Here is a 72089-nt window from a genome sequence, read left to right as displayed (position 1 = left end):
CGTAATTTTGTTCTTCTTTATATGAAACCTGAGTAACAAATTCACTGCTGCATCAAGATGCAGAGCTATCAGTGATGTCAAATGACTCTGATGATCAAGTGTGGTATTTCTTTTGCACTCCAAACTACAAATACCCAAATAGCAAGCGAGTCAACAGGATGACTAATGCTGGACAATGGAAAATTACCGGCAAGGGTCGCAAAATCTAAAAGACATTGGTTTTCTATGAGGGTCGTTCTAAAGGTGTTAGGACCAACTGGGTCATGCATGAGTACAGTCCCACTTTCCACTTCCCGACCCAGGTATTATCAAGCCATTGCACCGGGGGAATGACAGTTGAGCTTGTATTTTTGGAAATCCGATTCTATCTAACTCTCTGATAAGACAAATACTTATATATTTAAAATGAAGTTAAAATTAAATTTTAATATTTGATTCAGATTCGAATTTGAATCTTCGGATATCCATTATCTAAACCCGATTATTTAAACGATATGGGTATAAGATATCAGAATATCCATTTAAATAACATATATATATATATATATATATATATATATATATATATATATCCATATTATGTGTATGAAATAAAATAAAAAAAAAATTAAAATTTTAAATTTTTATTTAAAACATGGTTTAGAATTTGAAGTTTATAATTTTTATTAATTTTACTAATATATTTTGGAATTAATTATTATAAATTGGTTTGTAATAAATTGATTTGTAAATGGATATTCTTTTAATTATTAGAATATTTATGTAATTTAGTGTTTAACGCGCAGGGTACTTGTATTGTATTATTTGGTCTACGTACCGGAACTGATAACATTCGAGATTATGCAGGATTATACACGAAAGATCCTTTTTTGGCTCTCTCTTTAGCCCTATGTCTCTTATCCCTAGGAGGTCTTCCTCCACTAGCAGGTTTTTTCGGAAAACTCCATTTATTCCGGTGTGGATGGCGTGTGCCTATATTTCTTGGTTTTAATAGGACTCCTTACGAGCGTTGTTTCTATCTACTATTATCTAAAAATAATCAAATTATTAATGACTGGACGAAACCAAGAAATAACCCCTCACGTGCGAAATTATAGATTGCCCATTTGAATATTCATAAAATTTATTTAAGAATTATAAATATTAAATGAGTTTTTATCGGGTTCAACTAGTATATAGATATTATTATTTAGATTTGAGATGGATTCAGATAATAAAAAAAAAAATTTAAATGAGTTTGAAACAAATTCAAATATATATATTTTAAACAGATTCGGATAACCGGCAACGTTACTGCATCACTACTTTCAACCGTATATTACTGACCTTGCTTCGTTCTGTCTTTCTCTTGGTCGACTCGTGCAGAGGGATTTTGTTATTTGCAAAATCAAGAAAAGGTTAGATGCTGATGATGTGCCAACATTTGAAGAAGGTGAATCAAGTACAGTGATAGTTGCTGATACTAGGAGCCAAAGTTGGAACAACTGCAGATCAACCTCTGAAGGACAGGTTACTTCCCCAGCGACTTTTGGTTCTGAAACTTATACAACAGAGGTAAGGATCAGTATGTCTTCATATAAGAAGCATATATATGTATATACCTGTACTCATCATTGTAATATCTGTACTTTTCTTTTTCTACAGGAAGAAACTCAAATGCAAGCATATGTACAATCCTTGGATTACAATCTCCATTACGCATTTCAATGGTGAAAACAATCATTATCATTAATGAGGTTACATGTATTAATAGTTTAGTTTCTTTGAAGAAATTTCTTGAGAAGTATTTTAAAGATATTTCTTGATATTTATGTTCAAATTGTTGTTATATGTGTATAGAAGTTAGTGCTAATTGTATATAAAAGTTAGTAATACGTAAGGTGTTAAATACATAAATGGCCATTGAATTTGTCCAACAATTCCCTTCCTAACTCAACTTTAATTCTAAGTGTTAAATACTATTTACTCTTTAAGTTTGATCTAATATACAAGTCAGTCATTGGAATTTATTTATTTATTATATCAAAATCTGTTTGAGTTTTAATAAAACTAACTACTACTCTTATGTGTTAATTGAAAGACTAAACTTGTAATTTAATATTACAATATATGATCCTTAAATTTATTATCAAGTATCAAATTCGTTCAAAAATTAATTTTATTATTAAATTAGAATAAAATCTTATTTTTAGTACAAATTAGTTTTAGTAGCTAATTGAAATAATAAATTTAATATTCTTTTACTTATTTATATTTATATTTTTTTAGCATAATTTAATCTTACAAAATTTAAACGAAATGAAAATACTTATTTTTTGTTTAATATTATTAAATTACTATGTAGTTTAATTTTAAATTTATAAATAAAATAAATAGTTAAAATTTATTATTTTTATTAGACATTGAAATTAAACTATATTAAAAGTAAAAAATTTACTCGTATTAATCTCATTTAAATGAAAATTTTACTCGTTGTAATCGCATTTGAATGAAAACTATAAATGACTTCATGAACTTGTCATGTATTTGCAATTGACCCCAAACTCAATTTTAATTTAATTTGACCTCTCAACTTTACTGGTTGTTATTTTTAAGAGAAAATACCATTTATACTGTTGCTTTTGTTTTTATACATTTTTACTTATATGAAATATTTTTAATACTATATTTTACTTTTCTTCCTTCATTTCTACGGTGTGTTTTTATATCTTTGTTGTTTCCTTTTCTTTACCTTCAACGAATAAGATGAATGTGGACTTTTTCTAACAAATAACCATTTGGTCCTTTTAACTTTCTATTCCCCTTTTTAAAATCTTTTATAAATTTCTCTTATTAATAACTCATTCCTCACAATATTTCTAGATTCTTTCTTATAATCCCAACTTTACTTACTCCTTATTTTATTATTTAATCTCACTCATCTATTATTTTTATATTTATTATTATTATTATTATTATTATTACTATTATTTTAATAGAAGTGTTACTATCAGCATCCATTTTTTGAATTCAAATATTGAGAGAATTATGAAAAATCTAATGATGAAAGTTATTGCCTTTCTCGAGCCTCGGGAGGTTGAGAATGGGCTAATCTTAGTCAGGTTGATAATAATTGAACTAAAATCACTTTTCTAGATTCAATTTGGACTCAATTGTTAAGAAAAATTAAGTTTGAGGGTAAAACAACAGTTTTTGCATGTTTAAGGACTAAAATGAAAAATTTTCTAAAACTTTTTATCCCTTAAAAGTCAATCGACTCTGCGTATAGCCGAATCAACTCCCCACAGAGCCAATCCGCTCTATACAGTTCCGATTGGCTGATTTTTTGAATATGATGTTTTATGCGTATTTTAACTTTAAAATATTTAAAAAATGACAAAAATAAGATAATAGTAATTTTTTTATGATAATTATTAGAATTTTAAAAGATCTTTATCTTTTATTTATTAGTATTAATGACCAATAAAAGAAATATTTTTCTTTTAAATTTTAAATCGATATGAGCTTATATATGGGCTTAAGGTTTCCTAAAAACCCCACTTCCATAAATATATTATTAAGTCAAGTTTCTAGGGTTAGCAATTGTTGGCAATCATTAATAGTTCTTAGCTGGAGTTATTAACTACTGTTATTAAAAGAAACCTATATTCATTTAAGTGAGGGAGTTTTTTTTTTGGTAACTAGACAATAAGTCACTAAGAAAGAGCTTAAAATTAGAAAAGTGTTTTCATTGAACCACATAAGATTTTCTCAACCCTAGAAAATACTAGATTCTCATCCGATCTTCAATCCAACCACCTCATCATCTCTAAAGACTTGCAGATCAACAATCTACAATGACAACCTGAGGGTTCCTACAAATCCAGCATCATCAACATCTTTTTCCTCCTTACTGGCTCTTTCATTTTTATTATTTTAGAAACATGATTAAGTTGATTTTATATGTTTTATATAATTTACATGATTAGATTAAGGTTATTTTATGAAATAACATGTCACAGGCTTATTTTAAATAATAATTAATATGTATTAGCATATCATTAAATATGTCATTTGCATCATAATTTTGTGTAACACCTTTCACTATATTAAGTGGTAGAAAGATATATGAGTATAGTAGAGTTTATGGGTATTTTAATTAAGTGAGGATAAAATTGTAAGGATAGTTACAAGAGTTATTTGTAGTATAAGTTTGAGCGAGGGGTTAATTGATTGATAGAATTTATAGCGAGGGCTGTATAGAAAGGAAAGTTATAAGGACAAGTGGCACATTAAAGAGAGTGATAAGTGACAATAATAATAATAATAATAATATGAAAATGCAAGTGGGAAATCTCTACCATCACCACTTCATTCCTTTTCTTCCTTTCTTCTTCTGTTCTTTTTTTCTTTCCTTTTTCTCAAACTCCATTAGCATGATTTGAAGCTTTTGATAGAGAAGATAATTAAGGTTTGGAGAAATTTTCATTGTTGATAGATTTAATTGAAGAGCAAGGAGATTAATAGAGGTGAGTTTATCTTTAACTATCTATTTGAGTGATTAAGTTAGGTTTTTGGGTAATTTGGGAAAAACTTGATTTGAACCTGTAGTACTGTAATTAGGACATGATATAGCATGAATCATGTGTATTTTATGGAAAAACATATATCATTTGATGTTTGATTACATGAATTATAGATATTTGCATGTTGCTGATTTTTGACCTGTGCAAAACAGTCTCGGTATTATGACTATAACTTGAGTTATACAAGTCCACATTTAGTGAATTTAGTGTCTATGAAAACTTTAAGATGTTATATATACGCCTACAAAATTTCATGAGAAAATCTATCCATTTGATTAGTCGTTTAAGAGACAACGTTTTACTGCTCTGCTGAAATAGAAATTAGAGCAGCTGTACTAAAATTATCATAACTTTCTTTATATAAATGATTTTGAGGTGATTCTTCTTGATATAGTTTGTAAATGATGTAAGTATGATTCTGAAAAAGATGAGATTTTTATTATTTGTATATAATTTCTAACGAAATTTTGAATTTAGTACCTGTAAGCTGCCTACAAAAACAAACATGATGTCATATTATCATTCATCTCATGCATCATATTAAATCAAGTATAGAAGATCATTTGGTGAATTGAGATATTTTTAGAGAGATTGGGGACTGATATATATATATATATATATGTATATGCGCCTTATTATTGAATTTTACTTTGTACTGAATATGTGAATAGATGTGTCCAAGGGCAAGGAAGTGGCAAGAAGAGAGGAATAGGACTACCTTGTTGTCCTATAAATTTGTGTAAGTATTTAATAGACTAAACTTCATGTATATTGAGTAGGAATTGCTATGTTTGATTATTTGACATATTCTTGGTTGATTGAGTTAGTGTTTGCTATGCTCTTGGCTTGTTGAGTGGTAATGAATAAATTGATACTTGTGAATTATGAATTGGATGAGATATTACTTGAGTTGAGACTTTGTGAATTGATTGTGATGTGTGGTGAAGTGAATTGATTGTGATGTGTTGTGAAGTGAAGTGAATTAATTATGATTTTGGGAAAGGATGACTTTTGGATAGATACGTGTGTGATCAGGAAAGCTGAGCCGGGCAGATAGCTACTCGAGTATGTGAGGTGGCGAGACTGAGCCGGGTGGATAATCTTGTCAGGTAGCCACCAAAATGTGAATTAAGTGAGGAAATGTGAGCTTAAGTCTTCTGACCCTAATTTTATGAGAATTAATGTAAAATGGAATTGTTTGTTTGGTTAAAATATTGAATTGGTTGAGTTTGAAATTATTTATGAATTAATTATATGATTTATGTGCTTAATATAAATTTGGTAATTTTTGTCTAATATACTATTGTTTACTAAATTAAATCCTTATTGAGTTGCCAGCTCATCCCTTGGCAATATTTTTTTTTCTTTCCAGATCAGGGCAGTTGTAAATAGCTTTAGCTGTGAATTGCTCCCTTTTGCATCGATTAGCATTATCAGATGGGCTAGAGGAGTTTTCTCAAGCATAGGGGTATTTTGAGTACTTGTGTGTATTTAACTTATGTATATTAAGCTTGTGATGCTACATAAATTTATAAATATATGTTTATAAAGTTAAATATATTGATATCATTAATACTAGTTTGGTAAAATTTTCATTATATTTTCTTTATAAGTTATTTTTAGGCTATATTTAATATGTGTATCAACTTAGCTTGGATTTAAAATCCTTATAATGCTATTTACAAGTTAATTACATATTTTGGTATTTATTTAAATGTTTTAAGTTTAGGCGTGACAAGTTTTGGTATCAGAGCAGGGATTAGACCGTTGGGACATAAGAATGAGTATGAGTACGCATGTATGTGTTTGTGTTATGCTATTGGAAGTGTATGTGTTTGTGATATGTGAATATAAGTTAGAATTTTTAATATGTTGTAATGTGCAAAATGCTTGTATGAATGAATTGATGGGAATAGAGGGGATTAAGATCACATCATGTAAGCATATAGTAATTATGCATAAAGCATTCATTACAGTAAAGTTTGTTAATGATATAGGCATGGATGAATACTCCACTGGCCCAATAGGTTCACATGAGTTAGTTCATGCACATCATGTTGAACAAGAACAAGTAAATGAAAATGAATAGCCACGAGGAAGAGCTGATGGGTATGCTCAGCAAATACCTGAAGAGTTAAGAAGATTAGCTCAACAGCAATAACATCCACCTCCACTGGATACACCTGCATTAGATGCAAACTTTGGGAAGTTAAGAAAGCATGCGGGAAAAGAGTTTGAAGGGACAAATGATCTGATGGTAGTAGAGGAATGGTTGAAGTCTGTTGAAGGTGTGTTTACACAATTTAAAACCCAACCGACAATACAAATGAAAATGAGGTATGCAACCTTCTTATTCCTTAAAGATGTAAGAAACTGGTGGGAGACAGTCTCGGTAGCCAGGCATAACCATTGACCATGACATGAGAAGAATTTCTAAAGGAGTTCAAAGTGAAGTATATGCCACCAATATATTAAGAGAGGAGGAGGCTTGAATTCCTTGAATTGAAGAGAAATAAGATGTTTGTTACCGACTATGAATTAGAATTTACAAGGTTATGCAGGTATACACCGGAAGAAGTGGCAACTGATGAACTAAAGAGAAATAGATTTGAGAGGGGTTTGAGATTAAAGATACCGAGAGAAGTTGGTAGTGCAACCACCTACCTTTATTGCTTTACAAGAAGCTGCAACAAGAGCAGAAGAAACATTCCTATAAAGGAATATAATGGAAGCAAAGAAAAAAAAGACAACTGGGACATTTACTCTATCTTTCTCTAAGGGTACCTCATTTACACCTAGGGGAGGATTGGGAAGTCAGCGAGGAGGTCTCAAAGGCAAGGGCAATTATCAATCTAGAGGACCAAGTAGTATGACTTCGAGTAGAAGTGAAGGGTCAGTGAACGTACAGAGTATTTCTAGGTTTTCAGGTAGAAGGCATGCATCTGTTTGTGGTACTTTTGAAAGGACCCACTCAGGAGAGTGTTAGGGACCGAGAGTGCAGACTTGTTATAGATGTGGGAAACTCGGGCATTATGCCAATGAGTGTACAGTAGACAGAGGAGCGACTAGTACCTATCATTTAGGGGGATAGAGTAGTGTCAGGGATAATGTAGTATCTACAACAAGTGGTTGTGGAAGAGGTAGGGGAGGTAGAAGTGGAGCTACAACAACATTGAAACAGAAGATTCTATAGGAGGCTCATAATTTTCCATATTCAATGCACCTAGTAATGTGGTTTCAAATTATTGTACATTTTCATACTCCCTGGGTGCATTGAATACAGAGAATTGTGAGCCTCTCAGAGAATCTTCTGTTCAATTCTGCCACATTAGGTACATATACCTTGGTTTTCATTGCCCATATTTCATCATCTCTCTCCATTATCCACTTGTCTTACCATCTTGCACCTTTTTTTGTAACTTCTTCAAGTATGCATCATTACTTTATGCTTGTTTGATCTCATCAAATATCCAGGGGCTAGTCTTCATTATAGTCAATAATACCCCATTCTTTATTGAAAAATGCAATAGTTCTTAGTAAAATTAAGGAATTCATCTCATATGAAATCATATTTGCAACTCTTTCTAGAGTCTTCCTGCTAAGTGCATCTGCCACAAAATTTGCTTTGCTTGGGTAATAATCAATGGTACAATCATAGTCCTTCAATAATTCCATCCATCTCCATTGTCTGAGGTTCAGCTCTTTTTACGTAGGTATGTATTTCAAGCTTTTATCGTCAGCGTGTGAAATGTCTCTCCATAAATGTATTGTCTCAAAGTTTTCAATGCATGTAAAATTGTAGCCAATTCTAAATCATGTGTAGGATAATTTTGTTCATGAGGTCTGAGTTGTTTAGAGGCATAAGCAATAACCCTTCCATTCTGCATCAATATATAACCCAAACCGTTAAGTGAAGCATCCGTATAAACTACATATTCCCCTTATTGTATAGGTAATGTAAATACGAGTGCTGTAATCAATCTATTTTTCAACTCCTCAAAACTGGCTTGACATTTATCATTCAACTGGAGAGTCACTTGTTTCTTTAACATATTAGTCAATGGCTTGGCTAAAATGGAGAAGTTCTTCACAAAACTTCTATAGTACCCAGCTAATCCTAGAAAACTGCAGACTTCTGAAATATTCTTTGGTGATTCCCACTCCTGAATAGCCTTCACTTTAGAAGGGTCTGGTTAAACACCATGTGCAGATACAATATGCCAAAAAATGCAATGTCATTCATCCAAAATTCACGTTTACTAAACTTACCATATAACTGCTTTTCTCTCAAAATTTGTAATATTGTTCTCAAATAATGTTCATGCTCTTCCAAACTACCGGAGTATATCAGAATATCATCAATAAACACAATAAAAAATTGATCAAGATATGGTTGGAAAATATTATTCATCAAAGACATAAATGTTACAGGAGCGTTAGTCAAGCCAAATGGCATAACAATAAATTCATAATGACCATATCGTGTCCGAATGTTGTTTTAGGTATAGAAGTCTCTCCAACCCTTAATTGCCAATATCCAGATCTCAAGTCAATTTTGAAAAATACAGCTACCCCTCTGAGTTGATCAAGCAAATCATCAATGCGAGGTAAAGGATATTTGTTCTTGATAGTAACTTGGTTCAACTTTCTGTTATCAATGCAAAGTCGCATACTTCTGTCTTTTTTCTTCACAAACAACACTAAAGCTCCCCACAATGATATGCTAGGTCGAATGTAACCCTTCTCTAATAAATCTTCAAGTTGCTTCTTCAATTCTTGCAACTCTGTTGGCGCCATTCTGTAAGGTGCTATGGAAATAAGAGTAACTCCTGGAATAGTTTCAATTTCAAAATCTACCTCTCACTGAGGTGGTAATCCCGGTAATTTCTCTAGAAATACATATGGAAATACTCTGACTATCGATACCTCTGAAACCCTTGGACTAATAATTGTAGTGTCTACCACACATTCACAAGGTAGGCATCACACCCAGATTTCATTAAATGCAAAGCAGTAGTAGCAGAAATCAAACATGTAGGCATAATTTTCCTGTCACCCGTAAACACAATTTTCATTTCTCCATCTATATCCATTTTTACTTCCTTCGTTAAATAATCAACTATAACATGATTTCTAGACACCAATCCATTCCCAATATCACATCAAAATCTCACAAATTAATCACAATTTGGTGTACTGGCATGTTAATATCATAAATCATCACAGAACAAGCCCTAACTACAGTATCCATAATGGTTACTGCTCCATCAGATATTGAAACACAAATGTCATGCCCTAAAGATTCTATGCTACAATGTATTTTCAATGCAAAATCACATGAAATGAATGAATATGTAGACCGTGGGTCAACTAACACATGTGCATCATGTCCACAAATAGGAACTATACCAGTCACTATCTCTAGAGAAGTAGTTGCTTCATGCCTTGTAACCGCAAACACTCTTGCCTGTGGCAAGGACTGACTCACATCTTCAGTCTGGATAAATGCCGCTGTAGCTCCACTTCTACCTCCCCTACCTCTTCCAGGACTACTCGCTATAGATACTATATTATCTCAAACACTACTCTGTCCCCTAAATGATAGGTACTAGTCGCTCCTCTACATGCTATACACTCATTGGCATAATGCCTAGGTTTCTCACATTTATAACAAGTCTGCACTCTCGGTCCCAACACTCTCATGAGTGAGTCCTTCCACAACTACCACAAATAGATGCACGCCTTCTACCTGAAAATCTAGAAATACTCGGTATGTTCACTGACCCTCTACTTCTACCCGACATTATGCTACTTGGTCCTTTAGATTAATAACTGCCCTTGCCTTTGAAACCTCTTCGCTGACTTCCCTATCCTCCCCTAGGTATAAATGAGGTACCTTTAGAGAAAGATGGAGTAAATGTCCCAGTTGTCTTCTTTCTCTTTGCTTCCATTATATTCCTTTCTAGGAATGTTTCTTCTGCTCTTGTTGCAGCTTCCTATAAAGCAATAAAAGTAGGTGGTTGTACTGCCAACTTATCTTGTATCTCTAATCTCAAACCCCACTTAAATCTATTTCTCTTTAGTTCATCAGTTGCCACTTTCTCTAGTGCATACCTAGATAACCTTATAAATTGTAATTCATAGTCGGCAACGGACATCTCATCTTGCTTCAATCAAGGAATTCAAGCTTCTTACTCTCTTGATACATTGGTGGCATATACTTCACTTTGAACTCCTTCAGAAATTCTTCCCATGTCATGGTCAATGGTTGTGCCTGGCTACCCAGGACTGTCTCCCACCAGTTTCTTGCAACTTTAAGGAACAAGAAGGTTGCATACTTCACTTTCATTTGTGTCGTTAGTTGGGTTTTAAATTATGTAAACACACCTTCAATAGGCTTCAGCCATTCCTCTACTACCACCAGATCAGTTGTCCCCTCAAACTCTTTTCCCCCATGCTTTCTTAACTTCCCAAAGTTTGCATCTAATGCAGGTGTGTCCAGTGAAGGTGGATGTTGTTGCTGTTGAGCTAATCTTCTTAACTTTTTAGCTATTTGCTGAGCATACCCATTAGCTCTTCCTCGTGGTGGTTCATTTTCATTCACCTGTTCTTGTTCAACATTATATGCATGAACTAACTTATGTGAACCTACTAGAACAGTAGAATGTTCATCCATGCCTATATCATTAACAAACTTTACTATAATGAATGCTTTATGCATAATTACTATATGCTTGCATGATGTGATCTTAATTCCCTATATTCCCATCAATTCATTCATACAAGCATTTTGCACATTACAACATATTAACAATTGTAACTTACATTCATATATCACAAACACATACACTTCCAATAGCATAACATAAACACATACATGCATACTTATACTCATTCTCAATGTCCCAACGGTCTAATCCCCGGTTTGATACCAAAAACTGTCACGCCCAAACTCAAAACATCCAAATAAATACCAAAATAAGTAATTAACTTGTAAATAGCATTATAAGGGTTTAAATCCAAGCTAAGTTGATACACATATTAAATATGGCCTAAAAACATTTCATAAAGAAAATATAGTGAAAATTTTACTAAACTAGTATTAATGAGATCAATATCTTTAACTTCATAAACGTATATTATTACATAATTCCAACATATATTTATAAACTTATGTAGCATCATAAGCTTAATATGCATAAGTTAAATACAGACAAGTATCCAATATTCTCCTATGCTCGAGATAACTCCCCTGGCCCACCTAATAATGCTAACCGATGCAAAATGGAGCAATACACAACTAAAGCTATCTACAATTGCACTAACCTGGAAAGAAAATAAGTATTGCCAAGGGATGAGCTGGCAACGTGATAACCATTTAATTTACTAAAAAAATAGTGTATTAGGCAAAAATTACTAAAATTATATTAAGCACATAAATCATACAATTAATTCATAAATAATTTCAAACTCAACCAATTCAATATTTCAACCAAACAAACAATTCCATTTTACATTAATTTCCATAAAATTAAGGTCGGATGACTTAACCTCACATTTTCTCACTTAATTCACATTCTGGTGGCTACCTGACGAGACTATCCACCCGGCTCAGTCTCGTCATCTCATATACTTAGGTAGCTATCCGCCCTGCTGAGCTTTCCCGATCACACACATATCAACTCGAAAGTCATCCTTTCCCCAAATCATAATTAATTCACTTCACTTCACAAACACATCACAATCAATTCACTTCACCACACATCACAATCAATTTACAAAGTCTCAACTCAAGTAATATCTCATCCAATTCATAATTCACAAGTATCAATTTATTCATTACCACACAACAAGCCAAGAGCATTGCAAACACCAACTCAATCAACTAAGAACATGTCAAATAATCAAACATAACAATTCCTGCTCAATATGCACAAATTTTAGTCTATTAAATACTTACACAAATTTATAGGACAATAAGATACTCATATTCCTCTCTTCTTACCACTTTCTTGCCCTTGGACACACTTATTCACATATTCAATACAAAACACAATTCAATACCAAGGTGCACATATATATATCAGTCCTCAATCTCTCTAAAAATATCCCAATTCACCAAATAATCATCTATACTTCATTTAATATGATATATGAGATGAATGATAACATGACAGCATGTTTGTTTTTGTAGGTAGCTTACAGGTACTAAATTTAAAATTATGCCAGAAATTATATATAAATAATAAAAATCTCATCTTTTTCAGAATCATACTTACATCTATCTAAAAACTGTATCAATAGGAATCACCTCAAAATAATTTATACAAAGAAAGTTATGATATTTTTAGTACAGCTGCTCCAATTCCCATTTCAGCAGAGCAGTAAAACGTTGTCTCTTAAACGACCAATCAAATAGATAAATTTTCTCATGAAATTTTGTAGAATTATAGTTAACATCTTAAAGTTTCTATAGACAGTAAATTCACAAAATACCGAGACTTTTTTTACACAGGTCAAAAATCAGCAACATGCAAATATCTGCAATTCATGTAATCAAACATTAAATGATATGTTTTTCTAAAAAATTACACATGATTCATGCTATATCATGTACTAATTAGAGTACTACAGGTTCAAATTAAGTTTTTTCCAAATTACCCAAAAACCTAACTTAATCATTCAAATAGATAGTTAAAGATAAACTCACCTCTATTAAACTTCTTACTCTTCAATTAAATCTATCAACAATGAAACTTTCTCCAAACCTTAATTATTTTCTCTATCAAAAGCTTCAAATCATGTTAATGGAGTTTGAGAAAAAGAAAGAAAAAGAATAGAAGAAGAAAGAAAGAAAAGGAAATGAAGTGGTGATGGTAGAGATTCCCTACTCATCTTTTTATATTATTATTATTATTATTATTATTGCTACTTATCACTCTCTTTAAGGTACCACTTGTCCTTATAACTTTTTCTCCCATACAATCCTCATTATAAATTCTATCAATCAATTAACCCCTCACTCAAACTTATACTACAAATAACTCCTTTAACTATCCTTACAATTCTTTCCTCACTTAATTGAAATATCTATAAACTTTATTACACTCATATATCCTTCACCACTTAATATAGTCAATGATGTTATACCAAAATTATGATGCAAATGACATGTTTAATGATATGCTAATGCATATTAATTATTATTTAAAGTACGACTGTGACAGTCTGTGCTTGTGTTGAGGCCAGACACGAGTTGATAGTAGACTATCAGGCAGATAGTCTCGTCAGGTAGCCATCGGAATGTAAATTAAGTGAGGAAATGTGAGGTTAAGTCATCCGATCCTATTTTATAAAAATTAATGTAAAATGAAATTGTTTGTTTGATTAAAATATTGAATTGGTTGAGTTTGAAATTGTTTGTGAATTAATTGTATATTTATGTGCTTAATATAATTTTGGTAATTTTTGTCCAATATACAATTTTTTAGTAAATTAAATGCTTATTGAGTTGCCAGCTCATCCCTTGGCAATATTTCTTTTCTTTCCAAGTTAGCACAGTTGTAGATAGCTTTAGCTATGCATTGCTTTCTTTTGCATCAGTTAGCATTATTAGGTGGTCCAGAGGATTTATCTCGAGCATAAGAGCATTTTGAATACTTGTATGTATTTAACTTATGTATATTAAGCTTGTGACGCTACATAAATATATAAATATATGTTGGAATTATATAATAGTATATGTTTATGAAGTTAAAGATATTGATCTCGTTAATACTAGTTTGTAATTGAGATCAATATTAGGTTAAAGGATGGTAAAATGAGCCTAAATTAAAATCCATATAAACTTATTGGGTTTTCTTTCATATTTTAATTAATTAAATGGGTTACATTAGAATAAGAATCATCTAATTAGGGCCTTAACATAAAAGTAGTCCATTTAGATTTAAAGGCTGGAATTCATTGCATAACTTGTAATTGAGCTAAATTAAGTGGGTGTTTATACATAATTAAATAGTTAAATAGGCTAATAAATCAAACATGAGTTGGGTTTAATAAAATGTGCTAGACTTAAGAGGATATCACATGCTTTAATGGATGCTTGTAAGAAATACAATTGTCGCATTTATCAGGAATAACTCGTTAAATGATAAAATTAAAGACTAAGATACACAAATAAGGAAATTGGCTTCCGAATCCATCTCTGGATGTTGTGAAGCTTCCTTGTGAAATCGAGAAATACCACTCAATCAGAAAAAGTGTCTTAGAGAATTACTCAGGTGCGACTTCCATCTTCGTGTTAGTCATTGTGATCATTTAGCGTGTTCCTATTAAGTTGGAAAGCCTTGCAATTCCGTAGTCGCTAAAGACACTTAGGTACGTACCCGAAACCACCGCCCACAGTGGCGACTCCGCTAGGGATAAAAGAAGCTGACTCAAGCGTATCTTCGTCCTTAATTTTATTATTTAACAAGTGATTATTGCATCATTTGCATGGTTACTTCTTAGTCCTAATAGCTCCGATGGTGTTAGCTAGTGGTTTTTTGGTTCTACTTGAACCTGGTAATTACGACATTGGCTAACCATTATTCATAAGTAATGAGTGAGTTTTCTTCGTCACATGGACCTTTGAATGGGGAGACGAGCCAAGGAAGAATACTTTTTACTTGTGGGAACCTTTTATCTTTACCCAAGACTCAAGTCATGGTAATGACAATAATAATTTCTCTTAGGAACCTATATTTCTTACTATTTAAGATGTTTTTCCTTAAACCCACATATTGAAAAACCTTGGTCCAAAAACATGTGGAATAATGACTTAAGCCTGAAAATATACAGGCTTTATGCTTATCTTGAAAAACATCGCCTTGTTTGCTTTAAATCTGCTTTGAAAGCTTATGACTTGCACATCAAGCCTACTATCGCTTGTTGATAGAAAGCCCAGACCCAAAATCCTAGAGAAGAAAGACTCACCATGAACCGTGCACGGGAGTAATAAGATTGGCAGGATATCTTGTATAATAACGTGTAAAAGCTAACCTTTTTTCTTTGTTCTTATGCATTATACATGTATCATGCATTACCATGCATTGCATGCATTATACTAACATATTATGTTTTAGCCATATAGACTCTCATTTGGTTTAGAAGAGACAAGATACTGGAAGGATGAAGAGGGTTCCCATATCACTGAAAATCTGAACTGTGATAAAGTACCTTGAAAGACCAAAGTGTCAAGCTTTTACAACCTAGACCGAAGCTACACCAGAAAATGGCCAACGAAAGAGCTAATGAGCAAGATGTTGAGATCCTCAAGAATATTGTTATAAATGATCTTAAGAGTGTGATCCGGAAGGAAACAACTTTTGGTTGGGATGTGTAACACCCGGAATTTTTATATATTTAATAATGAGTTTTTATTTAAGTTAATTTTAGCTTCATTATTATTGGGTTTAATTTGAAATGATTATATTTTGGTTATTCAAAATTTTTCCAAATGCATATTTATATAAGTAAAATTATATATTGAAAATTTTTGGAAGAAATTATAAGGGATGTTTTTATAAAAGAATTTTGAGAAAATTGGTATTATAATTGATTAGTAGTATTAAATTTTAAGTTGGAAATTGATTATTTAATTTAATTGTGTGTAGGATTTAATTGGAAATTTATTTTGGAATAAGGATTGAAAGTATAATGTTATTTTTATGGGGTTTTAATGGAAATTTGTGAGCTTGGTATTTTGTAAATAAATATGTCGGTCGGGGGTATTTTTGTAATTGTGTATTTTCAATAATTCGGATTTGGCCCAAATTAAATAGTTAGGGGCTTAATTGAAAGGCTAAAAAGAAGTTTGGGGGTTAAATTGGAATTCTAATGGATGAAATTGTAAGTAATTAAGGAAGTTGAGGGACCAAATTGTAATAAGGAAAAGTTCGGGGGCCTAATGTCGATATTGAAAGAAAAGAAGTCGGGGAAGAAGAAAGGAGGAGAGAGAGAGAGAGTGCGGCGTCGGGAAGAGAGAAGGGGAAGTTGCGGTCGGTGGCCGTCAGGCGTGGAAGCGTTGGTAAGCGGAGGCGGCGTCTTGTTGGCAGCAATGACAGCGGCAATGGCCAGCGGGAATCGCGTGTGGCGGCTTCAGGCGTGTTCCATTTCGGCGTTGTTGGCGGCCGAGTTGGGTGGCGATCGGCTCTCTACGGCGAGCTTTCTTTAGTAGCGTGGCGGCCTTGATGGTGGCCGGAAACGGAAGATTCGGTGGAGAGAGAAAGTGGAGGCAGCTGCGTTTTTGGGCTTTTCCGGCGAGCTCCGGCGAAGGATGGACGATCGGAGGACATATCCCGACTCTCCTCAGCTCAAGCTTCGCGATGGCACTGATTTCGTGGCGATCGGGCTTCGTTTGCGAATCGACGGTCGAGATCGTCCGCAAATCTCTCCGGACGATCGAGTGTCAGATCGGAAAATCGGAAGCGGGGATCGTCATCAGCGCGTCGTTGTGAGTCCGATGGTGTGTTCGGATCGTCGATCGGACTCCGGCGGCTGGAGGCGTGTCGACCGAGCGATCGAGCGTCTCGGTAATTTTCTTTGGCCTGTTAATTTTAGAAATTCTTGGTTTAATTGTGTCTATTGGGTTATATTGAGTATTTGATGATTTTGTGAGTCATAAATAATTGTCTGTCAGTTGCCTGCCTTGTGTTTTGTGCTGTGTGGCGGAGTCGGAAAATAGTGAAGTTTGGGGACCCGACTCCCGTTGTTTTAATTGTAAGTATTTGGAGTGTTTTTCTGGCAGGTCCTGGACCCGTCTTTACGGGGGGTAATGTTCGTGTTGTAGGGGAGGTTCTGCCGAATTTTCGATAGTTCCCGAGTCGAGATTCTTAGACAGTCAGTCCTAGGAATCTAGACCTAGGATCTATTGTAATTGTTTCATCGTTTTGATAAATTGTTTTCCGTGATTAGATGATCATCATTCGGCTCGCTCCTACCGAGGCACCTAAGGCCGAGCTAGGAGGTCGCCCTAATTCTGTGAGTTAAAGTCATATATCGTTTACGCACGTGTCATGCATAAAATTTGATTTGCTCACGAGAATATTTATTTGCAATTTCAATTTTTCATTCAATTATTATTATTATCATTTGCATGATGCTTTTAGTTACTATTTAAATATGTTTTTCCTTTATTACCAATTTTAATATTGCATGATGACTCAGGATGGGATGGCAGTAGAACATAGGAGTTGGATGAGTGTCCAATATAATATGAGAGAGATAAGAAAAAGGTAAAGAGGTAAAAATTTTGAGAAAGAAAGATTAGGACGCATACGGTCGAGCATCGCTCTCTGGGCTTAGTAGAGTGTGGTTGCCGGAGTAAAGGTCCCCGGTCGAGCATTGCTCTCGGAAGCCGGCTTATTTGGATATTTAAGTGACGGTGGAGGTAAGGTCCACGGTCGAGCTTTGCTCTCGGGGGCGCCAGTCTTATTGGATTAAGAGAGCCGAATGGCTACTAGATTTCTTATTTGGATATTTAAATGACCGGTGGAGGTAAGGTCCTGGTCGAGCTTTGCTCTCGGGGCGCCCGATCTTATTGGATAAGAGAGCCAAAAGGCTAAGGCCGAGAGTTAAGTGGCCGGACTGGAGGTAAGGTCCCTAGTCGAGCTTTGCTCTCTGGGCGCCGATCTGTTGGAATGAGAGGTTTGAGATGATAGAGTTGAGGTTAGTTGAGACATAAGTGTTGAAATAATCGAGATTTTAGAGTTGGGATTAGAGTTCTCTGAAGTACTCATCCCGTTGCATGTGGAATAAATTTTGTTTAAGCATGGCATGACACGTATGGTTCGCGTGATTTATTAATTATTTTAAAATTAAATGAATGTGACATTGAGATATTTGAAACTGTTTTAGATGTATGATTTTAACTCACTCTCGGTGGCGGTCTCCATTTATTATTTTTGATTCGTATTTGTTAGTTCTCTCGCGACTCTTATTGATAACCCGACTCCTTCATCATCGGGTGAAGTATTTGATTTGGTATGTAAAATGGTAAATCTTAGATTCTCCGCAGTAGTAATTAGTATATGTATCAGTTGTAAATTTTCTGAGCTTCGGGTCTCGCCTAGTATTTTCTGGTAGACCGAAGTAATTTTGTAAAATGTAGCATTTAAGATAATTTGTGGCTTTATTAATATTAATTTGAGATGAGATTTGTTTAAATCAGTGAGTGTCGGGGCTTACTACGGGTTTCGGTGGCCTTAAGCCTACCCATTCCTAGTCATGGGTCACGGGCCCACGGGTGGGGTCGTGACAAAGTTGGTATCAGAGCTTAGGTTTAGATTTCCTTCGACCTAAGTTAAGATTTTTTCTTGGTACTGCGGAGTTAGGATCAAGTTTGTCTTGTTGTTTTCATTGACTCTAGTGTCTCAGCCTTCTCTGTTAGAGAGTCAGTCTTTCCTTTCTTGTAAGCTTGTCTTTGGTGCTGTGCTGAGAATGTGCCTTGTAGCGATGGGGGGATCCGAAGCGCGATAGACTCGTGCTGTTTCTTCAAGTGATTAGTGCAGTCCGCCTTTAGAAGCTTTGATTGTTGTTTCGATAGTGGGCACCGCAGTCTGTTTTAGTATAGAGCGTGGTTGCAGTCATGTCATGAGCTGCCTCGTCATCGCATCAGGCATCGTCTTATTGAGTAGCGCCGAAAGTAGTGCCTGGGAAGTCGAGTAGATGTCAGAGCTCTATGGTTGAGTTTTGGTGATTGTAAGAAGCTTAAGAAAGGTGGCAGGAGTATTTTCGGACGCTCAGAATCCAGAGAAACTTAAGCGAACATTATTTATTTTTCTAAGTAGAACAAGTGTTTTAAAATACAATATTGCGCCCAGTCCCGTAAGAATGCATTATGGCATTTCACTGTTAGGCATGCATAAATTCATTTTAGGACATGCATCATACATTGTGCATTGCAACCCTTGGTGATAGGGGGCATCATCACCCTGGCGCGCGATATTGTAGAATTTTATATAAAGAAAAATGACTAGAGATTTTACGATTTTATAAAAGTATTTTTTTTAAGATAATAAAGCTTTTATCAGTGAGTGTCAGGCTTACTACGGGTTTCGGTGGCCTTAAGCCTACCCATTCCCTAGTGCCGGTCACGGGCCCACGGGTGGGGTCGTGACAAAGTTCTTATAATTATCAGTGATGATTATAAAGTAAATAAATAAGTAAATTTTTCAAAGTAAATAGTGTTAGCTTGAGAATTCTCACGGATGACGGTGAGTTCTTTGAGAGAGTAAGTCTGTGGAGCTGTAGGCCCCATGTTAGATAATAAAGGACGCTTTTGGATTTCAGTCAAGGAGGAATCTTGTGTCAGGATGGCATGGTTGTGTCGGTTGATGCGATCAGATGGATGTTATGTCGAGGATGATGTGATGTAGATGTTAAGGATTTTTCACATGCGTGCGAAGGCGTCATTAGGAAGGAAATTTGGTGAGTGGATTTTTGGCAGGATCAGAATTGGCCCTTCTTGTGTGGAAACCCTTGGTTTTGTCGGCAGGTTGGTGAGGTGGCATGTAAGTTGGACTTGCCGCCAAGTATTAGTAGTGTTTTTTGAGGTTAAATCCAGTTGTTTGTAAGTCTCAGCTGAGGAAGTGTATTTTCGATCTTGCTCGTGTTGGACCTTTAGTGTGTGGAAGCAAGTAAAGTTTTGGTTTCCGAGAAGTAGTAAGTGAGGATCGCCAGTTTTATTTAAGGGTTTTACTGATGAGTCTTGTGGTTTAGTTTAGTTTCTGCCGAGGAAAGTTCTCTAGAAGCCGGGTTAGAGTTGAGAGGTTCCTAATTAGTTTCAGTCGTAAGTGAAGCCCATTTTCTTTTAAAATTCGAGGACGAATTTTTTTTAAGGGGGGGGAGAATGTAACACCCGGAATTTTTATATATTTAATAATGAGTTTTTATTTAAGTTAATTTTAGCTTCATTATTATTGGGTTTAATTTGAAATGATTATATTTTGGTTATTCAAAATTTTTCCAAATGCATATTTATATAAGTAAAATTATATATTGAAAATTTTTGGAAGAAATTATAAGGGATGTTTTTATAAAAGAATTTTGAGAAAATTGGTATTATAATTGATTAGTAGTATTAAATTTTAAGTTGGAAATTGATTATTTAATTTAATTGTGTGTAGGATTTAATTGGAAATTTATTTTGGAATAAGGATTGAAAGTATAATGTTATTTTTATGGGGTTTTAATGGAAATTTGTGAGCTTGGTATTTTTGTAAATAAATATGTCGGTCAGGGGTATTTTTGTAATTGTGTATTTTCAATAATTCGGATTTGGCCCAAATTAAATAGTTAGGGGCTTAATTGAAAGGCTAAAAAGAAGTTTGGGGGTTAAATTGGAATTCTAATGGATGAAATTGTAAGTAATTAAGGAAGTTGAGGGACCAAATTGTAATAAGGAAAAGTTCGGGGGCCTAATGTCGATATTGAAAGAAAAAGAAGTCGGGGAAGAAGAAAGGAGGAGAGAGAGAGTCGGCGTCGGGAAGAGAGAAGGGAAGTTGCAGGCGTCGGCCGTGTGGGCGTTGGCCGGCCAGCCAGCGGCCGGCGGCGGGAATCGCGCGTGTGGCGGCTTCAGGTGTTCCGGCGTTTCGGCGTTGTTGGCGGCCGAGTTGGGTGGCGATCGGCTCCTCTCGGCGAGCTTTCTTTTAGTAGCGGCTGACGCCCGGTGGTGGCCGGAAGCGGAAGATTCGGTGGAGAGAAAGTGGAGGCGAGCTGCGTTTTGGGCTTTTCCGTGAGCTCCGGCCGAAGGATGGACGATCGGAGGACATATCCCGACTCTCCTCGGCTTCGCGATGGCACCGATTTCGTGGCGATCGGGCTTCGTTTAGAATCGACGGTCGAGATCGTCCGCAAATCTCTCCGGACGATCGAGTGTCGGATCGGAAAATCGGGCGGGGATCGTCATCGGTAGCGTCGTTGTGAGTCCGATGGTGTGTTCGGATCGTCGATCGGACTCCCGTGGTAGGCGTGTCGGCCGGCGATCGAGCGTCTCGGTAATTTTCTTTGGCCTGTTAATTTTAGAAATTCTTGGTTTAATTGTGTCTATTGGGTTATATTGAGTATTTGATGATTTTGTGAGTCATAAATAATTATACATCGGTTACTGCCTTGTGTTTTGTCTTTGTGTGGCGAGTCGGAAAATAGTGAAGTTTGGGGACCCGACTCCCGTTGTTTTAATTGTAAGTATTTGGAGTGTTTTTCCGGCAGTCCTGGACCCGTCTTTCACGGGGGGTAATGTTCGTGTTGTAGGGGAGGTTCACTGAATTTTCGGTAGTTCCCGAGTCGAGATTCTTAGACAGTCGATCCTAGGAATCTAGACCTAGGATCTATTGTAATTGTTTCATCGTTTTGATAAATTGTTTTCCGTGATTAGATGATCATCTGCATTCGGCTCGCTCCTACAGGGGCACCTAAGTCGAGCTAGGAGGTCGCCCTAATTCCGTGAGTTAAAGTCATATATCGTTTACGCACGTGTCATGCATAAAATTTGATTTGCTCACCGAGAATATTTATTTGCAATTTCAATTTTCATTCAATTATTATTATTATCATTTGCATGATGCTTTTAGTTACTATTTAAATATGTTTTTCCTTTATTACCAATTTTAATATTGCATGATGACTCGGGGATGGGATGGCGGTGAGAACATAGGAGTTGGATGAGTGTCCAATATAATATGAGAGAGATAAGAAAAAGGTAAAGAGGTAAAAATTTTGAGAAAGAAAGATTAGGACTGCCTGGTCGAGCATCGCTCTCTGGGCTTAGTAGAGTGTGGTTGCTTGGGAGTAAAGGTCCCTGGTCGAGCATTGCTCTTGGGGGCGGCTTATTTGGATATTTAAGTGACGGTGGAGGTAAGGTCCCTGGTCGAGCTTGCTCTCGGGGCGCCAGTCTTATTGGATTAAGAGAGCCGAATGGCTACTAGATTTCTTATTTGGATATTTAAATGACCGGTGGAGGTAAGGTCCCTGGTCGAGCTTTGCTCTCGGGGGCGCCCGATCTTATTGGATAAGAGAGCCAAAAGGCTAAGGCCGAGAGTTAAGTGGCCGGTGCAGGTAAGGTCCCTAGTCGAGCTTTGCTCTCTGGGGCGCCCGATCTGTTGGAATGAGAGGTTTGAGATGATAGAGTTGAGGTTAGTTGAGACATAAGTGTTGAAATAATCGAGATTTTAGAGTTGGGATTAGAGTTCTCTTGAAGTACTCATCCCGTTGCATGTGGAATAAATTTTGTTTAAGCATGGCATGACACGTATGGTTCGCGTGATTTATTAATTATTTTAAAATTAAATGAATGTGACATTGAGATATTTGAAACTGTTTTAGATGTATGATTTTAACTCACTCTCGAGACAGTCTCCATTTATTGTTTTTCGGATTCGACTTAGTTCTCTCGCGACTCTTATTGATAACCCGACTCCTTCATCATCGGGTGAAGTATTTGATTTGGTATGTAAAATGGTAAATCTTAGATTCTCCGCAGTAGTAATTAGTATATGTATCAGTTGTAAATTTTCTGAGCTTCGGGTCTCGCCTAGTATTTTCTGGTAGACCGAAGTAATTTTGTAAAATGTAGCATTTAAGATAATTTGTGGCTTTATTAATATTAATTTGAGATGAGATTTGTTTAAATCAGTGAGTGTCAGGCTTACTACGGGTTTCGGTGGCCTTAAGCCTACCCATTCCCTAGTGCCGGTCACGGGCCCACGGGTGGGGTCGTGACAGGATGGTTGCAAATTAAGCCCCTCCTGTGACCCTAATTGCACTAGTAGCTCCTACGATAGCTAATCCTCCTGTTACTGTTGACTCGACTATAATTGCCGCTACTACCACAATCATTGCTAATGCTAATGCTGAAAATCTTGCTAGAAGAGGAGTGCCCCAGAATTTCTAGAATTTTGATGAGTTCATGTTGGATTAGGCCAAAAGGGAGACTGCCCTTGCCACTAGTGAAGCTATGAGTGGTTTGAGTGCTAGGCTTGACAAGATGCAAGACATACTAGAAATCAAAGGATTGGACTCGTCCTATGATTTCAAAGAGCTGGTTTCGACGGGTGAAGATAAACTGCCTGTGAAGTTAATGATGCCCGAGATGAACAAATTTAATAGGATTGATGATCTGAAAGTTCATTTAAAGTAGTATGTCACCATCATAGGAACTACTCAACTAAGTAGGACCCAAATTTTCAAGCTATTTGTTTTATCTCTAGAAGGACCTACTGTAAACTGGTATCACAGACTAAAAAAATCCATTAAAGCTGAATGTCGTTATTTATATAATTATTTTATTAAGTAGTATGATTACAATACTCATTTGGAGGTGTCAATAAGGGACCTTAAGTCCACCAAGAAAAAACCAAATAATTCATTCTTTGATTTCTTGACCAGGTGGAGAAATAAGGTTGGCTTAATGAAGAACAAGCCCTTAAAAAATGATCAAGTTTTTTTGGTGGTCTGAGATATCCTTCTAGGCATTGTTTGGCATCACTACAAGCATAGTGGCTACCTCGAGAAAATGATTAAAATGACTGACAAAATCACTGGGATGATCACTTTCTTAGATGAAGACTTATCATTAGAGGAAAGAGACCACAATAAGGCTCTCTATATTATGGCAGAGGTGAAATGGAAGAAAACCCCATCTATGATGGTGGATGATGGGTCAGCCATCAATGTATGTCCTTCTCGCATACTCCCTAAACTAGAGATGACTCTAAAAGACCTAAAATCATCAGACATGGTTATAAGAGTCTATAAAGAGATGAAAAGAGATGTGGAAAAACAAGGCATTTGGAAAGTGAACCGAACATGACTACGGCAAAGCCTTTGTCTAAGGACATTTTTAGCATCGGTAAAAATAGATCCTATTGAATCATAGGTCAAATTCACTGACTTGGAATATGATAACATATTTTTTTATTGAGTTTTGAATATGATGATTAGAATGATTATGACAATATATGTCTTTCTATAAATAATTATATGATTATATTAGACTTCTAGGGTTGCATGTTCAAATCTAGGATCAGCCATGTGAGATTTTCTGACTTTCTGTCAATTTGTTCTTTTTTTATGTTCGTGTTATTTTCTATGTATTTTGATCCATTTTAATTCATTTTTATGCCTTTTATTTTAGTATTTCAAGTTTTTAATTATCTTTTAATCTTCTATGCATGTCAAATCGGCTCCTGGGCGTGAAAATTCAAAAAAAGATCGTAGAACTGACATGATCAAGCCCTAGAGCCGATTGACTCTGTGTAGAATTGATTTGGCTCTATGTTGAGCCGCTATGCTCTGTGACCTAAACAGATTGGCTCTATACCAAAATTTGCCCTATTTCGATTTTTTATGCCATTTTAATCTATTTTGTACATTATAACTTTCTTTTATGCATTTTTTTTTCAATTTCTTAGTTATAAGGTGGTTTTAATAACTAGATTTAATTTCTTACATTTTAATTTTTATACTTTAATGGATGCTAAATATTTACTGTGTGAATGATTAATTAAAATTGGACACATAGACTTTAGGCTTAAAATTTGGACCTTAACATGAAAAAGTAGTCTATTAGGTTAAAAGATGGTAAAATGAGCCTAGATTAAAATCTATATAGACTTAGTAGGTTTTTCCATGCTTTAATTAATTGAATGGGTCATACTAGAATAAGAATCATCTAATTAGAGCCTTGACATAAAAAGTAGTCCATTTAGGTTTAAAGGTTGAAATTAAATGCATAACATATAATTGGGCTATACTAAGTGAGCATTTGTACATAATTAAATAGTTAAGCATGAGCTAGGCTTAAGAGGACCTCACATGCTATAATGAATGCTTGTAAGAAATACAATTGTCACATTTATAGGGAATAGTTTGTTAAATAATAAAATTAAAGACTAAGATACACAAATAAAGATGTTGGCTTATGGATCCATCTTTGGATGTGGCGAAGCTTCCTTATGGAATCGAGAAACGCTACTCAATTAGAAAAAGTGCATCGGAGAATTACTTGGATGGCGACTCCCATCTCCACGCTAATTTTTGTAATTAATTAGTATGTTCCTATTAGGTTGAAAAACTCTGCAGTGCCGTAGTCGCTAGAGACATTTAGGTGCGCATCCAAAATCGCCACCACAGTTATACTTGATAAATCTTATAACATTTAATCATTCATTTTATATCATTATCATGTAACGCACACTTGCACTTTGAGAAATAGTCAACCACCTCCTTCCTTATTTATTAGCATGCATAACATCTCAAGATTTATTCATTTTATTTCAATTTATATAAATAATAGTAATGTATATTATCTATATAAATCTTATAATAAAATAGTAAAATAATTTAAGAATTTTGCACATCATATACAAAGATGTAGTAAATATATACTAATTAGAAACCATAAATACACTAAATATATACTACTAGATACCAATATCAAATACTAACATATATTATATATTTATAAATATATACTTAACATATATCTTTAAAAAAAAATTAAGACATAATTGACATATATATATAATAAACCATATATCAGTTATATACTAAATATGTACGAAACATATCTGTAAAATGTATACTATTTACAGTAACTTTTACTTGTATTTTTTAAAAAATATAAATGTAGTAAGTATATTATTTGTAAGGAATATATATTAAAATAAGTTGAATATATTTTATTATATTGTATTATATCCATTGCTACAGGAAAAAAAAAATTTTGAAATTAAAATATGTTGAAAATTTTAAATTTTGATTAAAAAACACTAAAAATATACATAACATATACCTTTTAATGTATGTTTATAAAAACAATTATGGTTATTTTCCAATTTTGTTAAAACATAATATATATATATTAAATAAATTATATTTTTAATAAATTCATCATATAAAGTCCATTTGTAACTTAAAATTTATGATTCATAATATTTTTTAGAAACATATTCTATTTCTTTTACAACATATACCATTTTGTATATATTTTCATATAAACATATTCTGATTTATCATTGTTTGGTTATTTTTATAAATTATTTATTAAAATTATTATTCTTTTACATTTATTATAAAGTGATAAAATTTCACTTGTGCTGATATTAAGATGCAAAGGCTTTTTATTTCACAATCAAAGTACTTTTGTTATTCGAGAGATGCTCTCCAAATCTAAAAAAAAAAAAGTTAGAAATTAATATATATATATATATATATATATATATATATATATATATAAAATAGTTTATGTTGTAGGGCGCATGCTAAATTGCAATTGCTCTTTAACTTGACCTTAGTCTTTACAATATAATAAACACTCACAGAGGCAACTTCTTTACGAGGGAGCAAGAGTTCTTTAGTTGCGGGGGCACCTCTAAGCTGCGAGCTTCTGCCCTTTTGAGAGGAAGGAAAACATATAGGTCGCTGGGGCACCGTTAAACTCACGAGGGCGGCAGTACTTGATTTCGTGCAAAACAATTGCTTCTTTCAACTTCTAACAAACGAACAGCTTTACAAGATTAGATAAAATATAAATTATCTGTGACATATTAAAGTAGGATGTTTGAAACCATAACAAAGGTAAAAAATCTTATGGGTGTCTTAGTAATTAACCATTTTTTAGATCTATATTAGAAGATTGTTCATTGAACCTATCAATTTATCTTTTTTCATAACATTATTTAAGCACTTGTAGTACAATTTGTTCTACCTCATTCTTCCCCTATTGGTATTTGTCAAAACAATCAAGTTAAAATCCTTAAAAAGCATTCAAATGTACGGAAAGTTAATTTCAGTATATAATGGATAAAGAGTAAGTTAATTTCAGTTTAATGCATGAGTAATAAGTGACTTGATTCATCTATGACAGACAACCCATGCCAACAAGAGGTGCTTACTTATATATCTGATCATATCAATTTAATGAGCAAATCTGGTCATATTAAAGCTCGCTGAGAAGTGCTTGGTACTATAATCATCGAAGGAACAAAACCTAAATCTGAAGATGCCCCAGAGCTTCAATCTGAGTTACTGCTTATACGAAGTGTCAAAACTGTGTATACAGTTGAAAATGTCATAAAAGCACAGAGAAGAGATATTGAGCAAATAGTACGGCAATTGTTCTTTTTATTTATATAGCAAAAGCTATCAAGGAACCCAATTTGGGTAACATTGTTTTCATAGTGCACCAGCATATATACATTATAGTAAATAAAATCTTTAGTTTGATTTAGTCCAACAATCTCTCATCTATAAATTTTAGAATTGATCCTCACCCTCTCTGGTGTTTGTTATTGCCCTAATCACAAATATTAAGTAGCTTTCACACCCAAATCAAGAAGTTTTTCTACACTGCTATTGGAATTTACCTGGGAACAGGTTATTTTCTTGTGACCATATACAAAGGCCCTTTCTTTAGTTATTCTATCTCATGTATCTTTCTTTGCATCTGAACTACTTGTAGAGATTGGCTATCTGCTCTCTGTATTGGTCCATGACTCTGTCCCTTCTGATTTTCATGGTTGGGGTCATCAAGCCACTTTCAATCTGCAAGAAATGGGTATGATGAGCCAAATGGTAAATGCTGCTCAAAGATAAATATTAATGGAGCGAAAGCAAAATAAAGGCATGGTTTCAATTATTTTAATTTAAGATTTACCGTAAAAGGCTCATCTATAGTGAGTATTGGTCCAACCTTAAATGAACAACCTGATGTCCTGCTTGTAACAAAAAAAAAAAAAATTCAAACTTTCTCATGAAGGATGAGAATTCTACTATAACAGCTTTCAAAGGAATATCATATTTTAGATTCAATTGCTTTTCCAGGTGATAAATTATCACATAAAATGAAAATGAAAGATAACTATGCCAGGGTACAATAAGCAAACACTCATCATCTGTGCATGAAGAGAGAAGCAAAACCAACTGAAAGAAGATATATAAAGTAGGGATAAGTACAAAAGAAGTACCTTGTACTTTCACTATTTTACAATTTTTCGTACGTGGTTTTTCTTTTTCAGACAAAGAAAGATGTGGTTAGATATCATAACAAAAAAAGATATTTTACTGTTAAAAAATCTCAATTTGCAAGGATGCAACTACTTTTACACCGATCGGCCTTCATTATCATGTCCGTGTTTGATAATGTGAGTTTGGAACTTAACAACTTCTAATTCCAATATTTGACGGTTGAATATGAGTTTGGAACTTAACCACTTCTAATTCCAATATTTGACGGTTGAATCGCAATTTAAAAAGTCATTGATCCGATGATATCGATTTAACGGTAATAATGACGAATTGAGTTGTTAAGCTCTAAACCTATATTATTGAACACGAGAAATATAATAATAATGGCTGATCGGAATGACCATGGATAAATCCTTGCTAATTAATACTTTTTAACGGTGAAATACTTCTTTTTGTTACGATTTTTAACCTAATACCTCTTTTTGTCTGAAAAGAAATCAGATACTAAACATTATCAAATGACAAAACCACATGTATTTTAATGTAGTTATCCTATAAAATAAGAGAAGTTAAAAGAAAAACAAGGTTAAGGAAAAACTATCTTGTATCTAAGCTGCATTCCTTTAAGATGCCTTCTCATTTCTTACACAGAGCACAAGAATCGTAAAAGAAATTCAAATGAAAATACTGCAGGATTCTGGAGGGCTTAAAGCAGAAGAGCTCAATTCTTCAGTGATCACCAAAATAAAAAAAAAGGATCATAAGACAAAAAAGCTTGTGATTACGATGAGTGGCCGGCTGAGACAGAAAAAGGACGCTTGATCATCGAGGCAACGAGATGGAATCTAATCATGAATGTAAAACATCTAGGGCTAAAGACAGAAATTTCAAATTTTCAATTGTAGTCAATATTCTAATTGTACAAATATGTGCAGCATTTACAATTGGTGTTGATTATGGTCAAACTTAGAAAAGCAAGCGCCAAAACTCCCAAATTATTGGCGTGTCATACTTTTCAAATAAATAAATCAGAGTAGCATATGACGTAGCATAAGTAAGGTGACAGAAGATCCAGATCAGAACAGAGTTGAAAGATCTTATAACTGATGATTTCTACACATAATAAATAATTTTATGTGAGATCTTAACCTTTACTATGTTAGATGCTGAACTAAAATTATTCCGAATAAATAATTTGCCAAATAAGCAATTTCGGATTCTTGGTACACGCCCTCTCAAATCAGGCCACAACTTAACCAATTTATAATGTTATTGATACAAATTAACGCAATAGTCATAACTGAAAACTGGACATTCAAGTTATTAACCCCAAATCTAAATGCAAAACATTTTTCATCCTACTAATAGCAAAGGCCTTTCTTTTTTCCTTCCTTTGTCCAAATAAGAATATATCTTTGTTTTTAAAATGCTCAAACTAAGCTTGCTGACCATATAAAAGGCCTAGAGTTAATTACACTAAAGTCTAGAAAGTGCTTGTATGGTTAAACAAGTTAAATTCCATTGGACTGGTACCAGCTAGTTGAAAGCTGAGCAGACAGTATTTTAGAAGAATAATGGAATTCTTATTCAATAAACGCAAGTCCTATGTATAGTATTAGGCGGGCATTAACAGGTTTACATTAAAAAGAGAAAAATAATATACAAAAATAGGATTATATACAGAGATCTAGAACTAGAAAAGGAAACAGATCTAGTTTAAGAGAAAATAAGAAGAGACAGAAAGATGCAAAGGAAAGAAAGTCCTCAAAATTCTATATGAAGTCAATATATAAAAGAGTTTTTTTCTTTATTTGTATTTTGCATTTTCGGAACTTAGGCTTCTATTGAATTTTAATGTGTTTGTAAGCCGAAAGGATTCGGGGGCGGGGTGTGGGTGGTTGTTTTCATTTCATTTTTGTATCTGAAACAACTAGGTTCAAAAGAGATACACCCACAATTCTGAGCTTCATGTTACTCCTCTCAAGAGACATGTCAGATCCAGGGCATCCCAAAATAAATGGGATGACAGTTTTTCATTTCAAAACTGTAAAATCAGAATTTCGATCAAATCACACATCGCAATATACTAGACCTTCTAATTCTTTAAGAGGTTTATCTAAAAGATTTGCGATATAACTAGGAAGACGTTTCAATCCTCCATATTAAACCTACTTTTGATTGTCTGATCTGGTCCTTCCAAGAAAAGAAACATTACCTATTGCAGGATGACAAACTCAAACTAAATATTCCAAATCGAGAATATTTCAACTTCCTATAATTGGTATTGCCTCTCTCAATACTAACTTCCAGGGCTTTCCTTAAACTCAACAAAATCATTCGGTTTATTCTAGATTACCGCAGACGCCACTGGACGAATGCAAGAAAGCTTAACCAATTTAATAATAATAACAAATTACAAATTAACACTTCAGGCAAGTGTTTGCTATAGCATTTAGAGTAACTAAAGTTCAAGAATGTTACCAATTCCTAAGTTCCTCATCTAGCATGCTCGCCATTTGCTCCTTCTTCAGCTCAGAGGTGTTGGCATCTATAATGGACAACTTTTTTGCAGCTAGCAGCACCTCTTCTTTGTTCGGAACAATTATAGCTCCAAGACGACGTTGATCCTGCATGTTATAGATGCTATTAACAAATAAATGCATCACTTCCTAAAGGCCCCTAAGTACTTTGCATATTTTTCCGCCAAATATACCTGACCAATGACAACGATCTGTTGAATTAGGGCACTTCTCATAGCAGCTTCCTCAATCTCCGAGGGCTCAACGTTTTCACCTATTTCCCCCAAACAAAGTAGGATAGTTAAACATAACATGCTTTGATATGCGATTTCAGCAATAATCCTAATGAGTACCAGGTTTGGTTGCAGAATAGAGTTGAACTAAATAACCTAGATCTGTTGCATTAAGCTAGAGCGCATAAAATATTTCTGCTAGTGCATATAATTTATGATGGGATGAGAATCTTAATAGAGAGAAGATTCAGAACTGCAACATTATACTAGGAAAACCATAAACTTCTAACATACCTGTTGAAAGAACTATGGTATCCTTAGCACGTCCCTCCAAGACAACAACACCACTACAATGGCGGCTTCGCCCGATTGAGTGGTGAGGAGCAATCCAACCTATGTCACCAGTATTTAGCCAACCTTCCTCATCTAACACTTGCTTTGTGGCCAAATGATTCTAGTTGAACATTAACACAAACATATTACACAATCAACACTATAGAAAAGCTATCATGAGTTTTCATATGCTAATTTTTAAAAAGTTCATCATAAAATAAATACTGAAAAGATCTAAAATCCTGACGAAATCCTAGAACACATTCATATAATTGTGAACTTTCAGCACACACCATTGGGCTGATCAAAGTAAAAAGAAATGGTTCTTTACACCAATTTTGAATTTTTAAAATAAGTATTAACTATGTTTGGTTTGCTGTAATGGCCTGGAGTGGATAATGGAGCAAGAAAAACATAGAACAGAATAAAATGAAACAGATCACTCCATCTTTTTATCTGATTCCAGGACTAAGAAATCAATGAAATTATTTAAATTTGATATGATTAATTGAAAGGTAAAATGAAATTTAACTCCTACTAAAATTTATAATAATTTGTAATTCTCTACAGCATTGCATAAATCATTCAAAAGATGATAAATATTTCTAACAATAGGATACAAGGTCCATAGAAGCAATACTATTGTTTAAATTTGTGTTGCAGGAACAAGTTTAGCATTGTGGATAAGTGACTATGTCTAATCATGGCTTCGTAACATGTTGCTGCATTTTATCTTTCTAACGTAATTGTTCTTAGCTGAATTCCCAATGTAATAGTCATTACAAATTCTATTGTAGTATAAGCTGAAAGGCTTTGTAGTGGTTGGAATGCAGGGGACACTGAAGCCAAGCAAACTGACCCCTATTTATTATGGTTCAAGTCATGGCAGTTACAAACCATCACTGTCATGGTTTAATGGAAATTACAAACCTGATCCCTGATTGGTCTTGGGCTCAAAAAACAGCTGTTTAAGCCTTTAAGAAAGATATTACCTTGTAGTAACCTTTCATCACTTGCGGCCCCTTAACTTTCACAATCCCTTTTGAGCCATCTGGAAAAGCTTCATCAGTTTCAGCATCTACCACTTTAAACTCTGTGTGCCGAATCGGATGCCCAATTGAGCCAAGAACCTTCAAAATTTAAATCTGAAACATTCTTAGGTACTACACCATTTCATCTCAAGGTAGAGATAACACAAAAGTCGAGATAAATACGAAAAAGGGTACATGAAAATGGCCCATCTACGGTCGGATCACTTGAGAGTAAGGATGGTTGTATTCACAACACAAGGGATAAATGTGTTTATTATTTAGGTGGTATATGTGACAAAGCAAGTAGTTCATTTTGTAGAAAAGACGGGTGGACAAAAGAAATTGCTTGGATGTAAGCTGTGAATTGCATGCAGAACCTCTAGCAGTTATATTTTATTTCCTGATAACATATGTCATTTATATACTTAAACTCTATGGAGCTAAAAGTATTATTGATTTTTATTATTACATCAATGAATGATTTAATTCACCACCATATTATTGAGATTAAGGATTCATTTATCATTTATCTATTATTTGCTTTGAATTTTATTTCTATGTTAGGCATCATTTTAATTTTAGTTTACTCTTTTTCATGAATTTGGTTTAGAACTCCATATAAAAGAAACAATTTGTTCAAGAAGAAAATAGAAATGATCATTGAACAAAATCATTTCATATGCAAAATTGGAAGCTATTTCTTATATCAAAGACAGAGGTTGAGCAAATAAGTTCTGCAGTAGTCTAGACTATCTTTTCTCTAACTGCTATTACCTGAAGCCTCAAGACTTTTTAATATATGAAAATGTATCTATTACTCAATAACTATTCAAGTGCATCACATGTGAATTAAAAACTTTTAAATATAGCAAGCCATTGCTGCATCCTATTCTACTTGTTGCTACCGGTTGGTTGTGTCCTTCCCTAGTATATTTTGTTTGTCCGATTCCATTGTGCATGAACATGATCGAGCCATACTCATGTTACATAAAATTATAATTTATGGAACTTTACTTTGCATTTTATGGGGGCCTCAGATGGACAAGTCTAAGTTTTTGGGTTCAATATATCAAACAGCTTTCATGAACATAGCCATATCCATAGCTTTTAAATTGCAAAATCAACACCAGAATTTCAGAAAGTTTCTGATCATGATTAAATGTAGTTAAATTCAACTATGAACATTTAAAAAGTTCAACAGTCCAAAATCAATTATATCAGATACAAGTCTTACATTACAAGTAGGTCGTCGGGCAGCAGTAACTGGAGATGACTCTGTCATACCATACCCATTCTGCACTTTTACGCCAATTGCCTGCATGTATTACTGGCATCACTGTGAGATCATAATCAGAAAATCCCTCATTTAGCAAGAAAAGTATGACAAGCCTCCAACCTCAAAAAACTTATCAACATGCATAGGTAAACTGCCACCACCACTTATGCCAGCCTGCGAGATACCATAGGCATCAAATTATATTTCTTCGTAACAAAATACATTCACATTGAATGTCCAAGAGAGACGAGAAAATGGAGATTCCCGGGTGAACAGAAAAAAGATCAGAACATTTTATAGCAAAAGTTTTCTTTCTTCCTTTATTGCATTTGTGTGTGTGTGTGTGTGTGTGTGTGTGTTGGGGGGAGGCCTGAAAAGCTTTGAAAATAAGGAGTAAAGAAGAGAATAGATAGTTTCTGCAAACTGAGTCTAATGCTTTTCAAAAAGATTAGACAACTTATACTGAACATATTGTTTGAGAAAAGAATCAAGGCTACTGATAATGAAAAAAATGAGAACCTTGCTAATTCCAATAGCTAAATGAATTTTACGGTAAACGAGCTTCTTAGCCAACATATGCACTGGCAACAAGATTGCAGCCATGATTCTTGCCCATAGACAGTCCAATAGTGAAATGAGATATGAAGGTTGCTTCTGAATCCTGGTCAAATAGGTTCCCTGGAACAACAATATAATTAGAATAAGTAGATTTTTTCACAAAATTTAGATTTCAGGGAGATCTGGAGCATGAGATTAGTTGTAGAAGTTTCATAGACATCCAGTAGACAATGTGTCCGCAGCATTTGGCCTGTGAACTGATGAATCAAAAACTTTTTTTCTTTCATTTTATTTTCAGTGAGAATATGGCTCATCCAAACTACATTAATATGGTAATTCCAGAAAGCACCTCTGGGAAAAATAATTTGCATGACCATGTTGGCATCTTAAAAAGAAAAATGAGAGGTGAACAGCAGAACCAGATGATCTAGCAGGCTAAATAGCCATATGGTCTGGTTATTTTGTATACTTGAGAATCTTTAGGATAAGAGGAAAAGCTGTGATCCGGTTGATTTGTATACTTAAGGAGCTCAAGGATTAAAACTAGCAGTTAAATCCTCCAAGAATCACTAGATGAATCATACTTGGGAAGCAGATTACAAAGTTTACAAGGTGGGGAAGAGTTATGTAGTCATGCTTCAGAAAATACATGAAACCTCATAAAAATAGAAGCCTGGATATTTTACTACCATGCTCACAACTATAGAAAATATTTTGAAGAGTCAAGAGGACAAGTTCAATTTCAAACCTCATAAATTCTCTTGAACTCCATGTATGCCAAGCTGACCCTTATGAATGTAAGTGCAACAAGCTTACGGATAGTGGAACTTGTGGAGATCTGCTTCTGTATCCCGCTATAAAATTATAAACAAGACAGATAATCAATATTTCACCTTCACAAATAAGACAAATAGTACGACTGCTTGAAGCAGGCACTAAATATGCAAAATAAATGGATATTACAAATCTACTATACATCAAAGATTGTTAGACGTCCTATAACTTCATCTCCTAGTTAGGAGAAGCTTATAATACATTTATAAAATGTTGAATGAGATAAGAATTTTTGTTCCCAAATTCCTTGAAGCTGAAAACATAATTCAATAAATATTATCAAACAGAGGATTAGCATCTGTATAAATTGTATAGGCCTTGAGATTATCGGGTCAAACATCATACCAATAACCATATAAATAGGTCTGGAACCTCGCCTTTCAAAAAACCAACTAGCTTCTGCTAAGACTCAATTTACTTCACTTATATATTGATTTTTCTTCTTATACTTTTACCATGTGGCATTCTATTCTCTAACTCCAACATCCCCTGCAGTAACATTCAATCCAGGCCTAGTTGCACTTGAAATAGGGCTGGCAATTTCTGACACGACCTAATATGTAGTTACATGAATTTTGGTATTAGATATTCACGGTGAAAGATAGTAGATTTAAATAGGTTGAACCGTATAACCAGCTACGTACACACTTGTATACATTTATTTAGTAAGGTTACTAGATTAACATGTAGCACATGCCACAAATATACACATAAACACGTTTGATTAGATTAGAATAGTATATTAAAATACAACTTATATGATAATTTTGTTAATTTTTTATATGTTAAATTGTTAATATGTTAAATGTGTAATTTTTTAATACAAGATGTTAAGATATGTTATAAACTGTATAGTATTAAACGGGCTGCACAAGTAGTGTCGTGTAACCTGCATAATGAACATGTCCATCTTAGGATTTATCTAACACGATTAGTTAAAAGTGTCATATTCGGGTTTACCCATGTCTCGAGACACGATCTATTTATGACTCCAACCAGAATTAGCAACTCTATAATGGGAAGGTTGCACTTGAGAGAGAATATTGCAGCATAAATTCCTAATTGCACTTGAGGAGTGTTGGAGAGCATAATCCCACATGAGAAAAGTATAAAAATACTGTGTAATGTATATGTAGAAGTATAAAGATGATGGCCTTGTGCAAGTAAGTCTCCAATCTTACCTGGCCAGAACTCCCAAAGCCCATGAAAATTCTATTTGCACTCAGCCTATTTGTGCTAAGGCTCAATCTACTCCATTTATTTTTCTTTTACTTATATACTTTTACCATGTGGCATTCTATTCTACAACACTCCTAAGTAACAATCAGTTGAGTCGCATTTGCACTTGGACTCGTTGCACTTGAAGGAGAGGAGTCAAGAATAGAATCCTAACTAGTTGTAATACATATGCTTTCACAGATAATATTTTATGATTAAATTTTAAATTTATAAGTTTGTGAATTAAAATTTATATATAAAATAATTGACAATATAGTTCTACAAAATTTTTCCTAATATAGTTTTTAATTAAATGAGTATTGCAATTAAAAAATTGATCGAGTATTTTATAATTTAATATAGACAAAGAGCTATCCATAAACATTACTAATTTTATAGAGTTCAAGATTAAAAAATTTATACAGTAAAAATGATATTTTTTTGTTGATTTTAGTCTATTTTTTAAAGGTTCCCTATATTTTCTCCATACAGTCTGATATTTGTGTATTTAATAATATGTTCATTTTAAAAATAAAAATAAAAAGTCCCGGCGTTAGAAAAGAAAATGGGCCCAATATAAGCATTGTTGGAAACTAACACAGCCCTATCCACTTCACTTATATATTTCATTTTATATTATCATACTTTTCCCATATGAGATTATACTTTCCAAGAAAATAGAAGCCTCCATAGACCTTGAGAGTGTTGAGCCAAACATCACATTAGTGACCATATAAGTGCTGTTGGAACCTTGTACAAAACCAATTGCCTTATGTCGAGGCCTAACTCCATCCCACTATAAATTGCTTTATATTCACTTATGGAATTCTCTTTAAGGTGTACTATTCGGTTAACACCAAAATTTAGTTCGATTTTCAATTTTTAATTTTTAAAAAATTACAGTAATTTGGTCCAATTCAAGTTTTGTCCAAAAAAGTGTAAGAAACCGAACTGACCGAATTATGTGTGTGTGCATATATATATATATTTTATACCAAAAAATATCATCTAAGCATACTTCAATTTCTTAGCTTTATTTTTTTTATTAATTAAAGAAAAAATATATTATTAAGCCCTTGTACTTTTCTATTTTATTCTATTGAGCCCTTAAATTTTATTTTGTTTTATTGAGCCCTTGCACTTTTATTTTTGGTTTAATTAAGTACTTCTTATACATATTTCATGAGACTTTTATTTCTTTTATTGAACCATTGTACTTTTATTTTTGCTTTGATTAAGGATTATCAGGTTCTTAATAAAAAAAAAATACAGAAGTACAAAGACTCAATGAAACAAAATAAAAATTTTAAAAACTCAATAAAATAAAACTGAAAAGTTCAAGGGCTCAAAAGCGCATTTTGCCTTTGTTATGGAAGTTGCATAGGATTATATATAGTAATTAGAAGGCTAATTTAATTAAGAGTCCTAATCCAACTTAGATTAGGATCGTATGTATTGTGTATATATATGGGTGTAACTCCCTTGATTAAATAATAAGATTTTCGAATTCATCACTCAAATTACATGGTATCAGAACTTCGAGCTAAATAAATTAGGGTTTTCAGCTCAAGAAACTAGGGTTTCTTTTTGGGTTTGGGACTGCTGAAAAGAAAAAAACTACCTTTGAACTTTTTTGTTCAATATTTGGGTCATCGTCCTAGAGTGGCTGTTTATTGTCACTGCCTGCCCTAGGAGGTGCACCAGCTTCCGATCATCAAGTTCCCACAGTCCGGCGACCGGAGTCCAAGCACGTGAACTGCACGTGCTGCCAGAAGCTTTCTGCCACAGAACCACGCGCCGACGCGTGGAGGCGCATCTGCAGCCGAAAATTGCTTCGATTTGTCTCTGTTGACTCTTGACTTCTATAACTTGTTTGCGTACCTGTTTGGGTCAGCATCAGTCGTGGTGTGGGATCTCTTTTGGTACAAGTTTGATTTCTTTTCAAAAATTTTCTTTAGGCAGAACTTGTTTTCTATATTTAGGTTTGTTCTTCATAAAATATGGCTGAGAAAAAGGTTGTGGTTGTTTCTGATATGGTTTCAGTGATATCAAAAATTATGGAACATAAACTTAATGCTACAGATTATCTTGATTGGCGTCAAACTATTGAATTATATTTGCTAAGAATTTCTATGGAAAGCCATTTGACTGATGATCCTCCAAAAGAGGATGCTAGACTATCTTGGATGCGAGAAGATGCTCGCTTAGTTTTACAGATACGTATTTTCTATTGATAGTGAGGTAGTTGGTATGATTACTTATTATAGGACAGTCAAAGAATTAATAAGTTATTTAGAACTCCTATATTTAGGAAAGGGAAATGTTTCACGAATTTATGATGTGCGTAAAGCATTTTATAGGGCGGACAAAGGTGATAAGTCTCTCCCCATCTATTTTATTGATTTCAAGAGAACATATGAAGAACTTAATATGTTGCTTTCATTTAGTAATGATATAACTATTCAACAAGCTCAGCGTGAAAAGATGGCTGTGATGATTTTTTTAGCCGGACTCCCTTTGGAATTTGAGACTGCTAAATCTCATATTCTTTCCAGTTCAAAAATTTTCTCTCTACAAGAGATTTTTAGTAGGGTCCTTCGTACAGAAAATTCTTCACATGTTCAGCTTAGTAGTGTACTAGTTAGTCGCAATACTACATCCGAATCAAAAAGACAACAATACAAGACCAGGAATGGTACTAAGGGATAGCATCTAGCAACTATGACAAGAATACTAATACTTGTGGACAAGAGTCAGGAGAGATAGTGTGTCACTACTGTCATAAGCTAGGACATATGAAGCGAGATTGCAGGAAGTTGCAGTATAAGAAAACTCAGTCCGCCCATTTTACATCCACCAAGGATACCTCTGAGAAGCCTGTAATGGTATATGCAGATGAATATGCAAAATTTGTCTAGTACCAAGAATCACTGAAAACTCAATCTCCTCCTGTTATTGCCATCGTCGACTCAGGTAATCCCAATACATGTCTTGTTTCCTCCTCTTCGAAATGGGTCATTGATTCTGGTGCTACAGATCATATGACAGGTAATTCAAAATTATTTCTACCTTTCAGTGATATAAATCTACCTCTGCATTTACTTTAGCAGATGGGTCAATGTCTTGTGTTATTGGATCTGGCACAATTAATCCCACACTAACACTTTCTTTATCATCAGTTCCTAGTTTACCACAACTATCATTTAATTTAATTTCTTTAAGCAAACTCAGGCGGATCTTAACTGTTGTGTCTCCTTTTTTCCTTATCATTGTTTATTTCAGGATCTTACGACGAAGAGGATTATTGGTAAGGGACATAAGTTTGGGGGTCTCTACATTCTTGATACACATATTCCAAGATCTATAGCCTGTTCTATAGTGGTAACCCCTTTCGAAGCACATTGTAGGTTGGGCCACCCATCTCTCCATGTGTTAAAGCAACTTTGTCCTCAATTTCAGAGTTTGTCTTTATTAATTTTGTGAGTCTTGTCAATTTGCTAAATATCATCGTCTTAGTTCAAGTCCTAGAGTCAATAAAGGAGCTACTACCCCTTTTGAGTTAGTCCATTCAGATGCTTGGGGTCCATGTCTAGTTGAGTCCAAAACTGGATATAAGTATTTTGTTACTTTTACTTATGATTACTCTCATATGACATGGTTATATTTAATGAAAAATCATTCGGAAGTGTTTTCTCATTTTTCTGCTTTTTGTGTTGAAATTAGAACACAATTTAATATTTCTATACAAATATTGAGAAGTTATAATGCTAAAGAGTACTATCAAAATCCTTTCAAACTTACATGTTTAAACATGACATTCTTCATCAAACATCTTGTATAGATACACTATCTCAAAATGGAATTGCTGAAAGAAAAAAATCATCTTCTTGAAACTGCAAGAGCTTTGTTATTCCAAATGAAGGTTCCTAAACCTTTCTGGGCTAATGCAGTTTCCACAGCATTTTTCTTAACTAACCGTATCTCTTCATCTGTCCTTCAAGGTAAAACTCCTTATCATGTTTTGTTTCCAACTACAACGCTGTTTCCTGTTGAGTCTAGGATATTCAGGTGTACATCCTTTGTTCGAGATGTTCGTACTCAAGTTACCAAGCTAGATCCAAAATCTTTGAAGTGTGTTTTTCTTAGGTATTCTCGTGTTCAAAAAGGATATAGATGTTATTACCCTTCTCTTAACAGATATCTTGTGTCAGCTGATATTACATTTCCAGAAGAAACACCTTTCTTTCCATCTACTCGTCCTTTAAGTCGGGAGAGGATGAGGATTGGTTAATTGATACTGTTACACCTAGTCTTGATACAAGTTTATTCTAGGCGATCAATCCCTCTGAATCCATGTCCTGAACCAGCTACTTCGTCGTTAGGTCCATTCTCTAATGATGATCTTCCTATTGCCCTTCATAAAGGTAAGTGTACGTGCACTTATCCAGTGTCTTCCTTTGTGTCTTATAATCGGTTGTTGTCCTTTTCTTCTTCTTTTATTGCATCTCTAGATTCTATATATATTCTTAAGACTGTTAAAGAAGCCCTTTCTCACCTTGGTTGGCATAAGGCCATGATTGAGGAGATGAGTACTTTAAAGGATAATGGTACTTGGACCTTGGTTGATTTGCCTGTAGCTAAGAAGGTTATTAGGTGTAAATGCGTATTTGTTGTTAAAAGTCAATCCTGATTGATCCATTGCAAGATTAAAGCCCATCTTATTACTAAAGAATATGCTCAGACTTATGGATATTCCGATACATTTTCTCCTGTTGCTAAGCTGACTTTCATAAGATTTTTTATTTCTATGGCGGCTACTTATAATTGGCCTATTCATCAATTAGACATCAATAATGTTTTTCTCCATGGGGATCTTCAGGAGGAAGTTTATATGGAGCAACCACCTGACTTTGTTGCACAGGGGAAGTATGGGAAAGTTTGCTATCTTCATAATTCTCTGTACGGATTGAAGCAGAGTCCTCGTGCTTGGTTTGAAAAGTTTAGACAGGCAGTTGAATTAGGCATAAAGAAAAGTAAGTCGGATCATTCTATTTTCTTCAAGCATTCTATTACGGGTATCATTCTGTTAGTTGTGTATATGGATGATATTGTCATTACTAGGAGTGACACTATAGGAATTTCATCCCTTAAATCTTTTCTCCATACTCAGTTTCATACCAAAGATTTGGGAATGTTCAGATGCTTGTTAGGTATTGAGGTAATACGAAGTAAGAAAGGAATATTTTTATCTCAAAAGAGATATGTACTTGACTTGTTGTCCGAGGCAGAAAAGTTGAGAGCTAAGCCATGCAGTACTCCAATGGTTCCTAATTTGCAGCTCACAAAAGATGGTGAGATCCTACGAGATATAAGAGATTGGTTGGAAAGTTGAATTATCTTACTGTGACTCATCCAGAAATTGCGTATTCACTTACTATGGTAAGTCAGTACATGTCCTATCGAATAGTTAATCACTAGACAACTGTCGAACAAATTTTGTGCTACTTAAAAGGAGCACCTGGGCGATGAATATTATATGGTAACCATGGTCATAGAATTGAATGTTTTTCAAATGCTGAATGGGCAGGATCCAAGGATGATCGAAGGTCTACTTCGGGCTATTGTGTATTTGTTGGAGGGAACTTGGTTTCATGGAAAAGTAAGAAGTAGAACCTTGTCTCACGTTCAAGTGCGGAATCAGAATATAGAGCTATGGCCAAGTCAGTATGCAAAATTACGTGGATACATAAGCTTTTAACTGAAGTAGGACTTAAAACTTCTACCAGCTAAGTTATGGTATGATAACCAAGCTGCTTTTCACATTGCATCCAATTTTGTATTTCATGAACGAACTAAGTATATCGAGATCGACTACCATTTCATTCGTGAGAAAATTCAGCAAGGTTTGATTTCCACAGGTTATGTGAAGACAGGAGAACGACTCGGAGATATCTTCATGAAGGCTTTTAATGGGACTCGAGTTGATTATCTTATAACAAGTTGGACATGATTAATATCTATGCTCCAACTTGAGGGGAAGTGTTATACAAGTTGTATAGGATTGTATATAGTAATCAGACGACTAATATAATTAAGTGTCCTAGTCCTACTTAGATTAGGATTGTATCTATTATATATATATATGGATGTAACTCCATTGATTAAATAATAAGATTTCCGGATTCTTCACTCAAATTACAACCTTAAAAACATACAAAAAAAATGAGCAATTAGCGAGTATGGAACCGTGGTTGATGGATGAAGTAAAAAACATGGCTTCTACCAAGGTAACGTTAGTGTCATGTTACATAGTAGAAAGAAGATCTATACAAGCCGAAATCTGATTTGCCAAACCGAACCAATCGAAAATATTTAGTTTGATTCGGTTCAGTTTCGATTTAAAATCTTATCCCTGAACCCGAGGCACATCCTAATTCTCTTCTCCAAATGACAATGCAATGAGAATTAAATTATGTTTTTGACAAGGACTGACCTGTAAAGTGTCTCGTATACTAAAGGAACAGAGATCATGTAATGTGGCTGATAATGCTTAAGGTCTTCCTATCAACAAAAATATTGCAAATAAATAATATTAAATATTGTCAAGGCAGTAAATGGAGTATGTAGTAAGAGATAGCAACCAATGGAAAAGATAATTATCAAATATTTAAGGGTCATTCCAACAACTAATTATTAGGAAATACCTTTAAATTTCTCACAGTTGTGAATACTTGCTCAACTCCGAGCGTCATTATGAAATACTCACAAGCACGCTCATACGCATGCCAAGGTGGTAGCATGCTTAGAAATCTATCCCCAGGTTCAGCAGGAACAACGTCCAATAGATTATTTATCTGGAAAACACATGACACTGGAAATAGTCTCAGTAATAACTTAATCAAATACTCCCTTCAATTGTAGCTAAAAGAGAGAAAAAGAAACCTACTTAAGCAAGATGAAATATAGTGAACCTTTGAATTGTGAAGCATAGAAAAGCAAACAGGATAAGGGAAGAGTGGATGAAGGGGGAAGAGAGCGAAAATAAGTGATAACCTAGTTAAGGGATGTTAGAAATCATAAACTTCTTTTCCTTCTATTACAATCCTTTCTTTTCTTTTTTGTTAAAATTCTCTCCCTCTTTTCGCCCCTTGCCACTATATTTAATCTTAAATGTGCAACACCTATCTATTTTTTGCTTCTATTTTTCTTGCTGCTGTCACTTTCACTGGGTGTATTAAATCTAAAGCATAATTGTGCAAAGAATTTTGACTAAACGTCAAAAATATGAAGAAATTTTGACTCGCGATTTTAGAAAAAAATTAAGGGGTAATTAAAAATGCTCTCCTGAGATTCGACATAATTTGCACTTACATCCTCTAGTTTTTAAAAAGATTCACTTTCATCCCTTCTTTTTATATGTCGTTCATCATAGTAGTCTATTAATTTAATGAATTTTAAGTTGGTCTAAGTACTGAGGTGTCACATTTTACTAATTTAGAAGGAGACTTTTACCCTATGTGAGTCTATATTAAACTAAAATAAAATGAAATAAAGATATTTTTCACTTAAATTAAGGAAAAAATGCAGCACTTTATTTTTTTCCATCTAAAAAAAATATAATTTTATATTTAAAGAAAGTAATAAAAATGCAGAATTGAGCAAAGTTTATATCCTTTTCAGTAATTTCACACAATACAAACACCTAAATAGATGGCAGTTAACACGAGGAATGAAAATGCATATTATTAAAAAATAAGGGATGTAAATGCAGGTTATGCCAAACCTAAGGGGGATGTTTATAAATTCCCCAAAAATTAATATCTTTTGAAATATGCAAAAGAATAAATTATTTGTTACGACTAATGAAATTCGGTGGTGGTGAGCTATTTTCTAGAAAAAGAGATGCTCAAAAGGCCGAGCTGTTTGAGAAGAATTTAAAGATGCAAGACCCTTTTTGGTTGGAAATTCGTAACACTGTAAATTGATTATGTAAAAGCTGCTTACATTACATAACATGTCTTTATTATATCACGATCTTAAAATCTTTAGGAACATTATTATGCCAATCATTCATAAAACCTAACATGAGACTACTCCTCTACCTAGCAAATTTGCCTAGCCAATGATCAACAAAGTCTCAGAAGTACCTTCTAAGTTAACGTGCTATGATCAACAAAGTCTCAGAAGTACCTTCTAAGTTAACGTGCTATGATCTTCTAACTTCAATTCAACTTCAATTAATAACTTCAAAAGTTCCTTCAAATTCAAAAAATCAAAAGATCCAGAATTTTGGTCTAACATTTGCAATCTCAATACCCAAAGGGTATTTCTATAGTTTCAATATTTTAAGATTTTTTTTATTTTATTTTGACTATGATTTAGGAGTTTTAGTTGGTTTAGTATTACCTAGTCAGTATTAGTTTATAAGTTTCCTAGTTTAGGATTCCTGTTGGAAATCTGTGATTTATTTCTGTGTTTGTTTTGTACAGCTTATGCATAGTTCCTAACTTTCCTCTAGTTACTATTTAGATTACTAGATTCCTGATTCTTAGGAATTCCAGATTTTTAGGATTTGATTGGAGGTCAACCTCCTTAATTAGATACATCTTTGTGTATAAATCATGGTTGTATTGCTCATCAGAAATATGAGAATTTGTCTTTCTCCACATGGTATCAGAGCATCCTGCTGTTCTTTTGGAATTTTCTTTTTATTTAAATCACCTGCAGCATTCATTGCCGAAACCCTAGAAAATCCATCAGCCTTCACTGCAGATTATCGACCTTCATAACCTAACTTTTTTTTCCAATTTTTCTAAAATGTCAGATATCTCTGAAGATACATCAAATATCTCTAACACCTCAAATACCTCCAAAACTTCTATCGAATACATGTCAATGCAGTCTAACGGGGAACTTCAGAATATTAATCCCTCAAATAGATTGAATGGAAGGAACTATCTACAGTGGTCACAAATAGTGAAAACCTTTTTGAAGGGAAGAGGACAATTAAGTCATCTTTATGGAACTAGCCCAACACCTGATGATCCTAAATTTGAAGCATGGGACAAGGAAGATTCAACGATTATGTCTTGGCTTTGGAATTCAATGAGGCCTGAAATTGTATGTTTCTCACTACTGCTAAAGAAATTTGGGAAGTTGCTCGTCAGACCTACTCAAAAATGAAATATGCTGCTCTAATATTGGAAATCAAGACTAAAATATCATCTGCTAAGCAAGGTACACATTCAGTGACAGAGTACTATAACCTAATGAAAAGTTTGTGGGTTGAATTAGATCATTATCCAGACATTAAGATGAAATGTAGTGATGATGCTGTAATGCTGAGAAATTTTGTAAGAAGGGAGAGAGTATTTGAATTTCTTGTAGGTCTTAATGCAGAAGTTGATCAGATCCGTGTTCAAGTGTTGGGAAAAGAGACTTTGCCCTCTCTTAGTGAGATTTTCTCAATGTTTCGTGCTAAAGAAAGTCGAAGAACAGTTATGCTCGATTCCCAAACAATAGAAGGGTCAGCCATGATCTCCACAAAGTCTATGGATGACAATAACCCAGGGCATAATGGGAAGTCTGAGAATAAGACCGAGAAGGAATCTGGTGCACGTTTTGTAAAAAGCCACGCCATGCAAGGGAGAACTGTTTTAAACTCCATGGGAAAGCTCAATTACTTGGTAGAAATAGAGGATTTAAAGGACAACAAAGCCAAACACACTTAACAAATGGGGAAGGATCTTCTCAAGAAAAATCCAACCCCAACAATGACGAGATTGGGACATTCAAAGAAGAAGAAATTCAAAAACTAAGGAATCTTCTAAATTCTCTTACTAAACCCTTTAGTACATGTTCATTGGCTCAATTAGGTAAGTACCCCAACTCTTATGCTTTTAGTGCCTCTTGTTCACATCTTTCTAGCTCTTGGGTTATAGATTCAGGAGCTACTAACCACATGACACATAGTCCAACCAGGTTTGATACTTATAACCCATGTCCTGGAAATAGAAAAATCATAGTTGCAGATGGCTCAACTGTTACAGTTTCTGGTCAAGGAACAATAAATTTAACGCCCTCTCCTTCCCTATAGAATGTGTTGCATGTTCCAAAATTGTCCGTTAACCTCGTATCCATTCATCAAATCACCAAGGACTTAAAAGTGCGAAATAACCTTCTTTCCTGGAACAGTTGTTAAAATTTACTTTAGTCTTTATTTTATTAAGTTTGATTCAGTTGGTTTAGTATTTAGTAGTTAGTATTAGTTTATAAATTTCGTACTTTAGGATTCCCAATCCAAGTACTCTTAGGATTATTTTAGCCTATATGTATACCTAGGCTTGTAATAGTTTGAGGGGAGAGTTTTTCAGATTCAATAAACAAAGATCTCCGGCATGTTGTTGCTCTAGAATTGTGTGTTTTAATTCTCTTTAGGTGTGACTCCTAAACCTTCTAAATGTTGAGGCTTAAAAGTTATTTCTTTGGGATAATGAGTCTATCTACCATGAACTTTCCATATTTTTGTAATTTTATCATAATTTCAAATTAGGAATAACTTGGTATATGAACTTTGTGAATGGTTACAGTTTTATCCAACCTCTCTAGACATGCATCTTTGCGTATCTATTATTTTCTACGTTTAGTTAAGAATTATGAGATGGAAAAAACACTAAAAGAAAAAGGTAAAACATTAAAATTCGCCCTTTTTGACAAAAGGACCGAGGGAGAGAAAGAATAATGGCAAAGAAAGAAGAGAAAGAACTAAGAACAAAAAAGAAGAAAAAAAAAACCTGTAATTGAATACAACTCCATTAGGATCAAACATCAAAATCACCATTTTCCACAAGACAAAATGATGAGTTTTAATGTATAAATCAAAACTCCCTATTTTGTCTAGTAAAAACCAGTGAGTTTTGATGTTTTAACACTATGTTTTATATTGTTTCCATCTTATTATTTTTAACTACACATAGTAAATGAGACATCAGCAAAGACATATGTCTAAAGAGATTTGAACAAAATTATAACCATCTACAAAGTTCATATAGCAAATTGTTAGTAAGTTGAAGAAAATGATAGAATTAAAAAAATGTGTAAAATTCAAGATAGACTCGCTATCCCTTTTTCCATCCTATTTCTCTGTTTTAGAACTGAATTTCTATTAATTCAGAACCGGGAATTCAATTTTAAAATCTTTATTTTCCCCGAAAATCAATGTAGAACAAATTATTCAAATATGTGCTATATCATGTTGGTTGTACTCAACTCAGTAGTAACAAGGTGATGCTGCTAAATGGAATTTCATGAAACCATCTATAGCATTCTTAAAAATTAATTCAAGCATACTAAAACATGCAAATCCATGTCAAAAAAAGGCCAGTTAAATCATGAATACACACTTTGATTGCACGAAATAGTTAAGCAGCAACAAGCCTTGATAAAACCGACATGGAGAACCAGTAGTCAAAAATTAGAGAAAGATATAACATAGTTTTATTTATGGAAGTAATTCTCCTAAAAAGAAAGGTTCAGCATACAAACCTGGTGCAACAAATTCTTATGCGTAAGCATGACTCCTTTTGGATTTCCTGTGGTTCCGCTAGTATAAACGAGTGTAGCAACATCATCTGAGCTTATTGTTTCATACACATATTGTCGCCCTGCAATTCCATTGTTAGCTGGAAAGTTGCACAAAGCTTATGAAAATAAATAAAGGATAAGTAAAAGGTTGTCCCTAATACACGCAGGAAATGGTGTTTCACAAAATGATGAGCAAACAGAGATTTGTCAATCTGTCCACATGGAATTTTGCATCCAGAACATAATTCAGTTTAACTAGACCATAGACGATTTGTCTTTTTATAATATGGTGAACACTAATTTTAGGTGCTGAAAGTATTGATATGTTGCATTTTTCAGTCAAAAGGAATGCTTCTAGACTTGGACCTGTAAGAACGAGCTTTTAGGCCTTCTTTATTCCTGATTAACTATTCATGAAGTTGTTTTGCTAATTTATTAAAAATTCAAGATAGAGGCACACTCCGAAAATGCAACAGCACAATCAGGTCTAAACTTTGCCATGAGAGCATATTAGAACAACATGCACAAGCTGAAAGAAGAGATATTCTATCCAATTTTCTATGCCGAAAATGAAAGTTGCAGCCTTATATATCAATTCTAACACCTGTTCACGACTAATTAAATTCCAAATGTCACTGTATAAAACAGTCCATACTAAAGTAAAGCTTTTTTTATTAGTAAAGTAAAAAGCTTTGTAACACATGCATTTACAGATTGAGAAAGCAAAAGTAGAATGTGTAAATACAAAGAGATCACAAATTTCAAGTAGAAGCAAACCAACCAACCAACTCATGTAATATGGAAAGTTGACGAATATTATATTAGATGTCCACTTTCATTGCACCTGTGATGTGCAAACACTAAGAAACCACCACATACGAACTCAAACTCAAGCAAACAGCTATAGGAAACAGAAAAGGCTTAATATTTTTAATCATTGAAATCGTGATTAACCTAATAAAATAGCTAGTTTACATGTGTTTATATAGAATTTTTCTCAATAATGCTTTAAATTTTTCCATTTAGTATGTACGGATTTTTAGCTTGAAACACCAATTTTACTCTCAGGTATTAATTAGTTTTTCATAATATTATTTTTTTATGTTAATTATTATCACATGAATTATTGGATAAATTTTAGTGATTCTTTGATTGGAACTTAAACAATCATAATTCAAATTTGTTAGTATAGATGAAATAAAAGAAAAATAATATACAAACTATTTTAATAAAACTTTTCATATATAAGTGCAAAAATAAATTTCAAAATCAAACCACCATGGCAATATTAGCAATAGAAGATTCTCTAATTTCGATGAAGCAAATTAATTTAACTTCTTCATTAAAAAGCAAAAAAAAAAAGAGAGACAGAAAAGAAAGTAGACTGTATAAGGCTATTTTGAATAAATAAAGTAAAAAATCAAGGCTATTCTAGGGATTAAAATATCACGAATCATGGGATCAGTAATCCCAGCGGAGATGACTTACTAAAGACATGGGGAGGCTTGATTTTAAATTAAATTGATCTTATGGGTTAGCTAAGCCTTTGAGATTGTTAAGCCTAACATCTACCATATGCGTAACATTATTTACTAATATCATGGCTTAGTTAAGTAATCTTATAAACCATACGGATTGTTAGGATTGAAAATTTAATAGTAACTAGGAACTACTAAACCAATTCCAGATAGGATAATAGTAATAAAATATCTCTTAAACATTACTAAGAGAATAGACTTCCTAAATAATACTAAATCCTAAACTTCCTAAATAGACAAGTACAAGAAAGACATGAATTTCATGACAAATAATTAAATCAAAATAATTCCCGAAGTTCAAAACTCTAACTGCATGAACCTCTCCTGAAAAGCATGGACAAGTAACATGCTTAACTAAAACACCTGTTGTTCCAAGTTTCGTTTCAGACTTCCAATCATCAATTTTTGACATATATGCTAAATGATTTCCAAAAGAATCTAATTTAGCACATTGCTAAATTTTTCTAAAGAAGCTTCATATCAATATCTAATAATCTGATTTCTGTTTCCACAAATTAAGGAAACTAATGACAAGACAAATTCTTTATAGAATATAATGCTGTGGTAATCAAAACATAAAAAGAAAGGTCTCATAGAGTACAGTTTCCTAAAAGCTATTTAGAAATTTCCTGAAATAGCTGACTGACTTACAAGCATCATCTGAATCAAGCAGAACTTTACGGCTCTCTCGTCCCAAGTCTACAATCTGTTTGTAATTAAAAACAGGTATGCCATCCATTCCTTTAATATCCAAGCCTGATTTCTCTCCCCAAAGTAGAATGATAAATGTGATAACTGCATTGGAACATAGTGTTTCTGCAATTCGATTGAACAATTCAGGACTGTCCACAACAAGTGCAACACTGTAGCAATAAGAAAGGGAAATATCAGCAATATCACCAATGACATAACATATTGAAAGAAATAAAAAGAAAAAGAAATCCACTTCAAAGTAATCATTTTTATAAACACACAATTGAGCTATGATAAATCAACAGAAACATTAGTGCAGGAACATTCCACTCAAATTATAACTTCTTTTTTAACTTTCATTATTTTATTTAGTATAGGACTTCATTTAGTTTTCATGTTTTTTTTGGTTAGGTTTCTTTCCATCTTTAATTAAAGATTGTTGTTTAATAATTTATTTAATTGGTTAAGATTACTTTTCGAAAGAGGATTTAATTGGTTGAGATTACTTTTTGATAGACGATTAGAACTATACTAGCTAGTATAAATAGGGCTGCTAGACTCAAATTTAGATTGTATTTTCTGATTTCGACTTCATTTTTAACTGAGAGATTTCTTTAAAATCTAAATTGTTTTGATTTTCCAACTTTAATATCCCATTCTAGTCTTTCGCTACAACAATTTACAAGCTAAGCTTGTGTAAAGCCTTGATGTCGCTAAACAAAAGAAATTCCCTTGCAATCATCAGTTACCAACAGAACAGTCTGGAAAACAGGAATTCAAATAGAGTTGTTGATGGAAAAAGGAAGTCAATCTCCTATTGTTCATATCAACATTCAAGTAGTTGACCAGCAATGAATCAGGACCGTCATCCTAAGAAACTAATTGACACCAAGAGAGATTTTTTTTTTCCTCTAAAACATTTTCAAAAAAATGACTAATATTCAAAGCAACAACAAGCAGCATATTTATACAGGCACAGAAACATATAAAACTGATGTGGTGAAGTGAGTTGAGAAGAAAAGAAATAAGTTCACTTCTTATTCCTCTAATAAGCAGAGACGTACATATAGATACAAGAGACAACAGCTCTAGATCTGCTGATAACTAAGAGATTATCTAACTAATTTTCAGATAATTATCTTGCTAAAAGTTGACAGTTCCTTCTTCAATCTTCTCTTTGATAAAATGTCAATCAATTTCAACATGTTTGCTTCGATCATGATGTATTGGATTCTTGGCGATACTAATAGCAGTCTGATTATCACAATGCCTTATTATAGGTTTCTTAAATAGAATTTTCAATTCCTCTAGCACCCTACTTAACCAGATTCCTTCACACACTTCTTGAGACATTGCTCTGAACTCTGCCTCACCGCTGCTCCGTGACACGACAAGTTGTTTTTTAGTTCTAAGTTACCAAGTTTCCCCAATGTGGGGTACCCGGATGTTGAGCGCTTGTTTGTAGTTGAACCAGCCCAATCGGCATCTGTGAAAACTTTAACCCCTGTTTCTGTTGTTTTCTTGAAGTAAAGTCCCTGACCATGCATCTTTTTTAGGTACCTCAAGATCCTATAAACAGCATTCATATGCTCCTAGTAGGATAAAATTCCGCGGTGGTACCAAAACTTAGCCACTTATATCCATTTGGTACCAAACTTTTAATTTATTTCATTTCGGTACCCCTCCTATTATTTCTATTATTTTCGCTAGTACCAATTAGAACTCCGACAGTTATTTAATGATGTGGCTGCCGGATTTATAAAATACCACAAACCACTTGCCAGATGTTTTGCTGACTCCTTTATTTTATCATAGTCAGCAAATCAGTTGTGTCCCACCTCCAGATAAATAATCCTAAATCAGAAAAATTCTCAATTTGGCAAATCTTTGATCTTCAACAGGTGTTAGGAAAGTTTACATTTACTACCATATGTGAAGTTGCATTTGGTGTGGATCCTGAATCATCAATGCTAATTTGCCTTTTGCTAAAGCTTTTGATGATGCTGTAGCAATCTGCTTCTTTTCTAGATTCTTTTCTCCATTTCCACCAGTATGGAAGCTTAAAAGATTGCTCAATCTTGGATCAGAAAAAGGACTAAAAGAAGCTATTGGAACTATCGATAAGTTTGCTCTAGAGATCATCAAATCAAAGAATCAAGAAAAAGAGAGTGAAAAGAGTCAAGATCTATTATCAAGATTCATGTTCTTGAGTTGTGATTATGAATTTCAAGATCAGCAACAAAAGACCAAGTTCTTGAGAGATATAGTTATAAGCTTTGTTCTTGCCGGCAAGGACACAACATCAACTGCCTTAACATGGTTTTTCTGGTTGCTCGTGAGAAACCCTCGTTGTGGACACTTGATTTATCAAGAACTAACTGAAGTGGCGCCGCCGGAAGCGGTGTCAGAATCAAGAATGAGAATATTTAGCTATAACGATTTGAAAAAGCTTCATTACTTGCACGCAGCTCTATCAGAGACAATGAGGCTGTTTCCATCTGTGGCCATCAACTCAAGACTAACGATGGACGATGATGTTTTGCCAAACGGGACCCGTGTAGGGAAAGGGTGGTTTGCTGATTATTCAGCCTATGCAATGGGCAGGATGAAGAAGGTGTGAGGCCAAGATTGTAGAGAGTTTAAGCCTGAGAGGTGGTTGGGAATTTTTCTAATTTATGGTTATTTATTTGGGGGTGGGACACAATTGATTTGCTGACTAGGATAAAATAAGGGAGTCAACAAAACATGTGGCAAGTGGTCTGTGGTATTTTGTAAATCCGGCAGCCACATCATCAAATAACTACGGAATTCTCATTGGTACTGGCGGAAGTAACAAAAATAATAGGAGGGATACCAAAATGAAACAAATTAAAGGTTTAATACCAAATGGATATAAGTGGCTAAGGTTTGGTACCAGCGAAGCATTTTACCCGTTCCTAGTAGGATTTTTCATAAATTGACTAACTGCACTTACTGGAAATCCTATATCTGGTCTAGTATGAGAGAGGTAAATCAACTTCCCTACAAGCCTTTGGTATCTTCCTTTGTCCACAGGTGCACTATCTTTTATTGTACCTAGCTTACAAGTAGGATCCATGGGAGTGTAAGTTGGTTTGCAATTCATCATTCTAGTTTTCTTTTAACAAGTCGAGCACTTATTTATGTTGAGAGACCGAGATACCTCCTTTAGTTCAAGCCACTTCCATGCCCAAAATATAATTAAGCCTTCTTAAGTCTTTGGCTTCAACTTTTTCTTCAAAAGCTCTTCCAATCTACCCATTTCTATAATGTCATCTCCTATTACAACAATATCATCCACATATACAATTAAGATGAAAAGTTTTCCTTCAAAAGATTTAATAAACAGTGTGTGATCAGTTTGACACTGAATATATCCATTCTTCTTAACTACTCTTGTAAATCTCTCGAACCATACTCGTGGAGATTGCTTGAGAACATAAAACAATTTCCTGAGCTTGCAAACTTTGCTGCCACTAATTTGAGTTTCAAATCCTAGAGGATCTCCATGTAGACTTCTTCCAAGTCCCCATTCAAAAAAGCATTCTTGACATCCAGTTGGTAAAGTGGCCAGTCATTATTTGCTGCCAATGACAACAAAATTCAAATTGTATTAAGTTTGGCAACTGGAGCAAAAGTTTCCAGGTAATCTATCCCATATGATTGAGTGAACACCTTTACTACTAAATGGGTTTTGTACCATTCCACACTCCCATCTACCTTATGCTTGACTATGAAAATCCACTTGCAACCAGCTGGATGTTTCCCTTTTTGTAGTTCAGAGAATTCCCAAGTTCCATTCTTTTCTAAAGCTCGCATTTCTTCATATACTGTTGAATTCCATTCTGGTATGCTGAGAGAGTCTTGTATGTTGTTTGGAATCTGAATTTTATTCAGATTTGTGACATAAGCTTGGAAACTTGGTGATGACCCTGCATAAGAAATATAATTTGCAGTAGGATATAGAGGATGTTTCGTACATTCCCTAGTTCTTTTCCTTAGTGCAATAGGCAAATCATCATCAGTTTTTTATTTCCCAATTTGAATTAGATTGGAGAGATTACCTTGAAGTGTTTCAGCAGTATCTGAATTCTGTTTGATTTCCAAGACCAAAGAATTCGGGTCAGATTCTTGGGCTCGCTTAAGAGGAGCTTGTTCCACTACTTCTCTTTGAGGTTTATGTTTTCTTGTATATATAATTAGGTCTTTGGTAGTTCTTGGTTTATATTGATCAGGTGGTTGAGAAGAACTAGGACACCGAGGTGATAATGATTCAGGTATGGAAGAGCTATCATTATTTGAAGGCTGACTTGTTGGATCAGGTGCAAGTTGATAAGGCTGTGTTTCGAATAAAGATGGAGACTTTCTTTGAATAGGAAGTTCATTTGAAGTAGGAGTAGGAATTTCAGTTGAAATAGGAGTGTTCATTTGAAGTAGGAGTAGGAATTTTAGTTGAAATAGGAGTCTCACATCCCAAAATTGATATTCTTTATTATTGCCCCCCTAAATATCAGTTTTGGCAAAATATGGCTGATGTTCAATGAATGTGACATCTAAGGAACAGTAAAGTTTTTTTCTGATTGGTGAGAAACACTTATACCCCTTTTTTGTAAGAGAATATCCCAAAAAGATACACTTAATGGATCTTGGATCAAGCTTACTCCTATTCTGATTATTGACATGAACAAAAACCATGCACCCAAAAATCTTTGTAGGTATGCTAGAAATAATCCTAGAATTAGGAAAATGATGTAAAAGGGTTTGACATAGGGTTTGGAACTTAAGAACACGTGAGGGCATCCTATTAATGAGATATGCTGCTGTGAGAACAGCTTCCCCGCAAAATATTCTTAGGACATTAGTTGAAAGCATCAAAGACCTAGCAACTTCATGAAGGTGTCTATTTTTTTTCTCAGATACTCCATTCTATTATGGTGTATCAACACATGAGCTTTGATGAGTTATATTCTCACTTAGTAAGTAGTCCCCAAGAATAGAGTTAAAATACTCTTTCCCATTGTCAATTCTCAAGATTTGTATTTTTGCATGAAATTGGGTTTGAATCATTTTAGAAATTTCTAAGAATTTAGTTGACTTTCGACTTTTTTCCATGAGAAAAAACCAATAAACTCTAGTATGGTCATCAACAAACAACACAAACCATCTAGCACCTGTACCATTATTCACCCTAGCAGGTCCCTAAACATCACTATGGATCATGGAAAATGGATAAGATGATTTATATGGTTGAATAGAATACGCGGTACGAGTATGTTTGGACAACTGGCATACTTCAAAATTGAAAAAAATTTGAGCTTTTATAATTGAACAATGAAGGAAACAATTTTTCAATTATTAGTTTCAACAAGACTTAGGATAAAAACTAGATTGACTTTTTTGAGAAACATATGCGGCCTTATCAAGTTGTTTTGTACGATAGGTAGAGACCTTAAAAATGTAGAGTACCACGCACATCTTAGCACTGCCAATAATCCTCCCCGAATCCAAGTCCTGAAATTCACAATAATTAGGAAAGCATTTAGAAACACAATTTAATTCGTCTCCAAGTTTGCTAACTGAAAGCAAGTTACAATCCGAGTTAGGAACCAAACAAACTGAATGGAGAGTCAAGCTGTTTGATACAATAACTAAACCTGTACCAGCTACCTTTGGAATAGACCCATCAACTATACTAACTGAGAAATTACCATCACAGGGACTGTAATGACGAAAGATACTTGGATCTGAAGCTCTAAAATCTACAATCCAAGAACTTAGATTTCCTCTATTTACAATTAAGGCACTCCGAAATTTCCTTGTTGACCCAATGTACTAGTTCCAATTATAGGACATTGTTGTGGTTGAATGAAAAGCTTTTGTAACATCTCCATTTGTTCTTTATTTAATGGACAAGATTCAGTTGCATGACATGTTTCCATACTGTCAGCTACAGCTGCACGGCTCTCCTTGTCACTTGCTTTGAGAGAGGGCTTCCAGTCTGTTGGCTTCCCATGAAGTTTCTAGCATATTTCTTTTGTATGACCAGGTTTGCAACATTAGTTACACCATGGTTTGCCACTTACCTTTTGTTGCAGTTCACTGGTGCTATGGGTTACAAGGGCGGAGCCGAAATTTTCTGTTGGTGATGTGGTTGTAGACAAACCCATCATTACTTTCTTTCTGCTCTCCTCTATGGACTTCAGAAAAAACCTCTAGAATATTTGGAAGAGGTTAGATTCCCAGTATTATCCCTTTCTGTTGGTGATGTGGTTGTAGACAAACCCATCATTACTTTCTTTCTGCTCTCCTCTATGGACTTCAGAAAAAACCTCTAGAATATTTGGAAGAGGTTAGATTCCCAGTATTATCCCTCTTGCTTCATCAAGATTCTGATTCAATCCTGGAAAGAATTTAAAAATTCTTTCTTGCTCTATAACCTTTTTAAACTTGATTCCATCTTCAGCACATTCCCGTTTATACTCTTCGAACAAGTCCAACTGTTGCCAAAACTTTGTAAGAGTATTAAAGTATTGGGTAAATGTGGACTCCCCCTGTCGCTGATCATGAAGATTGCTTTCTATAGCAAACAATTCAGATGCGTTATCATTACTTGAGTAGATTTCCTTGGTTGCATCCCATATTTCTTTGTTGTCTCATAAAGCAAGAAATTTTCTCCAATGTCATTATGCATGGAGTTAATGAGCCAAGACATTACCGTATTGTTTTTAGCCTTCCAACCTTGTACTTAGGATCCGCTTTCTTAGGTATTACAACAGCTCCAGTAAGGTAGTCGTCCTTCCTCTTTCCATAAATAAACATCAACACAGATTGTAACCATGGAAGGTAATTATGCCCATTCAATTTATGACCAGTAATGGGGAGATGACTATTATTGGGACCATCAGCTCCTCCATTATTACCCTAGAGAGACTGTTCTGACTCTGAGGTAACTGAACTCTCAGTAGCCATCTTGTATTTAGTCATGAGATATTTTGATTCAAAGAAGGCTCTGATACCATGAAGTGATTTGAGAAGAAAAGAAATAATTTCACTTCTCATTCCTCTAACGAGTGTAAAGGTACATATTTATACAAGAGACAACACCTCTAGATCTGCTGATAACTAAGAGATTATCTAACTAATTTAGATAATTATCCCACTAAACTAGGAGCCATAAAAGATAAGAATTAAAACTAAGCAAATCCCTTTATTTTAGATAATGCTCCTAAATTCTAGGACTATTAATATAGAATTTCAACATGTGGCATTCACTCTTGGCCATACTTTAATTTACATCGGAGTTCAAACAGAATGATCGAAAGGAAGAGTATGTTGGTTATCTACATATACGAACAAGATTTATATTCAAAGTTGCCAAACTTAAGAATCCAGAATTGATCTTCAGGGATGATGATTTAGTATAGAGTAGGGTGCCTAACAAATATCTGAAAGTAACTTTTGTAATGCTTAGAAAATACACCATGGAGGCTATCTTTTTCCCTAAGGGGAAAAGAAAAGAAACTTTCATAGTACTATATCTGACATAATTTTTAAGATACCGAGGAATCATACAGCTGAACATATTTCAAAAGGGATGAGGCACAATCCAATTTTTTTTTTTAAAAAAGAGAAACTTTTGGGTAAATTTCAAATTAAACTAGAGAACATAAAACAAAAAGATAAAACCATTTTTACATTCCTCCAACAGAAAATAACATCATGTTAGAGCCTTCTAATGCGATTTATAGAGAATAAAACAGGTATCAATCAATTTCATATACTTTGTTATGTTTGTGCTTTGAACTTTTTGCATAGTCAATGTTTCAAGCTAGTGAATAATCAGAATTCTTGTCTCTCTAATTTTCTATTCCAACTTTTAGTTACTTAGTATTGCAGTCAGCATTGGCATTGAAGAAATAACACACAAGAATATCTTTTTTCCTGTTTTTGTTAATTGGGCTGGTATTGGAACTCGGAATTTCAGAGACTTAGAAACAACTCTTAGCACAGAAGATTAGTTATAAGGAGCAAAGATAAATGCATGAACATATAAGTACAGAGCAGTTGAAAAATAAACACAATCATAGGAAGGCTGATATGACATTGAGGACAAGTTGATAGATACAAGACAATGAAAGTTTAGACATATGAAATGTGGACGACCAAATATGTAAAGTGACCTCTTAGAGAAATAAATTTCACTTCCAATCATCTAACCATTCAGAAATCTTATGAACTAGAAGACTCCCAGATGATACAAAGTATAGATCCTAGACCAAAATTCGGCTATATAAGCAATTTTATTAAAATTGAAACTCGATTGCAGCACCTTCTAATCCTTAGAATGTGTTCCCTTTCTAGCCTACATCACTAGTTTGACTTCTCTTCCTCCTTTTTGCTCAAACCTTCTTGAAGACCTTTGAGTACATTTAATGTCTACATAATTTCCTGTAATGTTTTGTCTTACTTTTACATCCATATAGAACATTTTTGTTTCTATTCTTCCACATCTTTTAGTCATACGTACTTAATCAACCTTTTCCCCTGTATGTCAAATTTAAAATAAATTACAAGTTCTAGCACTGCTATATTTGCAAGACATTTCAAGAAGGAACAAACCAATACCAAACATTAATAGATCTACATATACTAAACCAACCTCATTGATCATCGATTTTTGAAGTAACACAAACAAAAGTAAATAGAGAAAACGAATATGTAGAAACAAAACCTTTTTCCCGAACCTTTCAGAATGATTGTATATTTGTGATAGCTCTTCAACAGACGATCTTGATCCCCTCACAACATTAATCGCTCCCATAGCCATTATACCTTACAGTAAGAGATTATAATGTACTTGAAATTTCAGTAGTTCATATATAATAAGATGTAGAACAGATAAGACTTATCTACCAAAGTACCAAATACAGACAATAATTCAATCTAAAAATGGAAAAAGGAAATAAGTCATCAATTTCAAAGAATAGCCTTCAGAAAGGGCGTAAAAATGGTTTTTGAACGTTAGATGCAAGAATGTAAACAATAATCAGAAATCATTTTGTAAGAAGATGCAAAGAAAAGGCCCAAAAAATGTCTTTGTTCTTCCAATATTATTTAATGCAGGAGACTGCTGACCAAAAACATCCAGTAAAAGCAACAACCATCTTTGGCCAAGTAAGGAACCCCAGACTCCAATAGGTACGGTCATCCGATGCACATACACACAAACACACTCCATATGAAAGAGGCCAAGTATCTCACAGCAGAAGAGAAAGACTTCAAGATAATTTTGATAATACTTCATAGATAATTGAAATGTTATGTACCTTGATCTGCTACAAGCCATCGACAAGAATTATCAGCAAAAAGAGCAATTTTCTCATTTGGCTTTACTTCAATAATTCTTAAACCTTCAGAAAAATTTAAAATTTCCTGCTCCAACTGCAATTTTGATGAGGGAGAAGAATTCAATGAGAAAGATATTGAACTAACTTGTCTTCTATGAATATTGAAACAACCAAATATTTTTTTTTTTAAAATCATCATCAGTAGGAAAAGAGATGTTAGTTTTCCAGTTAACAATGGTTCAAGTCTTTAACAAAATGAACAAGTTAGCAGAGATCCAAAATTGATTTGCCAATTAGAGATTAACCAAAACTAACCAACTTTTTCATAGATCAAGCAAACATAAAAGCAAATGGTATAAACAAGACAAATTTCTTTTTTATTAGGTAAACAAATAGAAAAATTTGGCAACTCGTTCTGGCACAACTGTTGCTCAGATCATCAAAGTCATTCAATTCATTATTTTTAGTACGTAAAATGGCAAATGATAAAAGGTGAATAAGCAGGGTGTGTAAAGAGCATAGATATTAATGTAGCTAGGTTACATTAAATTATTATGATGCATAGTATCTGAAATTTTCTACATGAATCTCATAAAAAGGAGTCTTGTGACCTCAAGTTATTCTAAGTATCAACCCCTTTCCCATTTTTAGTTCTCTCCACATGGTTTGGAGCAGAATGATCACAAAGAGTCCATTAGAACTTCTGCATTTCCAGCATGAAACTGTAATGAATCACAATAACATGTTACACAAAGCATGCCATAGCTGGTTCTAATGACTAAGCACATATTTAGCACAAATCTGATAATGAAAGTTGCTTTTGGAACTTTACTAGGACCTAATGTTCTTTAAACAGGACTTCATGATTTTATATTTTCAGGCAGAAGGTAACTGTGTAATTTTGTCTTTGCTGGAAAATCTGTCCCAATGTCAAAGTTACCATCTTCATGGTCGTTATTGGTTTAGGATTACATTATCCCTTTCATTTTTCTTTGAGACTCCAGATCCTCAGAAGATTAGGACTAGTCTTCAAAGTTTAATGTCTTGAAGGTTAACAATTACTTTGGGACAGTAGATATTCCTGCTTGTAATCCAATTTAAAATCTCCTGCAACTTTTGCCTCCCCATGCAATGCAAAACAATATAGGTGTACGGCCAACAGAACTTTGCAGGGTGATGACTAAGGAATCCTAAGCCTTCAATTTTTGTCCAAGTTTGAACCTTCAACACACTATAATATGTTTTCCTTCTGCTATTTTGCAAAGTACTTCTTGGTTAAATTTCTGTTTGTTTTCAGGTCTGTGCATCTTTCAAATAAATCCAAAACTAAGCTCAAACTATCAGATGTAATTCTGAAAAACCATCCTACATCAAAATTGATAGGCAAAACCTTTTACCATCTTTCATTTCCATTTTTTCCTTTCTGTCAATATTTTCCAATAAGTTAGTTTCCTTGTATTTGTTGCCACCAAATGTAGCTCCTTAGAAAGAATCCTAAATCCTCATACTGAACCTCTTTCAAATCTAAATACCTATCTCTGCAAGAGTTGCTATGAAATTATTTTTGATGTTCCCTTTCTTCCAAGTAGTTGATTTGGCAATTCGCTTAACAACTTGATCCTTTCATATTCACCTTCAGCTTTCCTTCCTGGACTCAGCAGTTCGTTAGCAATGTATTACAGCAGTTCTCTCCTTTAACAGCAATAATGACTTCCAACAACAATATCACAAGTATAATAATTTAAGTCAAGTAAGCGTTAATCACAAAGTGCTACGGGTCAGCTATATGAATAAGTTTCCTCCATTCCATCCGGTTTAGAGCTGCATCTTCAAAGATAGTCATTAAACTAAAAATAATCAGTATGGCTCTTGTTAGGTAATTCCCTTACAAAACTGATGCTATGCCATCTCCAAGGAGATGTCATTATAAATCTCATTATGAATATGGAGATTATAGATACAAGCATTTTTTTTCCAAAAATAAATAAACTAATCTATCCAAAGTATCAAAAGTACAACGTACTTTTGGCTACACAGATCATTCTAAAGAGTATCCTCTCTCCAGAACTTCCCACTCTTCAACCTTCAATAGTAACTTTTCTCTCCTTAGAACTCTCTACTTTTCACTAATTTCTCTTGGCAATACATCTCACCTATATGATTTTTTTTCCCTCCTATACTTGGAGGAACCAATTTCTCTTTTAAATAAAACATAAAAATATCTTTTATAGAACTCAAACTTGCACTAAGTCAACAACCTTGTAGAAAGTTTCTATAAGGCAAAAAGAAAAGATTTAAGACACACCCTCTGTTCAAAGTCATCACCGCCTCTCCCTTCCTAATAATATGAAAAAAAAATGAGGCAACAACTTGGCAAAGTCGGTAATAAACCGAATTTGCACCAACATATAAGGAAACTAGTTCCTTAATATGCAATATATGGAGTGTGCCAAAATCAAGCGAATGTGTGCTAGTAATGTGAGGTGAAGAAAGTTAGTATGTTATTATATTGAGGGTGAATAGAGAGTGTATTCATGAGGTATGTACTAGTTCATAAAGAGTGCAAGTATCTTGTACTCAATTTTATTTAATATAAAAGAAGTTTCTTGTATGCAATTAAGTTCTCCATATATTCAACACCCTCAAAAATATCCATCTTGGCTCAAAAGGAATTGTTTTCACCTCGTAACTATCAACTCTTCACTAACTTGATTGCATTTCTCATGTTTACATTCATATAAATAAATGATTAGATGTCATGAAACAATTTAAGAATCTTGATACATCCCCATTCGAGTTTTGCTAAAGTAGACATCAGTGTTCTTGCATGCTTAAATAAATGCATACAAGTAGGCCATTTCAAACAGTATCAAACCCATGTATGTGTCTATAGACAACAAATTCCTTTTCTGACTATAAAAACTGTAAGCCATGTAGGAAAAAAAAAATCAATCAGTTGACTCAGGATCTAGGATCTTTAACTTAAAGAAGAATTAACTAAAATTCCTTGTAGAATTCAAATGCTATTAATACGAACCTTAGTTCACACCCGCCACAGTTAATCTTACTTGTATAATTTTAAAAAAAAAAAAAAAAAAAGGCAAGCAAAAACACAATTCAGAAACATATAGAAACCTGATTATAAGTGAAATTGGTAGGTGGGTCGTGATATGGATCAACCAATGCAACCCTATCACCATATTTCTCAGCTGAAGTTCTCCAAATATCAGGAACTGCTTTCCACTCATCAGGGACCAACTCGCCGTTACTTCTAAGCAATGCCTTCTCCAAATAAGGTGAACACCTTTTCACTTTCTTTTCCTCCTTTTTCTCTATCTAAAAATTCCAAATCAAAAGCATATTAATTTTCAAAATCAAAGATACAATATTTGCATTCTCCAGGCAAATAATTACCTCGGATTCACAATAAACTCGAAATCGACTAATTGAAGAGAAGCCTCTATGGTTTATTCTGGATAAGATTATTTTGTTATAATAATTCTTGCAATGATCAAAACAAGGGCTCCAGGTAAGGTTAGTTGCTACGGAAACCATTGCCATTCTGTTATGAAAAGATGATGGTGAAGAAAGTGTGTTTAATGGATGATTAAGCAATCCTGATAGCCCCATGACCGTTGTGATATATAATAAATGAATACGTGCAGGAAGCTCCTTGGCGAGATTAGCGAGAAAGCAGAGATGTTGTTGATGATGATGATGATGATGATGGTGGTGGTGTTTGTTATCGACTTAATATTTAAGGGACCGAAGAAACAAATAGAGACAAAGTGACAATCGCTGCTGGGTACCTAATTCCGAGGCTGGGGTCTGTTTGGCTGGCTTGTTGCTGTTTATATACTAATATAGACATGAATTAATTGTTTTTGAACTTTTTTATTAAAGTATCACTTATTTTAAAAAAATATATATTATTAATACATATAAATTTATTGTCATACAAGAAAGCAATAAATATAAAAAGAAGAGTAATACTGAGAAAATGTTTGGGTGGAAAGAATAGAAAATATATATTATAATAGTTTATTGTTGTAAGATATGCTCGGTTATGAATTTTATTAAAAAATAAAATATTAATTAATTTAATTTAATATATCCATATATATATATATATATATATATATATATATATATATATATATATATATATTAATTTTTAAAACTCAAAATTTTTGACATGTTTTACATATTTAATTTTTATCTTAATTTGTCTTTATTATAATTTTTCCGATTAATTCATTGATTAATAAATTACATTACTAATTAGATATTAATTTTAATTTTAAGAAATAACATATTAATATAAATTAGTTTTCTAATTAGATCATAATTATCCTCAAAAATAGCATATGTTAATTATGTTATAATATTATATTAACTAATAAATTAGTTTTCTAATTAGATAATAATTTTAACTCTAGAAAATAATATTTTAAATATTAAATTTACTAATCTTTTTTAATTGTATAATAATTTTTAATTCTAGAAAATAGTAATATCAATTATATGATTGTATTTATTATATAATATTAGAATTAGTTAATAAATCTAATTAGAATACTTTTGTATTAGTATATTAATAAAATTCTAAAATACTAAAAAAGCTGAGAAAAAAGTTTAAAGTATTTAATTTGTTGTTATTTTTAAAATATAATGAGTAAATATATAAATGTTAAAAAATTTATTAAATTTTCTTTATAAACTTAATTTATAATTATATAATAATAATAGTCATGCAATGCATGAGTAAACGATTAATATATATTAAAAGTAGAATAAATAGAATGGTTTAACCACAGTTTTTGCCGTAGGATTATTAAAAATGACACATGATACTTTCTATAAAAGGTAATTATTTTCTCTTTTAATCTATACTTATAATATCAATAACTTTTTTAATTTTAATTTTTGCATGTATTTTTTTATTATTTCAATTTACTTATTTATTTTATTTTATTTTTATATAATATTTCTTGCTATATTAAAAATCTTGATTTGAACTTAATTATTCATTTGATTTTTATATTTTTCTTTATTTACTAACTCGAGTTCATTAATGAATTTTATATTTTTTTATAGTTTAATTAATTTTTTTAATTTTATAATATTTTATAAGTTATACCTACAAAAACCTTAAAGAAGAAAAAGGAAAACTTTATTTTAATAAGAAAACATTGAAGCCATTAAAATTTTTCTTAAACCACGTCAATTTTTTCTCTCTCTATGCTTCTAGCTTTAATTTTAATTCTTATTATTTACTTTATTTTTTATTATTAAAATTTAATCAGTAATGAATAACTAATTGTATAAGTTTATGTTTATTTTATATTGTCAATAAAATTAGAGTTAAGTATTTTTTTCTTTTTTACATTTCATAAATTTTCATATTATTTATATTAGTTTTAATATTCAGACAAAGAATTTATAAGTTTGATAAATAAAACTGGACTGATCAAAATAGACGAACCGACCAAGAACTAGAATATCCAAGATCGGTTTTCCCTCAGTTAGAACAGGAACTATAAGTTCAAGATCCAACTCATAAAAAATAATTAATTTTAATTAATTTCTTACTGTTTAAAAATTGGTTGGAACTTGAACCGGCAAGCTCCATTGCCACAATGCTTATTTTTATATAAGCTTGAATAATTATTATATTTATATTTGATATGCAAACTAATATCAATATCAATAGGAAATATCTAACAAAGATGTTCTATTAATATTTAATTTATATTACAAAAATTTAGATAAAAATTGACTAATATAATTATTATATAAAGTATAACAGATTTAGTCATAAAATATAAATATAAAACTAATTTATAAATAAAATAATATAATTTACTAATAAAATATTTAATTAAGCTCCGCGCAAGTGCAAGTATTAAACTAGTTATAATATTATAGTTTTGGGGTTTGTATTTGTTCATTTAAGAAATAAATAAAAGAATATCATGACAATGAGATGCATAAAAAGTTTGAAACAACTTTTATTTGATCCATTCTGGCTTTCCAAACACTAAATGTTCTTCCAATACAACATCTAAGAGATGTATGCCAGCTATTGAAAGTTTCTTCTTTAGGCCCCATGGTTGACCATTGCGATGAAAGTCAGGTATATGATATCTGGTTTTCCTATAAGGTCCAATATATCTATTTTTCTACATATTAAGTGATAAAAAGACATAATATATTTAAATCTCAGCTATTAAAAAGATGGAAAAAAAGTATTTAAAATCATTATGAGATAAATATTACCTGGTGGTGGTGCAGGAAAATTTAATTCTCTGTTATGGATTGATATTGAAAGATTCGTCTATCATGAGTTGTTCCTTTCAATCCTACCGTTAAAAATATGAACTGCATGTCAAAAACTACATGCAGCCATGATATTTTGTGTGGGCACTCCTTTTCTCTTAATAAATCTTCTTCATTAACAGTAGCTGCTGCTACATGAGTGCCATTAATAGCTCCAAAGTAATCCTAATATAAAATATAATATAATTATTTATATATATACAGGCATATATGTAAAATTATAATATATATATATATATATATATATAACTTTTAAGAATATTATCTTAAAATAAGATCTTTGACTTTCATTGTTTAGTATCTTTAGAGCAATTGTACTAAATGTTAAATCGTGAGATTTTTATTAGATTCACTGTCACTCGAATGTTGAAAACATTCTTGAACTTTCCTATTTGACGCATGTATAGCAAGAACATAGAAAAACAATCCTATTTTTTATAATATAAACATCCTTTTTGAAGCTACTTATCCATATTTATTTTAAAAATCTTGGTAGAGATTGATCAATATGTTTTTATTCATTCTAAACATATTAATGCATCTTTTTTCATTCCATCTCATTAATCTAATAACCAAATAATTCATGTTTGAAATGAATTCATGCAAGGTTGTTTGTGAATATGTCTCATAAGATTAAAATATTGTTTCAACTGTATATATTGTCGATAATGACTCCCACTCTTCGTCTTCATCATTATCATTAAAAATTATACTTTGAATAACAATCATATCGACCTAATAAATCAAACAAATAAAATTACATATCAGTAAAATATTTATATATAAATAAAAGTAGCAGCATAAATTAATTATCATTCAACACAAATCAATTAAATGATGGGTTTTGTATGAAATTATTCCAATTATCATAAAAAATAATAAGGAAAAAAACCATCACGAGAATAATTTGAGAAGATAAGAAAACCTTAGCCTAATTAAAGAAAAAATTATAATGTTATGATAACAAGAAAAGAAGAAACTAGGACTAAATGTTCACATTATAAGATGATACTGAAACCAATTCAATTTTGTCTCTCCATCTGGAAAAGTTACATACATTTTTCTCTTGGATTTTTTGTCAAGTAAAAGAATGTTAAAAAAGTGATGTTGAACACCATTTTCCATATCTAGAAGGGAGAGTATATCTTGCATAACCTCACTGATTGAGCAACCAGGACGATCTCCCAAAATCTCATACATCATAGAATTTTTCTTTTCAACACTTTTTTTCATACTTTGTTTGAGTTCTCAAACATAAAAATTATTTTTAAATATATATAAATAAATAGAATAACTTAATTTTTATATGAAATATTATTTATTATTAATAACTCACTTGAATTTTCTCTTTCTACCACTCATCAGAGGCATAAATTGTTCCTTTAGTAGGATTCCACCCTAATCCGGTTTTCCTTTTCTATTAATGAATTCCACAACTTCCATTGCTCTTTCATCCAATCCCATTTATGTTTCATTTGCTCCCTAATGTAATGCGTATTAGCAACTTCCATTTCATCATCAATCCAAGACCATCATTTGTCACCCCATCCGGATCCTTGTGTCTTACTGTTGAGAAATAACGCTAAAAAATCACAGGAATATGAACAAACAAGCAAAAAAATTAAGAACACAATGATTTAACGAGATTCGGCAATGTGCTTACGTCCTTGGGAGCGATGAGCGGCTGTGACTATTATTATTAGTTAATCATATACACTGTTAGGTTATAAATACAATATATATATATATATAACTCCTCCATCGGATAGATGTTGTCGCTCCGCTCCAGCATTTGTCCTTTAAACTGGTATATGAGCCATACCTAAACTTACTATTATTTGTACCTTGAATACAGAACACCCATAAAAAAATTTAAATTGCTAAGTTGTCCATATGATCCTTCCAGTATTTTTACTTCCTTCTGATTTATCTCTGCGACCCATAATGTGACCTTTAGTTGAAACATTAAATTTAGATTTACATGGATAACCATATCTAATACCACTCTAGCTAAATGTTGTACGTATATATGTTCAACTTTCATTGCAAACTAATTTCTATTGCAATTAAAAATCTTTTACATGGAATGTGCGAATTATGCAATAATAGGCAGATACATAACACAAAAATGTCATAGTTTGTATTCACATAGCATTGGCAATATAAGGTACATTCAACTCATATCAATAATAGAGCCAACAGAAGCTCTCAAAGCTACATTTAAATAATTAAAAAAAAATAAAAATTAGTGTTACCGAATAAAACATGTCGACTAATGGCGAAAGGGTAACAGAAAAAAGAGAAGTTGTTGTCAGTGAGAGATTTGATAATCAAACAAGATATCATTTTGGATATTGTTGCCATGATAATACTAATGCTATAATTAATGTTATTGCTAATTTTAGTGATTTTATATAGTTAATTAATGTCAAGACTCGTTGAGCTTCTCAAATTGCTAGGTTTAAATTAATACAGTCGTTCACAAAAATTCCATTTTGGAGCTGATATGAACTGTAGCTTTTAAGAGTTCTAAAAGCTATCAACAACCTCTCCAAAAAAATTACCAAACACATTGGCATAACTATTTGGAACTTAACAACTACCAGCTCCTCTCCAACAGCTATGTTAAACGCCTCCTATATATTTATTATAGTAACAACTAAATCATAATGCCAACTCCAGCTCAAGGGAGTGAGCCTCAAATGTGCTGACTGTAGAAGGGTTCATTCATGGTCCATTTGGTATGATTTTAGTGCATCATCCAATTAATTCATAACTTTTTTCGAATAATTAAAAGGGGAAGAAGGATAGTGATCTCCGTTAGACGTAACTATACGGGCTCTTTTCATTGTAAAATTTGTTTGTAGAGTGATAGCTAGCTTGAGATAAAATATTTTTGGAATCGTAATTAATTTGAAATAGATTCAAATCCGTTGATGCAATACCAATTTCAAAACCAAATAAAAAAACTCCAACCAAAGCAATGACTTGTGTGATCATATAGGAGAAAATGCCTCGGAACTATCTCTTAAAATTCGACCTCAATTGTTATAACTTGGTGAAAGCATTTCGACTAAACTACCACGCTAGGTGGTACTTAATTCATAATTAAGAGATTATATCAATTTAATTCAACTAGTGAAAGTAAAAAATATCAGTCTAATCTAACCTACAATTCTGAATTTATTTTAAATTTTATATCTATGAAATTAAAAAAGAAAAAACTAATCTAATCAAGCCTATAATTATAATTTGGATGGACATATTAATCTAACCTGCATCTATATATATTCAATTTAACTATGATTGCAGGTTGGTTGAGATTTAACAGTATCTGAATATCCTTGCTTGGATGGGATTAGAAGAAGGGTAGTTAAAGGAAAGTAAAGAGAGACAAGAATGAAGAAAGAAGGAGAAAGATGATGAAGAAGGGTAATATGTGTCGCCTTGATTAGGAGAAAGAATAACTAAAGGAAGGTAAAGTAATAAAAGTACTATATTACCCTCAGAACTTAAAATTGTTGAGTTATTCTACTGTAAACAATATAAATTATATTTACACCAATTAATTATATTTAATGAATAGAGAAATTTAAAATTTAAGATTCATCCAATTCCTTCAATATATTTTCAAATGCATATAGAGTAAAAGATCCATTAACTCTACTGTTCATGTTATATTGATGCAAGTATGCATCAATAAGAGCATCATTTATAGGTTTAGACCAAAAATGTTGACCATTTCCTTGCATAGACATCCTTTAAAAAATCAAATAATAAACAACTAATGTAGTAAACAATAAAAGTTTTAATCATTATTTGAAAAGTAATAATGAAAAATAAACTAAAAAAAATTGCAAATTCAACATCACACTAGAAATCTCAATGCCACAATTGAAAATTACATTTTACATCACATTACAAGTAGTGAAATACAATATTACTAAAGAGAAGACAAATCCCATAGTGTAATCAACTAATATATCAATCATGCTCTAATTGTCTCCTTATTATCATCTTTATTATTGTGACGTGTTGCTTGTGGAGCACTATTATTTGATATTTAATTATGAGTTTTGCCTTTAATTTAGTTTTCTTATTGGAGGTTTAATGAGTTAATGAGATATAGAATAGTCGTCTTTCTTACATACATATCTATTACTATAAAAATGATAGATAGTAGAATTTCAAACTACATCAAAAAGTTTTGGTATTGATAATACCCAAAAATATAATAAGTGGAAATCTTATTAATTCCTTTTTATAAATTTGATTATATAATTCAAATAATAACAATGGTCGTGCAATGCATAGGTAAGACTAATTACCCATAGTTATAGTCGAGTTTGTACAATTTTAAATGAAATTAGTCGTTTATCCCTGCATGAACAACTTTTCTTATTATTTTAATTATGAAATCAAGTTTATAGATAAAATTAAATAAATATTTAATATTTAATATTTATTTATAATATTTTAAATGTCTTTCTTAATCTTTTTAATATTTTAAAATTTTATTAGTACAATAATATAAAAATTATTTTAAAAAATTTATTGATTGATTAGTATTATATAAATTAATATTATAATATAATTGATATTACTATTTCTTAGAATTAGAAATTATTATATAATTAAAAATCAATATTTAGTGAATATAATATTAAAAATATTATATTTTAGAATTAGAATCATTATCTAATTAGGAGACTAATTTATTAGTTAATATAATATTATAATCTAATCAATATGCTACTTTTTGAATAAAATTAGAATAATTATCTCATTAGAAAATTAATATATTAGTTAATATAATTTTAAAATATAATTAATATACTATTTATTAGTATTAGAACTATTATTTAATTAAGAATATAATTTATTGATAAATTAATAGAAAAAATATAAAATTATGCATAAGTTTGAATCTTATATATAAAAAATAAGTATCCATATTAAAATCAAAATACTATATGTTAAAATATAAGCACACATGTCAAAAATATTATATATATATATATATATATATACTCTTCATGGACTTATTTGATCATATTTTCCTTTTGCAGACTTTTAAACTTTTTTTCATATATAATAAAACATTAGAAGGCTTAGAGCATCCTCAATAATACACCCTATATGTCTCTATATTAAATTATAAATAATTAACTCTTTATTTTAACTTGTTTTGAAATTTGTGTATATTCAACAATACTTTCTGTTTTACTTTTTAGTTAATTTTTATTAATAAAATAAAAAAAATGAGTAAGAAGAGAATGTAATTTTTTAAAAAAATAAAAAAATAAAAAAGAGAAATAAAAAAAATTACGAGTCACTTACTCTCTCATTAAAATTACCAAGAGAGAAGATGACTCTTAATTCATTTTAAGAAAAAATAATAAAATAGAAAATCTCTTAGAAACTTAATTTTTATATATATTCTCTATAATAGAGGAGGAATGTGACTTAAGAGGATAATATTAGTGGTGGAGGAATGTGACTTAAGAGGATAATATTAGTGGTGGAGCAACTAGAATTTATTTTCAAGGATTTCATTCCGAAGTTGTAAAGCCTGTAAGTAAAATTGATACATTAATCGATTAAAGTTGTAATGACCCGGATCCAAATCACATGAAATATTGTTCGCTTTGACCCCCTATTGGCCTCAAAGAACCAAACACGTTTAACTTCGAAGTTTCTATAACTCCATAGCCAAACAACCAAAAAGCGTCTCATGTGATTAGTTCCAACTCTTTACATATATGTTAACAAGCATTCCCTACCCCATTTCAATGTGCAATTCGTTTCATTCATGTAACCTTGTATCTTAGAGTGTTGCCATCCTAGAAGTCTACCATAAGTTGCTCCTTGTCCAGGTATCCTATCCTTGCTCCGGCATCTACTTTCCGCCCTCGTTGGACCACTTCTCTAGGTCAGGCTGTCACATGCCCACTAGCTTCCGCCTGGTTCGTCCTCGGACCATACATCAGAGGGGTCC

At 32.9% G+C, this 72089-nt stretch overlaps 1 protein-coding gene, 1 long non-coding RNA gene and 1 pseudogene across 6 annotated transcripts; 2 read left to right on the top strand and 1 right to left on the bottom strand.

Annotated features, from left to right (window-relative positions):
- LOC112535116 overlaps positions 1 to 1713 on the top strand; it is a 3135-nt pseudogene extending 1422 nt beyond the window's left edge.
- A 2616-nt stretch (positions 1714 to 4329) lies between these two features.
- LOC107261379 lies at positions 4330 to 5800 on the top strand. The gene is made up of 3 exons (XR_001535320.3): positions 4330 to 4508; positions 5237 to 5304; positions 5601 to 5800. It is a non-coding gene; the product is annotated as an uncharacterized LOC107261379 (long non-coding RNA).
- A 20902-nt stretch (positions 5801 to 26702) lies between these two features.
- On the bottom strand, positions 26703 to 63580 carry LOC8270558 (probable acyl-activating enzyme 16, chloroplastic). Of its 5 annotated transcripts, XR_007215904.1 has the most exons (21): positions 63167 to 63580; positions 62888 to 63088; positions 59732 to 59846; positions 59150 to 59237; positions 50346 to 50557; positions 48118 to 48236; positions 43278 to 43427; positions 43067 to 43134; positions 35270 to 35375; positions 34483 to 34641; positions 34084 to 34137; positions 33922 to 34002; positions 32649 to 32786; positions 31618 to 31777; positions 31285 to 31364; positions 31053 to 31198; positions 28261 to 28318; positions 27971 to 28148; positions 27500 to 27654; positions 26925 to 27096; positions 26703 to 26774 (listed from the first exon to the last, which is right to left on the bottom strand). XR_007215904.1 is itself a non-coding variant. In XM_048374124.1 (18 exons), the coding sequence occupies exons 1-18, from the start codon at positions 63380 to 63382 to the stop codon at positions 28056 to 28058; spliced, it is 2244 nt and encodes a 747-aa protein (XP_048230081.1). In that variant the 5' UTR covers positions 63383 to 63580; the 3' UTR covers positions 27700 to 28055. The 5 variants fall into 5 exon arrangements, 1 of the variants encoding a protein (XP_048230081.1); XR_007215907.1 differs by lacking the exon at positions 26703 to 26774 and having other exon boundaries at positions 26846 to 27096; positions 27500 to 27632; XR_007215898.1 differs by lacking the exons at positions 26703 to 26774; positions 27500 to 27654 and having other exon boundaries at positions 26847 to 27096.
- Positions 63581 to 72089: the final 8509 nt, after the last annotated feature.

This window comes from Ricinus communis, chromosome 1 (assembly GCF_019578655.1).
Source record: "Ricinus communis isolate WT05 ecotype wild-type chromosome 1, ASM1957865v1, whole genome shotgun sequence".
Classification (NCBI taxonomy): Eukaryota; Viridiplantae; Streptophyta; class Magnoliopsida; order Malpighiales; family Euphorbiaceae; genus Ricinus; species Ricinus communis.
Note: the sequence above shows the minus strand (reverse complement) of the source record. Positions and strands in the feature narration are given on the sequence as shown.

What these genes read in the sequence shown, in the direction of transcription:
- LOC8270558 (XM_048374124.1), bottom strand. Translation starts at nt 63,382, where the DNA reads ATGGGGCTATCAGGATTGCTTAATCATCCATTAAACACACTTTCTTCA. An exon ending in ATGGCTTGTAGCAGATCAAG is followed by an intron (nt 59,238 to 59,731) that starts GTACATAACATT and finishes TCTTACTGTAAG; the next exon opens with GTATAATGGCTATGGGAGCG. An exon ending in CCCGACGACCTACTTGTAAT is followed by an intron (nt 32,787 to 33,921) that starts GTAAGACTTGTA and finishes TAAATTTTGAAG; the next exon opens with GTTCTTGGCTCAATTGGGCA.